At 34.7% G+C, this 72089-nt stretch overlaps 1 protein-coding gene across 4 annotated transcripts; it reads right to left on the reverse strand.

The window, feature by feature from the left end:
• Positions 1–10640: 10640 nt before the first annotated feature.
• On the reverse strand, positions 10641–54804 carry LOC106095689 (homeobox protein 5). Of its 4 annotated transcripts, XM_013262983.2 has the most exons (7): positions 53404–54804; positions 30208–31241; positions 29484–30054; positions 28249–28420; positions 21262–24138; positions 15190–15585; positions 10641–11800 (listed from the first exon to the last, which is right to left on the reverse strand). In XM_013262983.2, the coding sequence occupies exons 1-7, from the start codon at positions 54176–54178 to the stop codon at positions 11779–11781; spliced, it is 5847 nt and encodes a 1948-aa protein (XP_013118437.2). In that variant the 5' UTR covers positions 54179–54804; the 3' UTR covers positions 10641–11778. The 4 variants fall into 4 exon arrangements, with proteins under 4 accessions (XP_013118437.2, XP_013118436.2, XP_013118438.2 ...); XM_013262982.2 differs by having other exon boundaries at positions 21262–24105; positions 29484–31241; XM_013262984.2 differs by having other exon boundaries at positions 15190–15429; positions 29484–31241.
• Positions 54805–72089: the final 17285 nt, after the last annotated feature.

Below are 72089 nucleotides of genomic sequence, written 5' to 3' on the forward strand. Positions count from 1 at the left end.
GTCTGTTTATATGGGAGTTGTCTAGCCATGTCCGTCCGTCAGTGTGTCGAAATTAGAGAGAGCTATCCGCTTGAAATTTTGATGATGATGATGTAAATCGTTGGGGATTGCAAATGGGCTATATTTGATTTGGCTAAAATTTTGCACGTAGTGTTCTGTGCTAAGTACGGTCCAAATCGGTCTATAACCTGATAAAGCTCCCAAATAAACCAATGTCCCGATTTGATTTCTTGAGCCCTCACAAGCCGCAATTTTTGTCAGATTTTGGTGAAATTTGTATTCTGTCATGACTTCCAACAACTGTGTCAAGTACGGTCCAAATCGGTCTATAACCTGATATATCTCCCATGTAAACCGATCTCCCGATTTGACTTCTTAAGCCCTTATAAGCAGGAATTTTTGACCAATTTGGCTGAAATTTTACATGTAGTGTGACTTCCAACAACTGTGCTAAGTACGGTCCAAATCGGTCTATAACCTGATGTAGCTCCCATGTAAACCGGTCTCTCGATCATTGTTGTTCGGTTCCTAAAAGCTTTAATTTTTGCTGGTTAAACAGAAGTTTGGTATGTAGAATAAAATTATGTCCTTCAACTAAATTTATTTTGTATACATTTTAGCAGAATCCATAATGGTGGGTTCCCAAGATTCGGTCCGGCCGAACATAGTGCACTTTTACTTGTTTTTGGTTGAGATTCTAAGTTTAGAAGAAGAATTTTTCAGAAAATAATAGTGATAATCAGCAATCAAAATTTGAAACTTATGGTCATGTCCTTTAGTAAATAGGAAATTAAATTTGAAGATAACACATTTATTTAAGTTATGGTTTTTTGGCTTGATTTCATTAATTAAGTCCCACGAATGAAGAAAAAATCTTGAATTTCGGGCCAACTTTTATTGCAGTGTAGAAGACATAAGCGAAGACATTGATCGGTTTATAGAGGAGCTATATCTAACCACAGACCGAAATTAATAAGAAATATTTTGGCAAATTGTGCTTTCGACAGACAGACAGCCGGACGGACGGGCCTAAATCGATTTAAATGCCATGACGGACAAGAAAATGTATGTGTACATACTTTTACTGGTTTAAACCAATATTTCGAGGTGTTAAAAACTGAATAAGGAAGTTAAAAATTCCCCGTCCTCTCATAAAGGGTACAAAACTGCTCCAACTACCACCCAACCTTGTTTCCTCCAAACGTTGCATGGGTAAAAAGGCTTGTAATATTGAGACATTTACTGCCCTCTACTAATTCAAGAATAACATTCATCCCAATCACGCCCGTAGTATAGCCACAAACCACAATAGAACCAGTACTAAATTAGTTATTGTGAATGACATAATTCTTATGAGAAATGGTTCGCATACATACTATATTGACCATAGTTATTGTGAATAGGAAAATAAAGAGGCACAAAAGAGCCTTTTCACCTTTTAAATGGGTGATAATTCACAAAAACCTTCGCATCTTCCTTTTGCAAAATTAGCCTCACCATTAAAACACCAAAAACTGTCATGTAAACGGGTTAAAAAAAATTACAAGTGGCTAGGTAGCTGCATCCTCCAATAAACTCTGTACTAAAGGTCATTGAAAGTATACAGTAGACAAAGGATATAAGTCCAAAAAAAAATTGCATATAAAAAACAAGTAAAAGGAGCTAAGTTCGGTCGTGCCGAATCTTATAGACCCTCTACCATGGATCGCATTGGTCGAGTTCTATTCCCGATATCTCTTTTTAGGCAAACAAAAGAATAAAAAAAAAAAAATTGCTATGCTATTGAAGATATAGCAAGTTATGGTCCGATTCGGACCATTATTGAGGTGAATGTTGGAGACCATAGTAGAAGTCATTGTTTAAGATTTTACCCAATTCTAATAAGATTTCCGCCCTTCAGGAGCTCAAGAAGTAATAAAGAAGGGGTGATCGCTTTATATGGGAGCTGTATCAGGCTATAGACCGCTTCAGACCATATTTATCACGCATGTTGAAGGTCATGGTAGAAGCCGTTGTACAAAATTTCAGCCAAATCGGATAATAATTGCGCCCTCTAGAGGCTCAATAAGTCAAGATCCCATATCGGTTTAAATTGCAGCTATCACAGGTTATGGATGGATTTGAACCATATTTGACACAGTTGTTAGAAGTCATAACAAAATACCTCATGCAAAATTTGAGCCAAATCAGATAAGAATTGCGCCCTATAGGGGCTCAAGAATTCAAAAATTAAGATAGGCTTATATGGCAGCTATATCAGGTTATGGACCGATTTGAACCATATTTGGCACAGTTGTTGGAAGTCATAACAAAATACGTTACGCAACATTTCATCTAAATCGGACAAGAATTGCCCTCTGTAGGGGCTCAAGAAGTCAAGATTCAAGTTCGGTTTATATGACAGCTATATCAGGTTATAGATTTGAACCATACTTAGCACAGTTGTTGGAATTCATAACAAAACATCTTATCCCAAATTTCAACCAAATCGGCTGAAACTCGGAACTTAGCACGTTTTTATTTATGTATTTGTTTATTCATTTAACGTCATTTAAAAGAAAGAACAAACTGGTAAAACAGGCATTAAGTTCGGCCGGACCCACCACCTCGGGAATATATGTAATCAACCTTTCGTTATAATCCAGTGAAAAATTCATAATTTATGCCCCCATAGCAGCTATATGGAAATATGCTCCGATTTGAACCAAATTCGACTCGGATATTAAGAGGTCTAAAAGTACAAGTCATTGTTCAATTTTGAAGAACAAAATATTGGTCTTTTTGGTAGCCATATCCAAATATAGACCGATCTGAACCATATACGAGACGGATGTCGAAAAGCCTAACATAAGTCACTGGCTCAAATTTCAGCGAAATCTGGTTATGAATATGCTTTTTATGGGACCAAGACTTTAAATCGAGAGATCGGTCTATATGGCAGCTACACCCAAATCTGGGCCGATCTGGTCCAAATTGAAGAGGGCTGTCGAAGGGCCTAACACAACTCCCTGTCCCAAATTTCGCTGAAATCGGATAATAAATGTGGCTTTTATGGGTCCAAAACCTTAAATCGAAAGATCGGTCTATATGGCAGCTGTATCCAAATCTGGACCGATCTGTGCCGTATTGTAGAAAGATGTCGAGGAGCCTAACTTAACTAACTGTCCCAAATTTAGGCGACATCGGATAATAAATGCGCCTTCTATGGATCCGAAACCTTAAATCGAGAGATCGGTCTATAAGGCAGCTATATCCAAATCTGCACCGATCTGGTCCAAATTGAAGGAGGATATCGAAGGGCCTAACACAACTCACTGTCCCAAATTTCGGCAAAATCGGACAAGAAAATGCGCCTTTTATGGGCCCAAATCTAAACCGATCTGGGCCATATTAAGGAAGGATGTCGACTGGCCTAACACAAGTCACTGTCCCTAATTTCAGCAAAATCGGATAATTAATGTGGCTTTCATGGGCCTTGGACCCTAAATCGGCGAATCGGTCTATATGGGGGTTATAACAAGATATATGTAGTCCGATATAGTCCATCTTCGAACTTAACCTGCTTATGGAAAAAAAAAGAATCTGTGCAAAGTTTCAGCTCAATATCTCTATTTTTAAAGACTGTAGCGTGATTTTAACAGACAGACGGATGGACATGGCAAGATCGTCTTAGATTTTTACGCTGATCAAGAATATATATACTTTATAGGGTCGGAAATGGATATTTCGATGTGTTGCAAACGGAATGACAAAATGAATATACCCCCATCCTTCGATGGTGGGTATAAAAACATAGGGCAAGGTTTATAGAGGACAAATATACCGATCGGGACTATGCAAATTTGCCGATGAACATTCCTTTAAGGATCAGGGGCAAACTTCTTAAATATCGATGAGTGCTGTCTGATTCAAGTCTAAGCTCAATGATAAGGGGCCTCCATTTTATAGACGAGTCCGAACGACATGTCGCAGTGCGACAACTCTTTGTGGAGAAGTAAGTAGTTAGAGAAGAAGTACCTCACAAATGTCCGCAGCATTAGGGGGGATTACCACCGCCGAACATTTTTCTGATGTTCTCGCCAGGGCTCGAACTCAGGCGTTCAGCGATATTGGAAGACATTCTAACTTCTGCGCTATGTTGGCTATATGAGATGGGGGTTCCGGACTATATGAGGCTCAATGGCAAAGTATGGTAGTAAGATGCGAAACTGCCAACTAAATTTCGGGTCAAGTGATTGGGTCTCGGTAGCTGAGTTGGTAACGAGCTCTGACTTCCAACACAAAATTCGATTTCCACTAGAGGAAAAGCGAAAGTTGTTCAATTTTTTCTAAAATTTTGGTGAAATAAAAACACCCAAAAATTTTGTTTTCTTAATACTTTTTTTTTATTTATTTTATTAATATTTTCTTTAATATGTATAATAATAATAATATTTTTTCCCGTTTAATTTAAATTAAAATTGTTTTATGTGGGTTCATTTTTTATACATTTTTATGATGTTGTTGTTTCTCTTGTAGGTTGTATCGCTTTCGAAGGACATTGTCAGGGTAGGGAAGAAATGATAAATTGTTTTTGTTTTTTTGGTTTTGCTATTTTTTTTTCTTCTTTTTTTTTCTCTAAAGAATGATATTTCATGTGTTAGATGTTGTGTTGTCATGTAATAAAGGAAAATGTACGATTTGTTTTTGTTTTTTTTTTTTATTTAATTTTTTTCTTTTGTTATGATGATAAATTCTTCTGCAAATATTTATTTATTATTGAGTTTTGTTTTGTTTTTTCTTCTTCTTCTCGATTTTTAATACATTTATGTGGTTTCTTGTTGTTGTTTAGATTGATAATAGTATAATTATAAAGAATTATTTTGTTTTAAATAATAAAGTTTACAATGATAAGAATTATAGATAGTAGGATAATAATAGCCCGAAGAGGGACGGGGTGTGAAGAAATTGAAATAAAAGTTTAATTATAATAAAAAAAAAAATACTAAAACTAAATTAAAAATGAATACAATATAAACATTTACACTTTATAAACGTAGAGTTGAAAAATAAATGAAATAAAACTATTTTCTAAAAATTGTGTTTTATTAAAAAAAAGGAAGAACATTTGATTTTATGTAAGTAAGGGAGGAAGAGAATATTAAAAAAATATATTTGTATTAAAAAAAAAAAAAACAAAATTAATAAAAAAAAATATAATAGTAAATCAATAATCACTTTGTGTTTTAAATGAAAACTAAAATCAAATAATTAAATAAAAAAAATTAACGAAAATTTAATTTTCTTGCCTTGCAATAAATAACTCAAAAAAATAAAAAAAAAATAGGATTAAATTATAAAAACTATTTTCTTATGAAATTAAATTAAAAATTTTAGGATTGTTTCAAAAAAAAAACGAAGAAGAATTTCGAGAGGGAATTATGTTAAGGAAGCTATAGAGCAGTAGTTTTTAACTTAAAACCAAAACCCGATTTGAATTTGTACTTAAACAAAGAAAGTACTTATGCTTTTTTGCAGTATGTTGTTTTTTTTTCAGTTATGTTAACTATTTTTTTATATTCACCTTTTTGATGAGAGCGTGTAAGTGTGGGCGTGTATGTAAATGAAAAAAATGTCCCTTTCAAAACAAGGCATTTTTCTTCTAGAAGTTGACTAAACATAAGGGTGCTGATTTTCTAAAAAGCCGCGCAGAACACAAAGAAACTATTGAAGTGTGTTACAAAAGGAAACATTTTTTGATACTTGAGAGGATATATGGCAATAGTCATAAACTAAAAAGCTGCTTTCAATCAAAAAAAAATAAAAAAAAATTATAAATTTTCAACAACAAAAATATAGTTCATCGAATTTCGATAACAGTTATCGAATTTGAAAAACACAAAGTTTGAAAGTTTTGAAATTATTAAAAAAATATAAAAAAATGAATTTTGAAAAATTATCGAATTCGATAAGTTATCGATGATTAAATAATAATAAAAGGTTGCGAAATTTATTTGCGATTTATGACGCATTGAAGAATTCTAAATTTTCGAAAAAAAATATATTTTATCGAATTTCGATACAGTTATCGCGTTTGAAAAACAAATTTTGAAAGTTTTTCAAATTATTATAAAAATCAAAAGTAAAATTAATTTTGAAAAATGATCGAATTCGATAACATATCGACGATTCGATCTTTTTTTTAAATAAAAATTAGAGTTTGCGAAATTTTTTTGCGATTTATAATGCATTGAAAATTTGTAATTTTTCGACAAAAAAATATATTTCATCGAATTTGGATAACAGTTATCGAATTTGAAAAACACAAAGTTTGAAAGTTTTGAAATTATTAAAAATTTTCGACAAAAAAAAAATATATTTCATCGAATTTCGATAACAGTTATCGAATTTCGATAACAGTGATCGAATTTCGATAACAGTTAACGAAATTCGCCAACAAATTACTGTTGTGTAAAAACACATATAAATAAATTTATTGAAATGGTAAAAAGTTCTTTACTTGGAAATATTTTTTTTAATTTTTCAAAGTTTTGACAATAATTATAAAAAATACCAAACTAAAAATTTAGCTTATGGAACTTTAAAAGAATGAAAACAAAAAAAATATCGAATTTTCTACAAAGTTCTTTGCTATCGATGTTTTAAAAAAAAAATATTATTTTTAAATTGCAAAACCATCGACAGTACTCAGACTTAAATCTTGCTCTTTAAGTACTGAAATAACGCTGTCCTCAAATAAAGATATTGTGAATAACTATTGGTTTCATTACAGTTCCAAACATTGCACAGTTAGTGTTATTGGCTGTTATCGCATGGTATCGATAGCTACACAGGTCTGAAAAGTACTAATGTTAAGAAAAAATAATGTATAATTTAATGGCAATTTGAAATAGAATGTAAACAATATAAAAATTTCCTCTTTAAAAAAAAAAAATATATGATAATCGATAAAAAATTATAATTTATAAAAAATGGCTCTTGGAAAAAAATTACAACCTCGTTTTCTCTGATTAATAAATTGATTTTCTATATTTTTCAATAAATTCGAATTTATTGAATTTTAGAATAAAATTTATTTTTTATAAAATTATACAAAAAAATTTATTTAAAAAAAGGCTACCAAAAAAATAGTATATTTGAACTTTATAAGATCAAAAAAAAATTTATTTTTTTTTTTAAATTTCTATAAAACTCAATTTTCATAAAAAATGCATTTTTATAAAATTTACGTAATAAAGATTTTAATCGAATTTTCAAAAATACTTTCTTAAAATGTTTGTTTATAACAAATCATTCTTAGAAAAGTAGATGTTTGTAATATTTAAAAATAAAGACAAATGATCGTTACAAAATTTTTTTTTTTTTCTAAAAGTTAAAAATAAACTTTTGTTAAAAATTTTTAAAATTAAACTTTTAATAATTAAAATTAGAAAAAAAAATCAATGCAATTATATCGGTAAAAATGTTCATTTTCTATTAACTATCGAGAATTATCGATATGCAAGAAAAATCGAAAGATAGAAAAAAGGATAACAAGAACAAGATTCAATAAAAACTGAAAGAAAAAATTTACAATAAGTTGAAAAATTTAATAAAAATCTATTTTTTAAGAAATCAATAACATATCTTGGAAATCGATAAAATAAAAATAGGAAAAAATTTTTAAGAAAATTCTATTGAAAATCAAATTTTTGAAAAAATAAGAACAATATTTTAGAATTTGTTTAATCATTTAAAAACAATTCCTAATAAATCGATGAGAAAACAAGTTTTGGGTAAAAATCGATAACAACGTAAAATAAGAATTTAAAAATGATAACAAACTTTTCTGTAAAATTTCAATTGAAATCAAAATTTCTCGGAAAAATCGATTTTTCTTTTTATTGTTGCAATTTTTTTCAATTTTTCATTTTCTTAATTGGATTTTTCAAAAATTTAACATTGAGCGAAACAAATGTTGAATACAGTCAATAACTCTTAAAATTGATAACTAAATATCGCTTTATTAAACAATCGATAAAAAAAGACAGGTTTGTCATGAAAAGTAGAAAAAATTTAAAGAGACCGAACATTTTTTTAAATCTATGGAGAAAATCATTTTTTATTAAATCGATTGAAAAAGAAGACTCGAATGAAAATTTATTTAAAAATTATAATGAAAAATCCCAATTTTATAAAAAATCAATTAAAAATCATTAATTTGAAAAAAAAATGTTATCGACTTTTTAAGTAATTGATTTTGCCCAAAATTCAATTTTTATTCAATAAGATTTCTTCTAAAATTAAACATTAAATGAAATAAGTTGTTTTTCAAAAAAAACACAGGAACCTAAAAATCGATAACAAACCAGTTTATGAATATTCGATAACAAAATTTTTAAGTTCGATACATTAAAAAAAAAGTTTGTTATCGATTTTTTAATTAATTGATTTTTTTCCCAAAAATTAAATTTTTATTCAATACATTATTTAGATTTCTTTTAAAATTAAACATTGAATGAAAGTAGTTGTTTTTGAAAAACATCGACAATTTAAAAAAATCGATAACAAATCAGTTTATGAAAATGCGATAACAAAGAAAACAACTGATATTTTTGAAGAAATAAAAAACATTTCTTTGAAATCAATGAAATATTTAATTCAATAAAATTTAAAAATGTCGCTTCTTCACTAAAAAAATAAGTTTGTTATCGATTTTTTAAGTTAATGATATTTTACCATATATTAAATTGGTATTCAATAAATAATTTTTTAATAAAATTTCTTCTAAATTAAACATTGAATGAAAGAAGTTGTTTTTGAAAAAACATCGATACCTAAAAATAGATAACTTTAAAAAATTATGAAAATGCGATAACAAAGTAAAAACTGAAAATTGTTTTTTGTAGACAAAAAACATTTCTCTGAAATCAATGAAATATTTAGTTCGATATAATTTAAAATGTCGCTTTTTTCACTAAAAAAAAAATTGTTATCGATATTTTAAGTAATTGATATTTTACCAAATATAAAATTTTTATTCAATAAATTTTTTTATAAGATTTCTTCTAAAATTAAACATTGAACGAAAGAAGTTGTTTTTGAAAAAACATCGATACCCAAAAAGTCGATAACTTTAAAAAATTCGATAACAGTTTATGAAAATGCGATAACAAAATAAAAACTGACAGTTATTTTTTGTAGACAAAAAAACGTTTCTTTGAAATCGATAAAAATTTTTAATTCGATAAAGTTAAAATTGGTTGCAAAACTTAAAAAAAATATTTCGAAGTTTTGAAAAAAAACTTCAAAAGAAACTAATTAAATTTTTTTAAAGAGCTTTTGTAATAATGGGTTTAGAAAAAATAATGGAGAATAATGGATTTAGAAAAAATTCGATAGCATATAAAATTTTCCTAAATAATTTCATTTAATTTTTTAAAAAATTATATTAAATTTTCAACAAATTCAAAAGCCAACTAAATTTTCAAAAAATCCTAATGAAAAAATTTAATTTTATAAAAAATTAATTAAAAATAATGTATTTTTAAAATCGATAACTGATAACTTTAACTGAAAAATGATAACGATAACTGAAAAAATTTTTTTTTGCGAAAAGTTTTATTTTAGCTCTATACATTACAAATCCACTGATAGCGGCTGTCAGCGCATGATATCGATAACTAGTTACTACAACTTTCCACTGCACTTCAGGAAGGAATTAAAATAAAACATGTTGTCGGTATGTTAGATTTTTGCTATTTTCTCCTTCAATCCTTTTGACTTTTTTGCCATATCCCCTCTCAAATATCCAAATTGTTGTTGTTGTTGTTTCTTTTACAACACATTTCAATCATCAACGAATCATCATATCGTCGTAACGATAATTGTTTGAAATCATAAAATCATCAATAACAAAAAACAAAAATTAAAACCTTAAGATATGAAATAATAATATAATTTTGTTTTAATTTATATCATAAAGATTTCAGCTTAATTTTGTTGTTGTTACTTAATATCATTTTTGTTTTAGAGTTTTGCATTCTCAAGAATTTTTTAGCAGCCATATAATTAATGCTTGCATGGTTTTTCTTTGTTTTTTGTTTTCTTTCCTTTTTTTTTTCTAAATGACTGACTTGAGCTTTAAGTGTTTTGTTTTTTTTTTTTGTTTTTTCAGGGGGGCGGGGGGAGGAAAGAAAATGCTGCCCGTTTAGCAATTTCTTTACATTTTTCTCTAAATATGCATTTTAAGTTTGCATGTGTGTTTGTTGGGGGGGGGGGGGATAGGAAGGAATTTTTGTTTTATGTTATTTTGTTTTTATTTTACTTCGATTATAGAAAATATTTTACAAATATATGATAATTATATAGTACGATTTTTTGTTTATTTAAATCTTCTTCCTTTTTTTGTATGCTTCTTCTTCTCTTCTCGGGTATTTTTTTTTTGTTTTTCTTTTCACTTCTTCTAATTTATATATTGCAACAAAAAACATATACAAAGCTTTCTTTTACTCTCATTGTTTTAGATATATATATATATAGATAAATAGATATATATATAATATAATATATGTATATCAAGTGTTCATCTTCATCAACATCATGGTGTATGGTAGTTTTCTTGAGGGGCGGGCGGGCTAGCAGGGCCATGGAGGCAGGGCTTTTTGTTTTCTTTTGTATATGGACTTAATTAAAACTATAAATACACAAGATTGTTTTTCTTATAACTCATCTCATCATTTCCTAGCCTTCGTCTTCGCCTTCTCCATCTTCAATGTTTAGCCTTTTCATCCTTATGATATAACCCCATACAAAGTCTTTTTATCTTTTCTTTAGGTTTCTCTACGTTATTTCCCCATTCCTTTGCCTTTGGTTAGAGAAAAAAACTCAAAATAGGCCTTCATTTGGAACTTAGGAAAACTTGGTTTCTTTTACTATAGCAGGTTGGATTTCTTTTTTGGGTAATTGGTGTTTAATATGGTACGCTTTTTAGTTTTGCCATTAGATTGGTACGATTTTTATCACTGGTATTACAACAAAACTTAGAAAAAAAGTAACTCTTCTTTAAAAAAAATAAAAACGAGACATAAACAAAAAAAAACAATAATAATTATAAAAATAGTAATGATAATAAACTAGGCCTTTTTTTCACTTACTATACTTAATTTATAGAAATATTTATCTTGCCTTTCTGTGTGTAAGTTAAAGTGATACAGAGAGAGAGGGAGAGAGAGAGAGATCATAAATGTCTGTCTCTGTCTTTGCTATAAGATATCATAAGGTTTATCTTTAAACATGTTAATAAAGTTTACATACAATTCTCAACTAATTTACAAAAAACAAAAACTAAAAAATATAGCAAAATATTTTCTCTTGTTGTTGTTGTAAATAATGAAAATGTCTCTCCTTTCCTTAAAGTGAGAGGGGGGAAGCGGAGCTGTTGTTTATGGCCTTTATCGCAATTTTAGTTTACATTCTTTCTCTAAGTTAGCCTTCTGTTCCCATCTCTTCTTAGCTAAAATTCATACTTGATATAAGCATTTTCTTGTGGCTTTATGAGTGTGTGTGTGTGTGTTTTTTCTTTTTCTTTTTAGCGAAAGTAAGAGAGAGTAGAGCTTTTTTAGACTAATTTTTGTTTTGTTTTCTTCACATTATCTTCTTGACTAATCTATTAACTCGTGCTGGCTCTTCAGGGGGGGTTTTTGTTGATTTCTGGACTTGGAAAATAAATATTACAACACAGGAGGGGGATGTGATGTGCCATTCATTATTCCGTCTGTTGTCACTTCTTATCTCAATTTATCGCACTCTTGGAATAGTTCTGCAAGGTAAGTAAGTATATATGAGAACAAATATTATTATAATGATAATTTAAATTAAGTAAAATTGTTGGTCAACAAGTAAAAAGGCTTTAAGTTCGGACGGGCCGAACTTTGTATAACCACCACCTCGGATATATATATAAACCACCTTTCATCAGAATCTGATAATCATAATTTATGCCCCCATAGCGGCTTTATGGAAATATGGTCCGATGTGGATTGTGGTACAATTGTGGTGTGGAACAAGTCATTGTTCAATTTCGCATAACAAAATATTGGTATTTTTGGTACCCATATCCAAATATAGACCGATCTGAACCATATACGCAATGGATGTCGAAAATCTCAACATAAGTCACTGTGTCAAATTTGAGCAACATCGGACTATAAATGTGCCTTTTATGGGTCCGATCTGGGCCAAATTGCAGAAAGATGTCGAAGACGCTAACACAACTCACTGTTCCAAATTTCGGCGAAATCGGACAATAAATGCGCCTTTTATGGGCGCAAAACCTTAAATCGAGAGATCGGTCTGTAAGGCAGCTATATCCAAATCTGGATCAATCTGGGCCAAAATGCAGAAAGTTGTTAAAGAGACTAACACAACTAACTGTCCCAAATTTCAGCGAAATCGGACAATAAATGCGGCTTTTATGGGCTCAAAACCTTAAATCGAGAGATCGGTCTGTGTGGCAGCTATATCCAAATCTGAACCGATCTGGCCAAAATGCAGAAAGTTGTCAAAGAGACTAATACAACTCACTGTCCCAAATTTCGGCGAAATCGAACAATAAAGGTGCCTTTTATGGTCCTAAGACTTTAAATCGAGAGATCGGTCTATATGGCAGCTATATCCAAATCTGAACCGATCTGTGCCAAAATGCAGAAAGTTGTCAAAGAGACTAACACAACTCACTGCCCCAAATTTCAGCGAAATCGGACAATAAATGCGCCTTTTATGGGCCCAAAACCTTGAATCGAAAGATCGGTCTATATGGCAGCTATATCCAAATCTGAACCGATCTGTGCCAAAATGCAGAAAGATGTCGAAGAGCCTAACACAACTCACTGTTCCAAATTTCGGCGAAATCGGACAATAAATGCGCCTTTTATGGGCCCAAAACCTTGAATCGAAAGATCGGTCTGTATGGCAGCTATATCCAAATCTGGACCGATCTGAGCCAAAATTACAGGAGGATGTCGAAGAGCCTAACACAACTCACTGTCCCAAATTTCAGCGAAATCGGACAATAAATGCGCCTATAATGGGCCTAAGACTTTAAATCGAGAGATCGGTCTATATAGCAGCTATATCCAAATCTGGATCAATCTGGGCCAAAACGCAGAAAGTTGTTAAAGAGACTAACACAACTAACTGTCCCAAATTTCAGCGAAATCGGACAATAAATGCGCCTTTTATGGACCCAGACCTTAAATCGAGAGATTGGTCTATATGGCAGCTATATCCAAACCTTGACCGATCTGAGCCAAATTGAAGATGGATGTCGTGTGGTATTCGATCGGAAACCTTCTCCCTTCTTTCCAGGTTTCCTATCGTCGCCTCGATTATACCGCAATGGTATGAGCTGCTCCCATCCTCAATCTATTCTCCCATCGCCTTTAGTCTCACAGGCGCAGTGGCTGCCTCACATTTAATCTGTATGTCAATGGGTAGGTTATCTAGAATAGTCTCCAGTGCTCTAGTGGGCGTGGTCCTCATCGCTCCGCCTTCGCCAAGACAACATGTTCTCTGAATTTGTTGAATGGTCCTAACGGTGCAGTTTTTCTCCAGTCCACTAAGCTACTGAGGCGAATGTAAATATTGGATAATATCCAAGAGGAGTGGCAATAACATTAGAGCTGGCCAAAAATATCGATACTATCGATATTTAATTTTTTGACTGAATATCGATTGATATTTTTCCCATGGATACTATCGCAAAAGTTAAATTTTTGCAAAACTAAACAGAAATAAGCAATCAGACACTGAATGTATCCTTTAAGATATATTTCGCCTATAGAGGGCGCAATTTGCATCCGATAAGGCTAACATATAAGACTATTTGGTCTGTGCATTGATATTGCTTCTATATAAATTGATCTCCTGATTTTTACATCTCATTTTCACGTCAAATATAGGTGATGGGAAATTAACGATAGTATCGATATTATAGATATTTCTTATTACAACTATCGAAAATATCGAATGTTGCGATTATCGATAGTTTACCAGCTCTAGATTATATGCCCCCCTGTGTCGTGCCTTGTGCCACTTTTTCGCTTATATTTATGTATGGGACCCGCAATTTATCCACCTGTTCCTTAGCATATTTCGCTGCTAAGCTGCAAATGCAATCGTGGACAATCAGCAGTTTCGAGAGGAGTCTCCAGGGCACCAGCCCTTGCTTAAATACTAATGGCCATAACGTTCCCGCTGTGATCGGTTCTATGGAATGGAATGAGCTTGTTCACCTATGGATCTTGACGAGGATCGATAGCTTCACATACAAATGTGACTACAACAACATTAGCGTTTGTTTCCAGGCTAGCGGCGGCTGGAAGCGGGCTACCGATCATGAAGCTAGCAACTCCCAACACTAGGGTTACATGTGCAATTGCACAGAAACCACATGTGGTGGGGGCGCTGGGTCAGTATCAATTTTCCGTATAAAATTCATTTACTCTGAGAAAACAAAGATTGATTAAAACGGGCTAACCTAACGTTGAGGGCCATGATCTGCGAATCTGGACTTAAGATGTACAATTTCTTCACAGAGAAGGGGTAGTATACGCACTGGCCTTACCGCCTTATATGAAGTGCGCAGAATTGTGAAACGCGTCATAACAACAAAGAGGGTGACGCGCTGTACTATAGCTGCCATTATACAAGACATGGTGAAGCAAAGGTTCGCACCTGCACTATAGCTGCCATGATACAACACATGGTGCAGCACGGGGCGGACACGTCAAAAAGCGGCGAGAAAAGTTGCAAACGAATCAGATAGCAACGGCAAACTCCACTCGACCGACCCAACTGCACTTTTTGTACCGATGATATAACGGCGCAATGGTAAATCATGCCCACTCTGAATACCTGACTCCTCCACCAAGCTACTGAAGGCAACAATGTGGCAAACAAAGCCACCCTGCCATTAGTAGCGACGCGCTAGCGGAAAGAGAGGAAATGAAAAGGAACAAATTTTTTCTGATGTTTTTGCCAGGATTCGAATCCAGGCGTTCAGCGTTATAGGCGGACATGCTAACCTCTCCGCTACGGTGGTCTGCGACACTTCCGACATTAAACGAGTTAATTTCTACTAATCTCTTTGAGCAATTACAAAAAAAAAAACTCTTCAAATTCTTTTGGCTTAATAATCTATCTACTCACCTGGGTGATTGCACTCTCTTCTTGGGTGTATTTGGGGCTGTCACTGCTACTCTAGAATTTGGTGTTCGGGCACGATTAGCCGAACCACCGCCGCCTGGCGTTGTTGGTGTGGATGGGGATGACATTACCGCTCCAACATTGGTCGCTGAGGGTGGTGTTGTGGTCATGCTATAACGTTTCGGTGGCTGTAGACGAGAGGGGGATCTGGTTGTCTTTGTGGGATCCGCTTGATTTGAAATTCTAGCAATTTGTGGAGAAATACGTGGAGGTTTAGGTATTTTTGTATTTACATTGGCATATTTATGGTTTAAAGTTGTTGTGGTTGTTGTTGTTGTTGTGTTATCAGTCATTACATGATGATGATGAGTAGGAGGATCATTATACATATCAGTTCTTCTACAGTTGGGGATATATACGATATAATGTAGGTATATATGTTTTTTTTTTTTTACATAACATGCAAGTTGTTGTTGGTTGTTTGATTGGTTGATAGGTTGGGTTGAGGGTTGGTTTTTTTTCGGTTGGAAGTATATATATAGACAATTTAAAATCAAAATTTATTTATATATACACAACAAAAGATAAATAATAAGACACCCCAAAACAAATTCATACAGGCAGAGTTATAGTTGTTTGGTTGGGTGATGTGCATGTGGGAGGGAGTTGGTTTTTTTGTTTTTGTAGATTTTTTTTCGACAAATTACATAGGTGCAGGTAAAGATGTATAACAAAACATAATATGAAAATAAATCACAAAAAAGGAAGACAAAATAAATTAGAAATAAAATAAAATTTAATAAATTGTAGCATTTGTAATAAAGTTTGTAATATAAGAAGAAAACTGTTGGACTATAAAAATTGTGACAAGTTTGACCCTGTTCCTTAATGGAATGTTCAAGGGAAAAGTTTAAGTTAAAAAACGTTTGCTAGAATATTAAAATATCTCCCACAGTATTTTTTCCTTAATATACAGTAACAGTACAACATCCAATCTGGCGACTAGAAAATTCCATGTTAGGATGATGGACCTCGTATTAGGTCTGTATAACTCTTCTGCGAAAGCTGGTAAGAGGATCAGTTTTCATGAAGAGCAGAACATTGCGAAAGCACCAAAAAAAGTGCTTTGCGATTTCAAGTACTTTGGAAGGACCGAGTCAACTATCCTACTTCGAAGATTAAATCTGAATGAAGCATACGTGGACAATGAGTCTTTCGGGAAGGCTTAGAGGCTAAACCCAATCAAATAGTCAAGGGAAAATGTGAAGTTGATTTAGAAGCATACCTACCACCATAGGATGGAGTATACTAATCTAGTCATTCCGTTTGTAACACCTCGAAATATTGATCTTCTTGATCGTCTCGACATTCTGAGTCGAACTAGTCATGTCCGTCTGTAGAAATCACGATAGCGGTCGAACGCGTAAAGCTAGTCGCTTGAAATGTTGCACATATACTTAATACTGATGCAGGTCGTTGGGGATTGCAAATGGGCCATATCGATTCAAATTTGGATATAGCTCCCATATAAACCGATCTCCCGTTTTGACTTCTTGAGCCCCTGGAAGCCGCAATTTTTGTCCGATTTGGCTGGAATTTTGCACATAGTGTTCTGTTATGGAAAAAATTAAGTATTGGATAATATCCCAAAGGTGTGGCGATAGCATTAGAGGTGGCAATATATCGAAGGCACTATCGATATTTAATTTTTTGACTGAATATCGATTGATATTTTTCCGATAAATACTATCGCAAAAGTTTAATTTTTGCAAAACTAATCCGAAACAAGACACTGAATGTATTTCTTAAGATATATTTCGCCTATAGAGGGCGCAATTTTCATTCGATAAGGCTAAAGATTTCTCTTATGACTTTCAACCGACTTTATTAATCTTGGATTTCCTGATTTTTACTTCTCATTTTCGCGTCAAATATAGGTGATGGAAAATTAACGATAGTATCGATACTATAGATATTTCTTATTAAAACTATCGAAAATATCGAATGTTGCGATTATCGATAGTTTGCCAGCCCTAGATAACATGCCCCCTGTGTCGTGCCTTGTGCCACTTTCTCGCTTATATTTATGTCATGGGACCCGCAATTTATCCACCTGTTCCTTAGCATATGGTTTATCTAGTCTTTAAGGACCTGCTAAGCTGCAAATGCAATCGTGGACAATCAGCAGTTTCCAGAGGAGTCTCCAGGGCACCAGCGCTTGCTTAATTTTTGTCCGATTTGGCTGAAATTTTGCACATAGTGTTCTGTTATGACTTTCAACAACTGTGCCAAGTACAAATCAAATCAGAACCTGATATAGCTCCCATATAAACCGATCTCCCGATTTGATTTCTTGAGCCCCTGGAAGCCGCAATTTTTGTTCGATTTGGCTGAAATTTTGCATGTATTGTTCTGTTATGACTTTCAACAACTGTGCCAAGTACGGTCTAAATCTGTCTTTAACCTGACTTAGCTCCCATTTAAACCGATCTCCCAATTTGCTTCTTGAGACCTTACAAGCCTCAATTTTCATCCGATTTGGCTGAAATTAATTGCGGATTTTCTAAAAGAAATAAAGAAAATAATCAAATATACTTTTTTACACTTTTTTCCTAAAGCAAGCTAAAAATAACAGTTGATAACTGACAGAAGAAAGAATGCAATTACAGAGTCACAAGCTGTGAAAAAATTTGTTAACGCCGACTATATGAAAAATCCGCAATTACTTTTTGGGCAACCTAATAGCTTCCATATTTTAGCTGAATCCATGGTGGTGTATTCCCAAGATTTGGCCCGGCCGAACTTAGCATGCTTTTACTTGATGTTTTTCATAAAAAATTTATGCAAACGTTGACTCTTGATTGGGTTGAGGCTCTAAGGCTCCCAAAGGGAAGCTTACAGATGTAAAGAGCCGCCTTCTTCCGCCACAGTAGCCAGGAGGCACAACAGACATGAGCTGACTTTTGCTCATCGATATCAGCAGTACATCCACTAACATCCCACCAGTTCGAAGTGGAGGATCTAGTTAAAGAGCAGATCTTGGAACAGGTATTGATAACCTGAACCAAAACCACCTATTCAAATCATGAGCGATGAGTACCTTGAAGTCATGCTGATGCTGCGTTCACAACAGCAAGTTGTATTGATAACCTAAGGAAACTCGATGGGCGTATCCCCACTCTCTGGGAGGGCGCAAAGCCAGACTTAGTGAAGAAGGTGGACATTCCCCATATAACAAAGGTGACTATCTTAATCAAAGGATGAAGCAAAAAGTTCGCGATGTATCTTGGAAGTCTAAATCAAACAAAACGGAGACTTGCTTGAGAAGAAATGGGAAACCTTGACTAATTCTACATGACATGTTGGGATAGGACTAAAGCCGTTCTATATGCTCAAGGCCGTCTTTTTCAGGATTGGGAAGACTAGGATCGGAGACGATCGACATCCTGCAAGAGTTTGTCCGTACAACAATCTTTCAATGTAAAGATGTACACGTTGCAAATTGCAAATTTTACCCATGAACATTAGAGGTATGTATTGACACCAAAAAGGCTTTAAGGCTTCCTGACCAGGTCCTTAGGGACTGGATAAATCAGTCCCGTGACATAAGAATAAGAGATAAGGTGGCACAGGACACGTCACAGTGGAGCATTTTATCTTGACGCTGGATGACCACCATAAATATTTCCGGCACGGGATAGCTGTGAGCACCACTCTGGCTAGAATTTTGAGGTTCGATCTATGTGGTGATCATAGCTGTCAGGATAAGCTTAGCCACGGGTTGCAGATAGTGCAATGCTCCATATTGTATAGCTGCAAATGTAGTCGCGGACAATCCAGGCGGCATTGAGTGAAGAGTCTCAATGAGAGGCCGGGCGGCACCGGCTCTTGCATAAATACTAGGTGCCTGTGGTGTACAATAGGAAAAGGCAAGCTATTGGAGCTTGAGGAGGATCGCCACCTTCACATTCCAATGTGGGTACAACAACAACAAAGGGTTGTGGGTATGGCATACGACTGCTCTACCCTAGAGGTCGGAGCGTTAACCCAGAGATGACGGAAATCTGCCTGTTCAAGGTGAGACATAGTGACGCGCCACATTCCGCAACAGAACGTTTTCGATATTCGACAAGGTAAAATACTTGGGAGTGTTCTGAAATAAAAATTAAGCTGGAAGTATCACATCTAGGAGCGCATTGAGAAGGCTCACAGATTTTGTGCACTATGTAAAAATGGAGCCTAAGGCTTGATTAGACCAATACTAAAATACACCTCAGTAGTTTGGTGGATGGCGATAAAAAGATCAAGATAAGAACAAGGCGATGTAAAAAACCTGGATGGTTAGGTTAGGTTAGGTACGAGTGGCAGTCCTTTACAGACTCACTTAGACAATTTGAAGTCCATTGTGATACCCCGGTAGCGACAGACCAAGGCTTATGGCGGGAATCGAACCCACGACCCCTGCACTGGTAATCCAAGCACGCTACCAACTCGTGAGAGGTATCTGATTGAATACCTGAGACGACACTTCAGATAGAGTTTGAGACAGCATTACCAGCTGAACAATCTTGGGGAGACATCTGGTAGTTCACGCTACACGAATGAGTGTCTGGGTGTCTTCAATAAAGACACACTGACTGAGTTCTCAGTTCTATTTCCGGCTGCCACACGGTTCTGCAGGGGAAACTCAGAGCGATCACGAAATGCGTGAGGAGGTACAGTCTTAATGAGGACATCGTAAGTCGCCCAGTATGCTACAACAACAATGATGGTAAGGTCATGGACGGAATCAGAGTGTAAGCAGCGGATTTACGTTATCTTTGATGAAACGACCCGTAACGTTTAACTGCTGGCCCATAGCGGAGTAAGACGAAACGAAAAAGTAGAAAAATTGGCCATGTGGCCATAATACTGCCATCAGTAAACTTGGTGAATGCAAAGTCTTTCATGGCGAGGCGGTCCAAGCTAAGAGCATAGGCGAGGAACACTTTTATAGCACTGTGGAACATTGAAATGGTTGGAAGAACAACGAAAATGGCATGGGTGATCTCGATTGTGAGAAGACAAGTCTATTTCTGAGAAAAAGTAGGAAGGAGTCCAATTTGCAAAGCATGTCCGCCTATGTCAATGCCCTGCTTTCCCTGTCAACAGATTTCGGCCTTAGGTGTGGATACGATTACCGACTTGAACCATCTTAGAGCCATAGTATGAGAGCTGCATGGAATTGCCAACAAAGATTTTATCGGGATTACGTTAGGGTAACAAGGCTAAGGTGTATGTCCATAGGGTATGGGGAAGGTTTATAATACACACCTTTTTTTTCAACCCAGGCTACAGTAAGTTTTTGGGTTGGGGCAGGCCCCTAATACTTTTTATTTATGTACCTTCTTGTACCGATCGGTTTATATGCCCGTTTGGGGGTTTTTGGGGAGGGTCGTTCCCCCTTAAATGATAGGTTTGGGGCGGGCGTCCTAACACTTTGCCTTTAATTTTTGTATTATATTCGTACTCTATATTTAGATTTCTTTTATATATATCACATATAGTATCGATCGGTCTATATGCTTGTTTGGGGTTCGTGTTTTTGTGTTACTACAAAGATTCGAAAATTCTCATACCGATAAAGGGAAATGGTCTATTGCCCTAACATGGAATCACCTCCCCATGCTCTGAGATTGCTCTACTGTGTATTGTGTATTATTGGGTTACTAGCTCACCTTGCTGGGATATTTTCAAGATTCTCTAAAACGAAGAAGTAAAATTTCGTTTCCGATAATTAAGATTGGTACCTTACCTTCCAATGAAGTTTGCCGGCATATTCTTAGGTTCGGAACAGCAGAAAAATATTTTCTTCTCTTTATATTTACTCGGAAATATTAAATTAATTTTCTATAGATGTTTGCTAAGATATCCATATTTTATAGTCCAACATTTTTTCGCCTACTTCTAGAAATACCAATTTAACTACATTCTCAACTACATAACAAATCTCTACTACCAATTTGTTACCACTAGGCCAATTTCTCTACCAAAAGTTAAAAAAAAAAACCAAAAACAGATTAAATGTATACTTACTTTCCTGCTGGATAGCTAACAGGACGAGGTATACGTGATTTGGACGCTGCTGCTGCATTGGCAGCAGCCTGAGCCGATGTGGGTGTTGAACCGCCACTCTTGGTTTGTTCATTGCTGACCAGCTCCTTGAGCATGCTCGAGTCCTTGCTCATGAGTTCCCATTGAATTTGCAGACGTTTAAAGCGATTACTTTCAGACTTGCGCTTATCCAGTTCATCACGTTGTGAGCAGCGTCGCGGAGCGGCTACAGCGGCGGCAGCAGCACCCGGTGATGCGGAGGGATGATTTTGCAAACGCAAAGCCGCAGCAGCATTATTGCTGTGGCCAGCGGTGGCCATAGAGATATTCGGCGAATTGGGTGGGGTGGAAAACCTTTGCCTTGTCTCCGCCTGCATTTGCACCATGGCATTCGCTTGACCTTCCTTGTCATTGAAGGAGACCTTCTTTTGTTGGCTCAAAGCCCTGGATACCTCTTTCTTTAGGGCAGCTGCATCATATTGAATTTCTGGTTCGGAAGACTCTAGAATGGCGGCTATCTCAGCATAATACTTCAATTCATTGCGGGGCAATGAGGAAAGGAAATTCTCCGCTCGCACCCGAGCATCCAAATCCTTACGCGACAGACGTTCACTGCGCGGCTGGGGACTGGCATATAGCTCACAACCAGCGACCTCTTCCTCAAAGACTTCGGCCAACTCCTCCGCCGAGCCAATGTGATAATGATGTGGCGGCTCCTGCAGAGATCTACGCTTCTCCAACTTTGTTTGCTTGGCCTCATGCTCAATCATGGAGTTGCGTTTGTTTCGCACAGCCGAAGAACTTTTGCGTAGAATACCCCTGGGCATGGGCACTGGGGTGGTGGACTGCACCTTGGGACTCATCTCTACGCCGGAATCCATGCGTTGCTGCTCATACTGATAGACATACATTTGCTTAAGATTATCACCACTAGCATTGGCCATGGTGCCATTGCCTGCCCCACTTTCAAACTCCGAATCGGTGAGCATGGTTGAAGATCCCCTATAGCCGGAGGAGGGTTGCTGACTAGAACCTGAGCTTGAGGAGGCGCCACCACCTGTGGTCTCTGTGGCGGCCTGTTCCCTATGGAAATATTGATTGCAATCACATATATGGGGCCTGTTGCGTCTCACCGGTGGCGTCAAACAGAAGAGGGGCTTCTGTGAAAGTTCCGCCTCCAAATGGCTAAGTACTCCGTTCACCTCTGGAATGTGTTTTAGCCTACGTCTATAGTCACCGGGCAACAGAGTCACCAGTGAATGCCAGTCCTGCACATGCTTGTAGTCCATGGTCTTGAGGATCTCATCCTCATCACTGCCTGACATGAGGCTGAAGCGCTTCTTCAACGAGGCGCTCGAGGAGGTGGCCGAGGTGCTGCCAATTGAGTTCTTGTAGTTGAAGGGTGAAAAGATGACATCGGGCGTCGCCGAGGTCTTGACGAAACCCAAATCGGGCAGAGCATAGTTGGGATAGATGACATAAATGGGCGCCTGCCTCTCTTCGCCCAAGTTGTTAAGCTTCTCCAAGAACGAGGGTGGCACACAACGGAAACGATCACTTAAACTACTGCGGGTACTTAGAGAACCGCATGAGGTCTGCATGGATCGGGTTATCATCTCGGAACTCGAAGCATTCGAGATGGGCCGAGAAGCCTCGCGACTTCTCCGCTGCTTGTTGCGTTCGGCTTTGGCAGATGAGGCTGATTGGGAGGATGCTGAGGATGAGCCCTCTTGGCCCGAGGACAATTGGATCTGGGTCAGCTGTTCGGAGGTATTATCCGATGATAGGAGACTAGCACTTGAGTTATTGTTATGTTGGACAGCCAAATGATTGAGAGCGGGATTGCGCAAAGGCATGCTGCGTCTGCGATGGGCTGGCGAGTTGGTGGCCGTCAAAGAGCCCGTCGAACTGGAGCTCGGCTCCTCATCGTAGAACAAGGAGGAACGTCTCTGCTGTTGCTGCTGCTGGTGTTTCTTGGGCGTAGACGATGAAGCATCCATTTGGAATGTCATAGCGTTGGCCTCCACCTCTTCATCGTGCCTACTTAGAGCGGAGCCCTTGCCGGAATCGTTCATGCTCTTCTTACGCAATCGCTGTTCCAGCGAGGAGCTGGTGCTCGAGTTATTGGCATCACTCGAAGGCCAACAGCCCGAGGAGACATCCATGCAGGTGTGAGCACTCGGTTGATCTTCCAAAGAGCAATTTGTGCTTTTCTGTTTGATAAACAATTTGACTAGATTGAAGGCCGGGGGATTGGAGGAGCCCGACGAAGTAGAACCTGAAATGTGAGCCTTGTTCGAGTGGTGCGAAGTCAGGGTGGCCGAGCCATTATTGCTGGCCATTGAGTTCGAGTGATTGCTGGCCCCACTGCTGCTGCCGCCACAACAGCAACGATGTTTAGTGGCTTTGTGATGATGGCTGCCCGAGGACGACTGTTGCTGGTGGTGGTGGTGCTGCTGCTGCTGATGGTGCGCTGTTTGTGTCAAAATATTCAAACGCTCATCTATGGACGCTGCTGTGGAATTGGCGGTTATGGGTATCTGGCACATGGGCAATAGATTGCGACATTTCAAATTCGCCTCCATATTGGAGGTGGTTATCGCCTGTGATACATTTAGCTGTTGTTGTTGTTGTTGCACCTTGGCCTCTGTATGCTGTGATGGATGAATTTGAGTTTGACTTAAAATCATCACCTCCTGGCAATCGTCGCGCAAATTGGGCAAACTACTGCTCTTGCGAACTCCCATGGCATTGGTAAGCTGCTGCAGGGCTGGCCTGCTGATGATGATGGCATCGGGGGCATTGTTATTATTGCCCGATGGATATCTGCGGGCCGGAGAAGAAAGTAAGGCATATAGACTGGGTTTTTAGGGTTCAAGTCCATAATATGCAAATACACACATACGCACACACACGCACGCACGCACGCACACAAACATTAATCATATTTTAAACGATTATGTTGAGGGAAACGTTTGGATGTGTGTGTGTGAGGGGGGAAATGTTTTGGTGGTGTTGTGTTGTTGAAAGGGGAGGGAAAAAAATGAAGAGAAAAAAATCAATTATTACAAAAATCTGTGTTTATAAATCAAATGACTGTTTTTTGTAGATTCTAGAATACAAACAGGAAATAAGCAAAGACATTTTGAGAGATATGAATGTGATGTGAATCTTCGATGGATGTGAAAGTCTTCGATCACATTAAAAATTTAAGGACCAACAATATCGGCTAAGTTCGGCCGGGCCGAATCTTAGGAACCCACCACCATGGATTCTGATAAAAATGTATACAAAGTAAATTTAGTTGAATTTTATTTTTCATGCTAAACTTCAGTGAAACCAGCAAGAATTAAAGCTTCTAGGAACCGAACAAGGTTGATCGAGAGACCGGTTTACATGGGAGCTATATCAGGTTATAGACCGATTTGGACCATATTTGGCACAGTTGTTGAAAGCCATAACAAAACACCACATACTCAATTTCAGCCAAATGGGACAAACGTTTGTGGCTTGTAAGGGCCCAAAAAGTCAAATCGGAAGATCGGTTTATATAGGAGCTATATCAGGTTGTAGACCGATTCGTACCATACTTGGCACAGTTGTAGAAAGTCATAGCGGAACGCTACATGCAAAATTTCAAATCGGACAAAAATTGGGGCTTGTAAGGGCTCAAGAAGTCAAATCGGGAGATCGGAATATATGGGTGCTATATCAGGTTATATACCGATTTGGACCGTACTAAGCACAGTTGTTGAAAGTCATAACAGAACACTACATGCAAAATTTCAGCCAAATCGGACACAAATTGTGGCTTCCAGGGGTTCAAAAAGTCAAATTGTTAGATCGGTGTATATGGGGGCTATATCTAAATTTGAACCGATGTGGCTCATTTGCAATCCCCGACTACCGCTATCGTGATTTCGACAGACGGACATGGCTAAATCGACTCGTCGAGACGATCTGGAATATATACACTTCATGGGGTCTTAGACAAATATTTCGAGGTGTAACAAACGGAATGACTAGATTAGTATACTCCCATCCTATTGTGGTGGATATAAAAAGGATATCAGGCTTTGGAACTTGGATTGAATAGAGCGTAAAGGTTATAATTGCCCACTAAAATGTGTATAATAATAAGGTCATTACAGGCCACATCGGACTATGTTTGGATATAGCTGCGATTTAGGGTCTTAAGCCTACAACTGTCGCAGTTATTACCCTATTACGCTGAAATATGGCACAGTGAGTTTTACTAGGCCCACCGATAACCGATCCAATCTACATTGGAACATTTTTGGATATAGCTGCCATATAGACCGATATGCCGATTTTGGGTCTCGGGCCTGTAACAGGCGCTTTATAACCCGACTTCGCTGGAATTTGGAACAGTGAGTTGTATCAAGACTCTCAAGTTCTGTCCCAAATATGGTCTAGATCGGGCTATATTTAGAGACCGATCTTCAGCTTTAGGGTCTAAAGACCATAAAAGGCGCATTTATTCTCCGATTTTGCTGAAATTTGAAAAACAGTGAGTTGCACTAGGGGCCTCGAGATCCGACCCGAATATAGACCTATCTGCCGATTTTGGGTCTTAGGCCTATAACAGGCGCATTCATTACTCGACTTCGCTGAAATTCAGAACAGTGAGTTTTATAAGGCCCGCCGACATCGGAAACAGCCATACAGACCGATCTGCCGATTTTGGGTCTTAGGACTATAACAGGCGCATTTATTACCCGACTTCGCTGAAATTCAGAACAGTGAGTTTTATTAGTGCAGAACATATTTGGATATACCTGCCATATAGACCGATCTGCCAATTTTGGGTCTCAGGCCTATAACAGGCGCATTTATAACCCGACTTTGCTCAAATTTGGAACAGTGAGTGGTATCAAGACTCTCAACTTCTAACCCGAATATGGTCTAGATCGGGCTATAATTAGATACAGCTGCCAAAGAGACCGATCTTCAGCTTTAGGGTCTAAAGATCATAAAAGAGCATTTAATCTCAGATTTTGCTGAAATTTGACACCGTGAGTTGCACTAGGAGCCTCAACATCCGACCGAATATGGTGTATACCGAACCATATACACATATAACTGCTATATAGACCGATGTGCCGATTAAGAAATTCAGAAAAGTGAATTTTGTTAGGCCTGTCAAAAATGGTCCAGATCGGACAATATTTCTATATAGATGTGATATAGAACGAACTGCCGAATTCGCTGAAATTTGGCATAGAGAGTTTTATTAGGCTTGCCGATAATTTAACCAAAAATGGTTCACATCGGAACATATTTGTTGTTGTTGTTGTAGCAGTGTATTGTACACTGAGGCGGCAGCCCTTGCCGATGAAGTACTCCATCGAGTCAACCCGGTACGTACAACCGGCTGCCATGGGATTGGGAACATTTTTGTATAGTATATAGATGCCATATAGACTGATCTGCCGATTTTGGGTCTTAGGCCTATAACAGGCACATTTATTACCCGACTTCGCTGAAATTCGAAACAGTGAGTTGTATCAAGACTCCCAACATCTGTACTGAACATGGTTCACGACCTTAAAATGCGCATTTATTCTCCGATTTTGCTGAAATTTGAAAATGCAAGCTGCTTCAAGACCCCTTCCTTAATATGGTCCAGATCAGACCAAATTTAGATATAGCTGTCATATCGATCGATTATGCGAATTAGGGTTTAATCACATGAACGGCGCACTTATTATCCGATTTCGCTGAAATTTGAACTGTTTCTTCTATAGAGCTTCTCGGTACCTGAACCTTATATGTTTAAGATCGGACTATTTTTGGATATTAATATGGATATAGTAGTGTTACAATAAATTTTTGATAATGGATATATCCATGGTTGTTGTTGTTGTAGCAGTGTGTAGCACACTGAGGCGGCAGCCCTTGCCCTTGAGGATTTCATGGCGTCAATCCGATACGTACAACCGGCTACAGTACAACCGGGTATCAAAAGTTCGGGACGGCCGAACTTAATACGTTTTTACTTGTTTTTTTTTTTTTAAGCAAAACCGCATAAATTGTTTTTTTTTACTTTTTAAATTGTCTATACTCTTACCAAAAACTGCAAATATTTGAAAATTTTTCAAATACCTTGCAATTACTGCAGGTAATTATCCAATATTTCCATCTGACTGCAAATATTTGAAAATTTTTCAAATACCTAGCAATTTCTGCAGATAATTATCCAATTTTTTCTGTCTGGTTCTGTCACTCGACGACATGAATGACGCATAGCAAGTTAATCTCCCACAAATACGGCCATTTGAAAAACCCACAAAAATTTAATAGTCAAATTTGTGGGCAATTTCAATTGAATTTTCTTTTTTGGTTCAATTCGAATTTTTGCACAACTAAAGCCCTCGCCAAAGTCCAGAGAAATGCCAGTGGGGGGGGGGGGGGTCTAGCTTACAATGTGTATCCACCAATGTATAATTTATGTACATCAGAGCGTCAAACCAGAAACAAGCGGCAAAATAACGGACGACAGTAGAAGCAACAACAAAGTTAATACATTTAAATTAAAGACAATTGAAATGACCTCATGGCAAGAAATTGCAGTACAAAATGTACATTTCCATTTCATAAATGGATCGTTTGGATATGGACTTTTATATAAAAAAAAAAAAAAAAAAACGATTTGGGACCATCACCGGAAATTGAGTTGATCTCAGTATGGATGGGTTAGGCACAAAGAGAGATTTGAACGAATGAAAGCCAAATGGCACGTTTCACCAATCACATTGATCTCCAAAGATGATTTTCATTGAATAAATGAATGAATGTCTCTGTTTATTTCCTATTAATTAAGTTTAGCAGGAATAGAAAAACGATGGAAAAAATTAAAAGAGAAAGTAAAACTAAGCCATAGGAAAATTATTTTGTCTTTAAATTGAAATAATTTCTTCTTATCAATCAAATGCTTGCTCCTCTTACCTTTGCAATTGGGTGGTATGTGACTTTTGCAATTTATTTCGCTGATTGCAGGGCTGAGGTTGCTCTGACCGTGACATTGATACTTCCAAAGATTTTCGCTTAACAATATCATCTAAATTGCTATGTAAGTTGATGAAATTTTGCTTATTTTTCATGGCAATTTCATTGGGTTCTGAAAAAAGGCAAAACATAAAGGATTAATGAAGTATTAACAAGAGAGGAAAGTTTTAAGAGAAATATTACTAGAGTTCGACCAACAAAATTTTTAATAAAAAATTTTCATCTTAAAATTTTTAGAAATGTTGGGAACATTTTTTATAGAAAAAATTTTGGGAACATATTTTATAGAAAAAATGTTGGGAACATTTTTTATAGAAAAAATGTTGGGAACATTTTTTATAGAAAAAATATTGGGAACATTTTTTGTAGAATAAATGTTGGGAACAATTTTTATAGCAAAAATGTTGGGAATATTTTTTATAGAAAAAATGTTGGGAACATTTTTTATAGAAAAAATGTTGGGAATATTTTTTATAGAAAAAATGTTGGGAATATTTTTTATAGAAAAAATGTTGGGAACATTTTTTATAGAAAAAATGTTGGGAACATTTTTTATAGAAAAAATGTTGGGAACATTTTTTATAGAAAAAATGTTGGGAACATTTTTTATAGAAAAAATGTTGGGAACATTTTTTATAGAAAAAATGTTGGGAACATTTTTTATAGAAGAAATGTTGGGAACAATTTTTGTAGAAAAAATGTTGGGAACATTTTTTATAGAAAAAATATTGGGAACATATTTTATAGAAAAAATATTGGGACATTTTTTATAGAAAAAATGTAAGGAACATTTTTTATAGAAAAAATTTTGGGAACATTTTGAATTTTTTCACCGTCGATCAGACCCTTTTTCTCCTCAAATACTTTCGATGAACTTTTTGTAACAAATTTCAATAAATTTCCTATTTTGAAAATAATGCATTTTGAAAAATGTTGCAGCAATATTTTGTATAAACATTCTACCAAAATATTGTTTTAGATAAGTCGACATTTTTTCTCGTATTAGGCAACTCAAATAGCTAATCCTTGTAATTTACAAGTTTGTATTTTCTATAAAAAATAAAATCTTAAAAAAAATTCATAATGCTCAATATCTTATTAATATTTCACTGCCTTGGTCAAACTCTTTTATTTTATATCAAAAAATTTGTTTCTTATTTCAATTTTCTACTCACCATAAAAACTTTCATCCGAATACAGTACACTGCCCTCAAAGGCTATGGTATAATTATCCTTATTCGCCTTACATGTGAGTATTATATCACCATCATCTGGATAGCCATCCATGTCCAATGAGTCCACCGAAATGTGCGATTCTTTAACGGGTGAAAATAGCAATTCCGATTTGCAAAATGAATTATCGATCAGATCATTGGTGGATGTTGTAGATGTCTGGGACATTGTGTTAGCTGCCATCATCTGTTGATGATGCAATGGAAGGCCACCACCGACACCGCCCCCCAAAGGCATATTTTGGGAGGGCATTAAATGCTGTTGCATCATCAGCGACTGTTGCAGACGATTGCCACCCAAGCTCTTGCAATACGAGGGCAATTGTGAGAGCAGCGAATGAATATCCTCGGCACGAAAACTTTCCATATCCACTTCGGCCAAATTGGCATCAAGATTTTTGGCCAAATCCTCATAGATGAGATCGCCCAAGCCATTGTAGGAGGCCGATAGTGAGGAGAGAACACTGCGCTGCATGCCACCACAGCCATCTCTGTAGCCATAGTCCAAGAACCACTGATAATCAGAATTGTCATGAGTAAAGTCATGGGACGAGGCCAAAGAACAGTTTAAATTGTTGCCCATATAAGCGTTACCACCACCAACACCACCCAAGCAAGCATTGTTTAAACCACCACCACCACCACCCGTTGTATGGGTGAAACCTACCAAATGTTGCTGGGCCTGGTTAGGCAACATGTTGCCTCCTGTGCTTGACTCATAGGGCAACATGTTGTTGCTGCGAGATCCTGGCGTAGTGGCATTACTATTGTAATCCGATTCCGGAGTTATAGCCGTGGCCATATTGTTGCTATTCTGTTGATGCTGTTGCTGTTGCAAATTGTTATTGCCACAATTGAGAAAATTCAAATCAGACTCGTCATAAAACACACTACTGCTGGCCGTGTTCGTAAGGACCTGCTCATTCAGAATGATGCTGCGCAAAGCGTTGTTATAACGATCCAAATTGCTCAACACAATGGCAACATTTTGTTTCAAACTCTCCTCGGACAACTCCTCGTCAGTGTGGTCTTTGCTTAGCAACAATTGTTGCTGCTGTTGTTGCAAATGCTGTTGCTGCGAGAGCAAATCATTCAAATGTTGCTGATACTGAGTGTGAGTGAGAAAGGGCAATTTACGACGTTGCTGATAGTTTTGTTGCTGAGCACAGCCAACGCCGCCTGTATTAGCGGTGCCGACAAATGGTGAATTTTGTGGTGAATTAAAAGGTTTGCGATAATTTTGAGCCTGATGATGATAATGTGTGGGGGAATGTGTTACAGATGAGGCCGCCGATGAGGGTGAACGTAATAGTAGCTCATTCAATTTATTGGCGTTATTTGCAGAAGAATTTATCGTCGTCGTATTTGTGGTGGTCGTTGTTACTGATGAGGGGGATGATGATGATGAAGCTGTGGTGGTTTGATTATTTTTGCAATTATTGATGAGATGTTGTTGTTGTTGTTTTAGTGTTTGTGTGAATTGTTTGTTAAATTGTGCATTGAATGTAGTGGTATTGTTATGATGTGGCTGTTGTTGTTGTGTATTTATGTTAGTTGTGTGTGGTGAATTATTGTGTGCCGTAGGATATGGTATATAATGATGGCGTGGTGAATTTTGAAGCGGTTGAGATGATAAATGAGTTTTGTTGTTGATGTCGTTGTTCGTAGAGAATTCTGTCATGCCACGATAGGATTTTGGTCCTGCAAAAAGAATGAAAAAATGGGGGGAAAGATAGAAATTAGTAAAAAGAGGTAAAGAAATTTAAAAAATAAAAAAAAATATATATATAAAAATGTAAAGAAATATTAAGAACTATTTTTTAACCTAAAATTAATACCTTTTTTGGTTTTATGTTTTGTAAAGACTAAAATTAGGCTTAATCAATTTCAATTCAGTGAACCAGTTAGTTCAATTCAGTGAACCAGTTAGTTCTATTCATTGAATAAGTTCGTTCCTCTCAGTAAACTAATTGGTTCATTTCAGTGAAGTACTTCGTTCATTTCAGTAACTAGTTCGTTCACTTCAGTGACCTAGTTCGTTCACTTCAGTGAACTAGTACGTTAATTTCAGTGAACTAGTTCATTAATTTCTAGTTAACTAGTTAGTTCAAGTCAGATATGAAGTTCGGTCATTTCAGTATGCTGGTTCGTTCATTTCAGTGAACTTGTTCGTTCATTTTTGTGAACAAGTTTTTTCATTGCAGTCAACTAGTTCGTCAATTCCAGTGAACTAGTTTCTTTATTTCTGTGAACTGGTTAGTTGATTTTAGTGAACTTTTTCTTTCCTTTTAGTGAACTGGTGTGTTCATTTAAATGAACCGGTTCGTTCATTTCAGTGAACTACTTTGATCCTTTCAATGAATTTCATGAACTGGTTCGTTCATTTCAGTGAACTACTTTAAACATTTCAGTTAATTGGTTTGATCATTTCATTTAACTACTTCGTGTATTTTAGAGAGCTAGTTAGTTCATTTCAGTGAACAAGTTCGCTCATTTCAGAGAACTGGTTCGTTCATTTCGGCGAAATAGTTCAATAATTTCAGTTAACTAGTACTTTTCATATATTCTTTTCGATGGCCTCGTTCGTTCATATCAGTGAACTGGTTTGTTCATTTCAGTGAAATATATGGTTAATTTCAGTTAACTAGTTCTTTCATTTAAGTGAACTAGTTCGTTTTTTTCGGTGACTTCGATCGTTCATTTCAGTGAACTTGTTTCTTCATTTTAGTGCACTGGTTCGTTCATATCAGTTAACTAATGGGTTGCCCAAAAAGTAATTGCGGATTTTTTAAAAGAAAGTAAATGCATTTCTAATAAAACTTAGAATGAACTTTAATCAAATATACTTTTTTTACACTTTTTTTCTAAAGCAAGCTAAAAGTAACAGCTGATAACTGACAGAAGAAAGAATGCAATTACAGTCACAAGCTGTGAAAAAATTTGTCAACGCCGACTATATCAAAAATCCGCAATTACTTTTTGGGCAACCCAATAGTTTGTTCATTTCAGTGTACTGATTCGTTCATTTCAGTTAACTGATTCATTTATTTCAGTGAACTTGTTCCTTAATTTCAGAGAATTATTTTATTTCATTAAGCTAGTTCTTTTCATTTAAGTGAACTAGCTCGTTCCTTCCAGTGATCTAGTTCGTTCAAGAACTACTTTATCTATAAGTTGGCTGATTTTATGGGATTGTAGAGAGAATAAAAATCCTGGGGACATAAACATTTCACATCCGAATTAAGGATTTTCGCTAAGTTCTTATAGATGGGATCGTCCAAACCATTCTAAGAGGTCCATAAAGGCAGAAAAAAAAGTGGCAAAAGTAACACCATAAATTATTTTTTAACCTTTTTTTTTTAATTTAAAAAATCTAAAACAATAAATTTCTTTTTAATTTTAATACAAAATGATTCATAAAAATCTTTAAAAGATTTCTTTTTATAGTTTTCCAAAGCCAACAAAGCATTAAAAACCACTTTAGAAAAACTAAAATTCATGTGCCATTTAAGGGGGAAATCAATTCAATTAAATTTTATGACTTTCACTTTTAACGGACAATAAAAATAAGAAGAAAAATCAAACCATAGAGCATTGAAAGTGCAGCAATTTATAGTTTACCAAAAGGCAGACCAACTTAAATTGTCATTGTTATCATAAGACTGGGGCCACTTTATATCACAAAAAAGATAATTAAGGGACCAGCCCTTCTTCAATAAGCATTATGGTGGGATGGGGGACCACACCACAGACAGCAGTCATCACTTCCACCACCACCGATAACATTCACCATCATCATGGTCATTTAAGAAAATTTGTTTTCATTAAAAATTAACGAAAAAATAATAAACGAATGACACACTTGAATTTATTATGGCGGCTGCATTGAGGCTGCTGACTTTGTCCTCTTGGCAGCCTTATACTCAGTTTTAAGGTGTCATTAAACAGAAGAAAGAACAAAAAAAATAATAAAATTCAGCCAGAAGCATAATTTTATGATCTGTTACTTGAGTGAATAAACGAATGAAGAATTCTTCACTTCACTTTATATTCCCTTGCAAACGATGACAAATTTTATTGCAGCTTTCTTTCTTTCTTTCTTGTGTGAGAAATTGAAATTCTTTTTAAGGCATAATAAAAATATTGACAATGAATATCTTGTGAGTTAGATAGAGTAGAGATAGATATTCCTTTCAGATAGACAACCAACTGAATTTTTCAAGTCCGAATATTTGTATAATAAATATAAACGAATTTTTGCTTTTTTCTTTTGTTAGAAACTCATAAAATATGATCTTCGTTTGTCCAAGATTTTAGTGCTGCCTTGTAATGGTTATGTTTACACCAACTATGGCAAGCTATTAAAATTTCTATTTTCTTTGGAAAATTTTATGACCTATGTGGCTACATTGTAAAATCAGAGGTGTTAACTAGAAGACTTTAATGTTGAATCTTTAATTTTTATGAAATTTTCTAAATCTGGCGCCCGATCATAACCATAACTCATGCGCTGTAAGTGGCAAGATAAACTTTTTAAGGTGACTGGAATAAATAATTAACGGCTGGGAATGAAAAATTCTTTAAAACAAGTATTCCAAGAAAAAATACTAAAATACAGAATACTACACAAAAAGATTACACCACCTCAAGAAACTTGATCGATTTACTCTAAATTTAGAATGCTGCTTGGCGCCTTACATTGCGATTGGCTTCGAGATGCAGATCGCGAAGGTTCATTTGCAATAAAAAACAGAGAAAAGAGTAGATAGTTCAACCCATAGAAGTTATTATGATATTCTTCAGAACAAAAAGGTTGAGAAGGAATTCTGCAGAAAGCAAAAGGTGTCTCTACTTCATTATTTAACACTGGAAAAATTGAGCAACACCCCAGAGAGTCGCCAAAACTACCACGTCAGGATCTGAATGAAAATTTTGAAGACAAATAAATTTAGAATCAGAGCGTAAATGAGCTTCAGATATAAAACTCGGACGAGACGCAGAAACTGTGTACAAAACGGAACCTGAAACTATGACGAGAACGGGATGAGGCCTTTTGTCTAGCGTTCGAAACCATCAATACAACTTCCAACAGATGCACAGAATCATGTGCACCACGGAAGTAGTGTAATTGCCACAGAAAAAAAGTCTGTCATTACACATAAACACATGAATTGGGAAAAAGTACAGCTAATAGACAGGGTTGTCGAGCGTGGTTAATGTGGTAATTGTATCATAGATGCGTTTTCGCAATTAATACGATTCAAATATAACATACCAACGCACGGTCTTGAAGCCATTACACCTAATATGGTTGAAGAGACTTCTAATCATGTTTGCTATGTTTGGCTTTCCTTTTATATTTGCAATCTCCGATTATTGAGCTCGTCTCGAAAGGGAAACAAACAAAAATTGGAAACAGTATTGTTTTAATCCTTATACAATAGTGATGAGCACGTTCATATTTATTGGAAGACCTTATGCCATTTGCCGCGAACAACGCGATCAGTCCCTGTATTTAGCAATGGTTTCAGCATTAAGATTCAATGACATTGCCAAAAATGCCCTACACGAACCAAGCGTGTGCCGGTGATTGCAAACCCGACAACTGTAGCAATGGGGAATCGAACCGAATCGGTAAAAAACATGAAACAGCTCCCATATAAACCGATCTCCCGATTTGACTTCTTGAACCCTTACAAGCCGCGATTTTTATTGGATTTGTACATGGCGTTCTGGTATGACTCCCAACAACTGTGCCAAGTACGGTTCAAATTGGTCAAGAACAAGATATAGCTCCCATATTAACCAATCTCCCGATTTGACTTCTTGAGTCATTACGAGCCGCGGTTTTTATCCCATTTGGCTGAAATTTTGCATATATAGTGTTCTTTATGGCTCTCCACAACTGCACCAAGTACGGTCCAATTCGGTCTATAAATAGATATAGCTCCCAAATTTTAGCAGAATCCATGGTGATGGGTTCTTAAGATGCGGCCCGGCCGAACTAAGCATGCTTTTACTTGTTATACCTTCCACCATAGGATAGGGGTCATTCGTCATTCTGTTTGTAACACCTCGGCATATGCTGAGTCTGAGTCCCCATAAAGTACATATATTCTAGATCGTTATGTCGTTTTAAGTCGATTTAGCCGTCCGTCCCTCCGTCTGTCTGTCGAAAGCGCGCTAACTTTCGAAGGAGTAAAGCTAGCCGCTTGAAGTTTTGCACAAATACTTTTTATTAGTGTAGGTCGGTTGGGATTGTAAAATCGGTCCATGTCCAAATCGGTCCATGTTTTGATATAGGTGCCATATAAACCGATCTTGGGTCTTGACTTCTTGAGCCTCTAGAGGGCGCAATTCTCATCCGATTGAAATGAAATTTTGCACGACGTGTTTTGCTGTGACTTCCAACAACTGTTCTAAATTAGGTCCATAACCTGATATAGCTGCCATATAAACCGATCTTGGATCTTGACTTCCTAAGCCTCTAGAGGGCGCAATTCTCGTCCGATTTGACTAAAGTGTTTTGGTATCTCTTCCAATAACTGTGTTAAGTATAATTCAAATCGGTTAATAATCTGGTATAGCTGTCATATAAACCGATCTTGGATATTGACTTCTTGAGCTTATATAGAAATATCGCATGTGGTGTTTTGTTATGACTTCCAACAACTGTGCTTAGTATGGCGCAAATCGGTACATAACCTGATATAGCTGCCATATAAACCGAACTGGGATCTTGATTTATTGCACCTCTAGAGGGCGCAATTCTCATCCGATTTGGAAGAAATTTTGTACAACGGCTTTTCTTATGACCTTCTACATACGTGTCTGATATGGTTTGAATCGATCAATAGCTTGACGCAGCTCCCATATAAACCTATCTCTCGATTTTGCTTCTTGAGCCCCTACGAGGCGAAATTCTTATTCGAATGAACTGAAATATTACACAATGACAGTATTCATTTATGGTCCGAATCGGACTGTAACTTGTTTTTTCTTATTTTTTTCTCAACCTACATGCAGGGGATGTCTCCTATGAATACAGTGCTTTGCTTTGGCAAGTGAAAAGTTATGGATCGCAGGGGGAAAGAGGGATTAGTGTTTTTTGACTTTAGTTTTAAATTTCTAGATGTGACAATCAGGTGGAAAGATATTGGCAGGAGAAGCCGATTCCTCATACGAAAAGTTCGGAAAAAAAATAATTCTCTCTATAGTGCATGGTTTTGGTCAGCTGGTCAATCAATAACAAAGGGGTGTGCATCCCTAGAAAGTCTAGTATTTCTGACGAACATCCTTATAAGAAGGCTAATAACTGTGGAGCACTCGCCATTGTAGAATCGATAGAACAGCGTCGCACAACTCACATTACGACGATGCTCAAGGGAAACAATAGAGTTGGATACCCTTTCATCGTCAATCAACACCAGCGCACTTCTCTGAATGCGGTACAGAGGTCCCAAGAATGATTTCGAAGCTGGTTGGCGACACCACAAGGCATTTGGGGATAAATTTTTATATCAGATTCGAACTCTACTCATAAATACCTTTCATTTGGCGATCATATTGTCGTAATCGTGTTACATGTTATCTTGCGGGGTTTTATAAGTAAGGCGCTCACCTAGGGGTGGTACTAAAATTTTCACCAGAGCACCGAACTTTCTCTTTTAAATGGAGGCCAACGTAGCGCAGAGGTTAGCATGTCCGCCTATGACGCTGAACGCCTGGGTTCGAATCCTGGGGAGACCAACAGAAAAAATTGTTCGTGGTCCATCGTTTTCTCCTTCTAATGCTGGCGACATTTGTGAGGTACTATGACTAGTAAAACTTCTCACCAAAGAGGTGTCGCAATGTGGCACGCCGTTCGGACTCCGCTATAAAAAGGAGGCCCCTTATCATTGAGCTTAATCTGTACTCATTGATATGTGAGAAGTTTGCTCCTGTTCCTTAGTGGAATGTTCATGGGCAAAATTTGCATTTGCACCAATCTTTCTACATTTTGTTTAATGAAAATAGGTTCAGCCTTTTTTAAGTGATACAAAAACAGACACTAACTGGCAAATAAACAAAGCGCAATACTTTGTTAAAATAAAATTTCTTAGGCGTCTTTAATTGTGACTACTTTTTTGGTATTACAAGAAAATCCTATTTTATTTGAATGTCTTCAAATATTCTTTCTTAAATAATATCAATCGAAAATTTTAGCCACATACCTCTCGCCATTGATTCTTAAAATTTTTAACATTCCCGCTATAGCATCATGAAAGGAGTTTCTCTTACTCTTCCGACATTCATGACATTCAAAGTCACATTTGATGAGGCGTTACATGTTTTGCCTCATATCTTAAGATAAATAACCTGTTACCCCATTAGAAAAAGCATAGAACCAAAAACAAAGCAACATATTTAGCATGCATGGCAAGTACATGGTCATATATGTATGATGTAAGAGCATTTTGGTGTCCCAAACAAAATGTTTTCCATTCAAATTAGGCACTTGCCGACAAATAATAGGTCTCCAACAGAATAATGCTCCCCTTTTGAACTTTTTGTTGGGTGGTTTTTGGGGAAAAAATAAAAGCTTATACTAAACAAAAACAAATGCATACACACATACACACATAGAGAAAAAAATCTGTTACTATTTTCAAGCTAAATGAAATTTTATGTAAAACACATGTGGTACATATTGGATTAGTGTGATGGGGAAAGAAATAAAAACAAAATAGGGCTACCATAAGTAAAGTCTCCCCCTCCCTCTCTTTAGAGAGAAGAGACGAACAACATAGACGTATAGTTCTCAATGGTGTTGCTCTTTGCTATTTGCTCTATTTAGAATGGAGAGCCGAAACACTTGATAATTAACACTTGTCAAATGCCAAGCAAGCAATACTCAACAAGGGAATGGAAAAAAAATCCCCCCTCAAAAATAAAGTCAACCAAAAATATATAAATTTGAATTATGCTAGAGCTTATGGACACACATACAATATGGGGCAATTTAAATCTTTATCACAAACAGACAGATGCAAGAACTTGTTTTGTTTCACATTTCTTTTATTTTAAATTTTGTAAATTACCAACATTATTTGTAATCGAAAACGATTCTGATTGGGTTTTTGAAAAAAAAAGAGTCCCCTTGAAAAACCCAAAGTTAATGATAAAAGCATTTGCTTGTTGTCATTCGAAATTTGGGGGTAGGCTGAAAGAGGAGGTTAAGGTCTTGACAGTCTCTTGAATTACTGAAACCATAGAAAAGTTGGAATAAAGTTGTCATGTTCAAGTTTTTGAGTTTTGCTTCCAGGAAAAATAATCCCCAACTGTTTAGTGAGTTCAGTTTTGGTTGCAGCAGCTAATATTAAAATATTTATATTTAAATATGTTGTGTGCTAGGAGGATAGAATATGAGGGGAGGAAAATTTTAAAATCACTTGGGGTTAAAAACACTTGTCACCATTTGAAATGAAAATATTTTCATTTGATGGCGGTATTGAAAATAAATATTTAAAGAAGAAACACAGAGAATAAACTTAAAAAAAAACATAATGAAAGAAAGCGAGTAAAAAGGCATAAAGTTCGGCCGGGCCGAACTTTGGATACCCACACCTAGTGTAGATATGTAAACCCACTTACGTCACAATCCGGTGAAACTGGGATAATTTAAGCACCCATATTCGCCACGGACATTGAGTGGTCTAGTACAAATAAGTCACTGTTCATTTTTGTAGTACAAAAAACCGATAAACCGATCTGAGCCATATAGGATACGGATGTCGAAAAGCCTAACATAAGTCAATGCGTCAAATTTCAACGAAATCGGATAATAAATGCAGCTTTTTATAGGATCAAGACTTTTAATTGACAGATCGTTCTATATGGCACCTATAACCAAATCTGGGCCGATCTGGACGAAATTAAACAAGGATATAAAAATTATCCTGTTTTATTATGACTCCACTACTATTACCCTAGTTATATCTTAATAGTGGCTGGCTTCTATAATACTTTATTCAGGTCCCGAGAACTCATATACAAGTAACATTTTCAGACAATTAATCGACTTTTTATGGGATTAAGACCCTAAATTGAAAGATCGGTATATATGACTGCTTATTTATATATAGTCTGATCTGACTCATAAGTAGGTCGGATGTCGGGAGGCTTCAAATAACTCACTGTTTTAAATTTCAGCAAAATAAAGCTTTTATGGGCTTCAGACCCTTTATCGGCAGATCGGTCTATATCGTAGCTATATCTAAATATAGTCCCATCTGAATCATATTTAGGCCAGATATCGGGAGGCCTTAAACTACTCACTGTTTCAAATTTCAGCGAAATCGGATAAAAAACAAAGCATTTCTGGACATTAGACCCTTCATCGGCAGATCGGTCTACATGGCAGCTATATCCAAATATGGTCCGATTTGGCCCGTTCAAGAACTTAACCAGCGTACATGACGTATCTGTGACAAATTTCAGCTCAATATCTCAATTTTTGAAGGTTGTAGAGTGATTACAACAGACGGATGGACAGACACACGGACATCGTTAAATCGTCTTAGAATTTTACGACGATCCGAAATATATATACTTTGTAGGGTCGGACATTCATATTTCGATGTGTTGCAAACGAAATGACTAAATGAATATACCCCCTATCCTACGGTGATGGGTATAAAAATACTGAGAATAAACTTCATTCATAAAGATGGGCCATCCATCTTATTGCTCAAGAGGTATATGGAATGATCCACGAAAAGTCGGGCTGTCGGTAGATAAAATTCGATTAAGGCCTCTTAAAGTCGTAACAAAGCTTCAAATAAGAGAGGTCTACGGATATAATTATTGTAAACCTTAGGTGTTACAAAATTTTTTTGCACTTTATTTTTTACAGTGGAGGCCACCATAGCGCAGAGGTTAGCATGTCCGCCTTTGACGCTGAACGGCTGGGTTCGAATTCTGGCAGAGACATCAGATAGAAAACAAACAAAAATTTTTGAACGGTGGTTATCCCCTTCTAATGCTGGCAACATTTGTGAGGTACTTTGCTATGTAAAAACTTTTCCCCAAAGAGGTGTCGCTCTGCGGCACGCCTTTCGGACTCGGCTATAAAAATAGAGGCACCTTTCATTGAGCTTAAGCTTGAATCGGACAGCACTCAGTGATATGTGAGAAGTTACAAAAGTTTTTAAAAATTTTTTGAGATTTCTAGGAAATATTTGTAAATAGCTTGAATTGTAATTTAAGAGTTTTGCTGTCATATAAATTATCTCAAGGTTTTCAGAGGGATTTGATTTTCAAATTTTTGAAAATGTTTTTTTTTTGAATTTTAAAGGGCTTTTATATTAAATCACCATTCAGATTCTAAATTAAAAACAAATTACATAACACTTGCCGGCATTATAAATCCCCTACGCCAAATGATGGTATTTCCAGGGGATTTTCTATAAATGCCTATGACATTTTATACGAGTGGACAATATACACGCACAAGAAAAAAGAAGGCATCACAATGTCATTTCAACAATGTTACAAAAAAAACTCAAGAACAGCACATCTCATCTCTTGTCAATATAAAACAACGGTAACTACAAACAAGAAGCGAAATCGGGAGATCGGTTTATATGGGAGCTGTATCAAGCTATAGATCGATTCTGACCATATTGCACACGTATGTTGAAGGCCATGGGAGGAGCTGCTGTATTTGTGCCAAATCGGATGAGAAGTGCGCTCTCTAGAGGCTCTCTAGAGGCTCAAGAAGTCAAGACCCAAGATCGATTTATGTGGCAGCTAAACCAGGTTATGGACCGATTAAGACCATACTTCGCACAGTTGTTGGACGTGATATCGAAACACTTTGTGCGAAATTTCAGTCAAATCGGACGAGAATTGCGCCCTCTAGAAGCTCAAGAAGTCAAGACCCAAGATCGGTTTATATGGCAGCTATAACAAAACATGGACCGATTTGGCCCATTTATCCCAACCGACCTACACTAATAAGAAGTATTCGTGCAAAATTTCTAGCGGCTAGCTTTACTCCTTTAAAAGTTTGCGTGCTTTCGATAGACAGACGGACGGACGGACGGACATGGCTAGTTCGACTTAAAATGTCGCGACGATCAAGAATATATATACTTTATGGGGTCTAAGACGCATATTTCGAGGTGTTACAAACAGAATGACGAAATTAGTATACCCCCATCCTATGGAGGAGGGTATAAAAACAAGTAACTGCAGTTGTCATTACCCACATCACTCACACCCCACAACACTGCCATAGTAAAGCATATTCTATCTATAACACATCCAACGTTTATCCAACTCTTATCTACTGCTCTCATATTCAACAACTTCGCAGAATTATTGATCTCATGCTTAATCTCTCCTTCAATCTAACTGTTCCCATACTCTTACGCTTTAACTGTTCTCATAATCTTACCCTTTAACTGTTCTCATAAAGAAGTTAAAGGATAAGAGTATGAGAACAGTATAAGCGTAAGAGTATGAGAACAGTTTAAGGGTAAGAGCTTAAACTGTTCTCATACTCTTACCGTTTAACTGCTCTCATAATATGCCATTGCACTCATACAACTAAAGGCTCTATTATACGGCATGTAGTTGTCTTAGGTAGTTAAGTAAAGCTGTCTTTAGACGATAAGACATGTCATATGTAATTTCAAAAACAAACTCCGAAAGTTGTACAAAATTTTATATGGTAAATGGATTTTGGAATATATATGCAACTATTTCGATTTAATCGTGCTTTTATTTCATTGAGCATACATTTAGATACAGCGGTCAAAAAAAGTATTCATCATTCACTGTTTTTTTTTTAATAAGTCTACAAAAGACAATTGGAATAAAAACATATTAAACTAATGATGCAGTAGTGCTTGTGTGATATATATGTACACAATTTCATTGTTTTTAAAGAAAAAAAATAGTATTTATTGGAACAAAAAGGGCCATTTTACAGCTGAACACAAAAAATTAAACAAAAAAAGTATTCATCATTGCAAAAAAACAAAATAAATAAATAACATAATTTAAAAAAATTAATACTTTGTTATTCGACCACCGCGTCTTATAACTTCTTTTAAACGGTTTGACATCGATTGGACTAATTTAGCGGTTAAATTTTGGTCTATATTAGTCCATTCCTCCATTATCACCTGTTGCATTTGACTCTTGCTCGAAAAATTGCGCGTTCTCAATTTGCGTTCGAGATGTTCCCAAAGATGTTCAATTGGGTTCAAGTCGGGACTTTGAGGAGGAGTTTTAATGACTTTGGGGCAGTTATACAGCATCCACATCTTGGTATTTAAAGCAGAATGTTTGGGGTCATTATCTTGATAATATTGAAAGTTATTACCAAGCCCAAGTTTTACAGCACTATCTTTTAAATTCCTCTTTAAAATGTCAATGTAATACTTATGATCCATTACTCCATTAATAATTTCAAGATTTCCCGCTCCTGAAGCCGCCATACACCCCCAAACCATTAAACCACCTCCACCATGTTTTACAGTAGCAACTGTGTTTCGTTCTTCAAGCTCTGTATTTGGTTTTCTGTACACTATGACCTTTCCATCGCACCCAAAAAGATTAAACTTGCTCTCGTCTGCAAAAATGACTGTTTTCCAAAATGATTCGGGGTGTTTTACATACATTTTTGCGAAGTTTAGCCTTTTCACTCGGTTTATTTTATTTATAAAGGGCTTCTTACGTGCAGTTCTTCCTCTGTAACTATGCCTTTTGAGTGTATTTCGAATTGTTTGTGTAGTAACTTCCTTCCCTAAATATTCCATAGTGTTTTTACGAAGAATGGTCGCATTTGTCTTCGGAGTTTTCTGAACTTGCCGCACTAGCCAACGCACATCTCCAACTGAAAGTGCTTTTGGTCGACCAGATCTTGGTTTATTGTCAACAGTTTTCGTTTCTGTCCACTTTCTGATGATGGATTGTATAGTAGATCGTGGTCTATTTAATATTTCACTGATAGTTTTTTGAGTTAAACCATTCCTGTGGTGTTTTATTATCAAAACTTTTACCTCATCAGAAACCTCGTTTTGCTTACGACCCATTTTGACAAAAACTATATTTTCAATGAAATTAAATATTTGCTGTCAAGGGCAAAGCCTCCTTTACTAAATAAAACAGAAAAGGGGGATTCCCAAATAATATTTGAATTTGACTTTGATGATAGCACATCAATGATGAATAATTTTTTTGTTCTGTTTTTGGTGTTATTATATAAAATTGCATTTTTTGCGCTAATTAAATTTATTTTTTGAATTTATTTTAAAACATATTACGAAAAATAAACTATTGCATAAAACTGCATTATTTGTTTACTTTAAATTTTCTTCAATTACCCAAAATAAGTGAATTTATTATCAATTTTGCTAATGATGAATACTTTTTTTGACCGCTGTACATGTACTATATAAAAAAGTACAATACATATAAGAATAGATTAGAGCGCTCTATCCGTATTCGATGTATTCGTATTCGATGTACATAAGACAGAAAGTGACAGCTCATATGGCATGTCTTATCGTCTATTGGCAGCTTAAGAAGCAACGACTCGGTTTCAGCTGGACAAAAAATCTTGCGACAAAATTAAACAAACAAAATAAAAAGTAGCACAAAAAACAGCATTTTTCAATTGTTTTATGATTTTTTAATTTGTTTTTATTTTTATAACAACATTTGCGTGTTTTATTTTTACAAATTTTTTTTTTTAAACTTTGTTAGTTTTAGTTATAATTTTCAATGTATTTTCAGGAGATTCCAATTCTCCTTACCATATTATAAATACAACTGTTATACTCTAATGTTATATTGTAACTACAACTGTTATACATGCCCGCATACGTCAACGGAAGGCGTCACCATGTCATTTGCCCCCCAGAAAACAAAAATCAAGAATAACAGCAATGACATTGGAAAACATTTTATGTGACACAAATTGCAAGAGCATTAGCATGTAAACAGACACTTTGGACTTTCGACTTCATCCGCACCAATGGCAAAAATACCCGGCATACAATACAAAAATCTAGTTTCGTTGCTTTTTACCCATTTCTATTCCTTGATTAACTTTTAAAAAAATTAGCAAAATGAAAATTCTTGTTTCTTCTACAAAAACCCCAAAATGAACGAACATACAGCAGCAGAACGAAATGAAAATTCACCTTGAATTTAACTAGATTTTATTCTGTGCTGCGGGTGCAAAGGGGCTAAATGGGATGATATATGCTGCTCTCTTGTTGGATTTGGGTTTTAGCCAAATAATTTTTGTTTTTGACGACAACGTCGACGATATATATTGTAGATATAATTAAAATAATGTATACATGTAGCCAACGCGTACCACCATTTTTTTTATCATTTTTTTAGAAAGCCAAACAATTCTCGAGAGAAAAAAAAACTGTGTGCAACCTACACCTACCTAAGCTTTGGATGGTGGCATATTTGGCCACCATCATCAATGGCCATTTTGCCATTGGATTATGAACTAACAAAAATTCTGTCACTAGAGAAGTATGGTGGCTACACATTATGTTGATAGTAAATGTTTATGGGGATTAATGTATCTTAAAACGTTTTTTTGCATAATGACATGTAAAATATTTCTAAGCCAATTTGAACGTTAATAACCTTGTACATCAAGCGTGCAAGAAAATCAATCTTATGAAGAAATAGTACAATGACAATTAGCATGGGACTGTTTGGGAAGAAAATGACATAATTAGATTTAAATTAAAAAACTAAATTCTATAGGCAATTTTTGGAAATCTTTATATTTATAAAAAAAAGTTTAAGCTAAATTTTTGTAATAAAAAAAAAATATATGTATTAGAAAAATGTAAGGTATAGTAAACAAAAATTTATTTACATTTTTTTTAATTTCAAATAGAAGGGTTATAAAACATCATCAAAAAAACATCAAACAGAAAGATAGAAAAATTTTAAAATTAAAAAAAATATACACAAAAAATTTCAAAATTTAAAAATAGTCAAAAATAAAAAACTAATAAAAAAAAACAATAAACAAAAATAAAAGAAAAGAATTGCTATGCTTATTGAATTGAGTGTTGGAGACAACAGTAGAAGTCTATGTGTAAAATTAAAAATCAAATCGGCCTTTTAGAGGCTCAAGAAGTGAAATAGAGAGATCGGTTTATAGGGGAGCTGTGTCAGGCTGAAGACCGATTCAGACCATCTTTGACACGTATATTGAAGGTCATGGGAAGAACAGTTGTACAAAATTTCAGCCAAATCGGATACTAATTACGCCCTCTTGAGGCCCAAGAAGTCATGATCCCAGATCGGTTTATATGGCAGCTACATCAGGTTATGAACGGATTTTAACCGTACTTGACACAGTTGTTGGATGTCATAACGAAACACGTCATGCAAAATTTTATCCAATTTGGATAGGAATTGCGCCCTCTAGAGGTTCAAGAAGTCAAGACCCCAGATCGGTTTATATTACAGCTATGTCAGGTTATGGACCGATATGAATCATAATTGACACAGTTGTTAGAAACCAGAGCATAACATCTCATGCTAAATTTCAGCCAAATCGGATAAGAATTGCGTTCTCTAGTGGCTCAAGAAGTCAAGATCCCAGATCGGTTTATATGGCAGGTATATCAAAACATGCACCGATATGGCCCATTTACAATCCCAACCGACCTACACTAATAAGAAGTGTTTGTGCAAAATTTCATGCTGATAGCTTTACTCCTTCAAAGCTAGCGTACTTTCGACAGACAGACGCACGGAAGGACATGGCTGGATCGACTTAAAAGATTATGACGATCAAGAATATATATACTTTATGGGATCTTAGACGAATATTTCGAGGAGTTACACGAAATTAGTATACCCCCCATTCTATGGTGGAGGGTATAAAAATAAAATGAAAAAAGTTTAAATTAAAAGTTTAAATGAAAAAAGTTTAAATTAATTGGTTTAAATTAAGACCCCGGCCGAGATTCGAACCTGTGCACACGGAGCAACAGCGAGAGCCGATGCCGTTGTCTAGCCTTCGAAGTCATCAATACAACTTCCAACAGATGTACAGAATCATGTGTACCATGAAAGTACACAGATAAAAATAATTTTGAAAAACAACAACTTTTGTCGAAAAAACTACGACGAAATTTGTTAATTTTCTTGCTATTTTTTTTGTTTATTTTGAATCCCAACGACCCAAAGTACAAATTTGTTGTTGAAATGTACTCTTTGCAAGCCAATAAACAATATATCCATAAGCAAGACAAAAAACCATCCAACCAGCCAAGACATACATATGCTTTGCTTCAGGTGGTTGTGCTTTTATTTTTTTGTTCGGCTCGATTTTTCTTTGTCACTCTTTCTACTATTAAAAATGTTAAATGTTATTAAAATGTTACCCTTAAAAAAAGTTAATAATGTTGGTGCCGCATGGCATTGAACTCATTATCTCATGTTTGGTAGCCTTGCACGTATCCTCGAGCCTACCGACATCATCCGCTTTATGATCAAATAAATCAATAAGTACTGCTGCACAGTAATAAGTGTCTCAATTAATTAAAATTAAAAAAAATAGGTAAAAACCACTCTAAACATTCTTTTTCTGAATACGAAATTCATTTCTTTGTATGTCCAAAATTTCTAAAATAAGCTTAATGAAAAAAAATTTAATTTGGGGACTCGAACCTGGGCCAAGTCATGAATGGCATGGGAGTCTTATGTATTACAAGGAAGTACGTCTATTATTACAACTACCTCAACTGAAGAATTTGTTGAAATCAACAAAACTTCCATAATTTTGTCTGTCAAGTCTCTTGTAGAGACTTACTTACGTACTTCAACAAATAATGTCTTCGATTCAATTCTTAAATTCGTTTTATTTATTTAAAGTTTCACATACAAATTTGGTAGTTGGTTTTTTCTAAGAGTATTATTTTTCTTTGTAGTGTAATTGTCGCAGAAAAAAATCTTCATTACACGAAAACAAATGCAATTGGGAAAAGTACAGCTAATAGACAGGGTTGTCGTGCGTGGTTAATGTGGTATTTGTATCATAAAGGCCTTTTTCGCAATAAATACGATTCAAATACAACATACCAACGCACGGCTCTTTAAGCCTTCACACCCAATATGGTTGAAAAGTCTTCTAGCCAAAGACGAAACGCGTCCCATAGTGGTTGGTGTGTTGCGATCTCTGGCTTTCCTTTTCCAAAGAAAATCTAAATTTAGGATAATAAGCTTTGGTCGAAAAATAAATTTTATAATTTTTGTGTTTGGGAATTTTAATTGGAAATTTATATTCAAGTTTTTTGTTAGGGCGAAAATCATTAAATTTGCAATTTTTGAGATGAGCTCAATGATAGATTTTCTTTGGAAAAGGAAAGGCAGAGATCGCAACACACCAACCACTATGGGACGCGTTTCGTCTTTGGCTAGAAGACTTTTCAACCATATTGGGTGTGAAGGCTTAAAGGCTTAAAAAACGATCACAAAATATATTAAGCAAACTAAATATTAATAGAAATATTTGAAATAATTTCTGAATTATCTTGAAACCCTTATGAAAAAAAGTTTCGCAAACGAGATATTTGCATATACATATATACATAATATATTATAGGTATTTACTTGAACTGAAATTTCCTCAAAATACAATTACTAGTGCATACAAGAAAAGTACATATTTGCTTATAAACAACTCATTATTCATCATGATGGCCCACATGTATGAATAAATATTTAAATTTAAATCAAAATGTTTACTTTGAAGAGTCCTCTTACCTATCTGCTCTCCCATTACCATCAACCAACCAACCGAACGGACTAAGCTAATGAACTGAACCATACATTCATAGCAAGCAAGTGCACGTTGCAAATCAAGAAAAAGAAAATGAAACAGAATGCAGCCAACAATAACAACAATAAATAAAAACTAGCGAAAAATATTTATATACACTCAGTGGGTTGTCGTTGTTAACTAGGGAGAGGAAGGGAGGGAGAGAGAGAGAGAGAAAAGAGTGAAGTAAAAAAGGTTCTTGAAAAGCTCTTTACAATGAAAAGAAATTGCTCACAATTACATATGATTTATGAAGAGAATGCAACTTGAAAAATGTCATCACACCACACACAATACAGCACACAACAGTGAGTCAATGATAGTCAACTGTTATACATTTAATAATGTTACCTCCCACGGCGATCCCACTCCCCCCTCAATAAATATAAAGACACTAAAACCCACCCACTATAGCATGGATGCATGTGATCATAATAGAATATGTATCGCCATACAGCTAAAAAAATACACAATTGAATACGAACACCAACTACGAAGAGAGTAAACGAGGGAGTTAGTGATTAATTGAGTAAAAAAGTATTGTAGTCTTCAGAGTTGCCATTACGAGTTTATATGATCATATGGTTGTATAGCTTTAAACTTAGTCAGATTGTAAACCCATTAAAATCCTGAATACATAAAAGGGAGATTTTATAGTTCAATAAAATATCATAAAATAAAATAAAATAAAGTAAAATAAAATAAAATAAAGTAAAATAAAATTAAATTAAATAAAATAAAATAAAAAAAAAAAATAAAATAAAATAAAATAAAATAAAATAAAATAAAATAAAATAAAATAAAATAAAATAAAATAAAATAAAATAAAATAAAATAAAATAAAATAAAATAAAATAAAATAAAATAAAATAAAATAAAATAAAATAAAATAAAATAAAATAAAATAAAATAAAAAATAAAATAAAATAAAAATAAATTAAAATAAAATAAAATAAAATTAAATGAAATAAAATTAAATGAAATGAAATGAAATGAAATAAAATGAAATGAAATAAAATCAAAATAAAATGAAATGAAATAAAATGAAAGAAAATAAAATGAAATAAAATAAAATAAAAAAAAATGAAATCAAATCAAATCAAATCATGAAATGAGGATATGGAAAGAACATTTTACTCAACTGCTAGTGTCCGATGTTGGCGGCGAAGAGGATATCGCAAAACCAATCCTTGATGATGGTAGAGAATATTTACCTTCTAGTCAGAATGAGACCCAAATAGCAGTGACCTAACTGAGGAACAGCAAGGCAGCAGAAGCCGACGGGTTACCCGCTGAACTCTTTAAGACCGAAGGTAATACTCTGATAAGGCGACAGATTGTCTGCGCAATCTGGTTAGAAGAACGCATACGCGATGATTGGAACCTCAGACTCATACTGGATACTCTCGAGCGTACTATGTGAAAGATTAGCATTGGTAGAGCCCAATCATCAATGAGATACTTGGGCCCTATCAATGCGGCCTTAGCCCTGGCAAATCAGATATTCACACTGCACCAAATAATGGAAAAGACCCGAGAAGAACAAATCAACACCTACCATCTCTTTGTTGACTAAAATCCGCCTTAGATACTCCTTTACGTTCAAAGGTATTTCACGGCATGTCTGAATTTGGTATCCCTGCAAATTATTAAGACTCTGCAGAATAACACTTGCGTTCCTCAGTAAGAATAGGAAAGAATCTCTCGGAACCATTTAATACTAAACGAGGTGTCAAACAAGGAGACAGCCTATCGTGTGACGTCTTCATTATTTTGCTGGAGAACATTATACGAGATGCAGATGTGAATAGACATGGCACAGTTATCATAAGAGAACACATTCTACTCGTCTATACCGACGACATCGACATCATAGGTCGGTCACAGGAAGCAGTAACTTCTGCCTTTGAAAGAATCGAAAGAGAGTCAGGGAAAATTGGTCTGGCAGTAAATGGAGATAAGACGAAATGGATGGTTTCAACTTCCAAAAAACCTTGACCAACCGAGCAGATAAAGAAAATGGAGAAAGTTGGGAAAGATAACTTTGAGATAGTAAGCAACTTTATCTTCTTTTGATTAGGTAGGCAGTTTAGAAACAGGGTCACGTCTCACCAGACGAAGATAAGACTACACAAAACACTGATACTACCCGTTATGTTATATGGTTACGAAACCTTGAAACTAGGTTTCAGAGATTGTAGAATGAGCGCAGAAGATCGAGGCAGTTGGAACGCTATTCTACGTTCGGCTAGTGGAACAAATGTTCTGTCATAGCCAATTAAAGTAAGAAAGTACCATGATAATATGGGACTCAAATGAAGTTGGCGAGAAGAAAACAAACCTTATATCCAATTTTGGGGCCAAGTGTTTAAAGACCGCCTTAACCCCAAAACCTTTCCAAAACAGGCATATTTGCCAACCATGACAATATGGGTCTAAAATAAAGAAAATAAGAGTAGAGTGCGATTTGATATCCACATTCTGTGCAAAATATGTACTTGGGCCGTCCCAACCGTAAAACACTCGCAAACAGGACTTATTTACCGACTATGCCAATATAGAGCTCAACTAAATGGCATTAGAGAGTGCAAGAAGGCGCAACGGAACGGGACGGAGCCAGTTAGTATAAAATAAAATTCTTGATGCTCATCGTCCCAAAATTTTAGAAAACGTAATCCATATGAGGGCTATATAAAATTCCAACTTTTTTCCCCCTATTTTGAGAACATTTTCTTGTCAGCATTCCATGATTGTGGCAACCCTATTTCTCTCCGCATATACAATTTCGCATTTGTATGCAATTGTCATCGTTTTTATACCAAAGCCAACAATCTTAGTTAAAGATAAGATACAAAGAACGAGTCACAGTGTAGCAGACACTGTCATCTGCATGAATGTGTCTACTTTACCAATTAGAGATAAACTTACGAATAAGCATACATAGACTCTATAAAAAATGTTAAAATTTTTCTTTGCATAACAAAGGGACGAGAGAGTGAAAGATACATAATTTTATAAAGGAAACAGCATTCCAACAATATATAAAAAAATTATATAAAAAAATATTATGAAAAGCTTTAATATAATACATAACAATAAACAAAAAAGGAGAAAAGAATCTCAAGTGGTGACGGGTAATAAAATACTTTTACCTCGAAGGGGGGTCTTGCCGTCGTTGTACCATATGCACGAATGTCGCTCGTCCACGCGTCTACAAATTAACCAATGTCTGTAAGATATTCTACGTTGAGTATAGCCTAAGCTTTGGCCTTTTAAGATGTTTTCTTTATAAGAAGTCTTTTTTTTTTCAAGATGAGAATAAAAAAATGTTGTGACATATACAAACAACAAGACATGGGTAAGTGTTGCGTGTACTTTATTCAGCGTTATGAAAACGGGTGTATTTCTCTTGCTGACATTGACCGGATATGGTTACGACAAAGGGATTGTAAGTGCAAACTTAAATGTGTGTGTTCCTGTAGTTGTAGGGGAATCATTGCTGTCAAAAACAGGCGGAAACTCTTTAGACACAAAAGGGTAAACATATAATGAAATCTTATAACAAAGTTATGTAAAAAGCTAAATTTGCTTAAATGATGAAAAATTTTGCTAAAAAATTTTCGAAACTTAAAATTGTTTCCAGCTGGGTTATCTGGAGGAAAGGGATATCGAAAGTTAAAAGGCGAAATTTTCATGAACTTTAATATATTTAACAAAATAATTTTTGAAGCTGTATGGAGGACAAAGGATTAGTAAAAATCGACGTTGACGACCCACGCAAACGAAAAACGAACCATGATTTGCAGATCTGCACCTGGAATGTCCGCACTCTTTATAGAGAAGGTGCAGTATACGCGCTGGCGGATGTATTAGAGAAGTACAAGGCAGATATTACCGCCTTACAGGAAGTGGGATTTACTGGGACTGGGCTTCACTACAACACTAAACGGTGACGAACTATAAAATAGTTGCCATAACATGAGGCATGCATTTGGCTATGGATGAGAGGCTAGCCACAATCCGCATAAAAGCCAAATTCTTCAACATCAGCCTTATTTGTGCCCACGTCCCGACGAAAGACAAGGACGAGCAGATCAAAGGTATTTCTACGAGCGCCTAGAGAGAGAATATGACCGCTTCCCCGCCAATCATATTATAATCGTTCTGGGAGATTTTAATGCGAAGATAGGGAAGGAAGACATTTTTGATCCAACAGTCGGAAAGTTTAGCCTCCACGAGACAACGTCCAGTAATGGGTTGAGGCTGATTGACTTCGCCGCGGCAAAAAACATGGTAGTTAGTACCACCAGATTTCAACATAAAAATATTCACAAAGCCACATGGCTGTCACCCGATCAAAACACGAGGAACCAAAATGATCACGTTGTAATAGATGGAAGGCATTCATCCAGCGTGGTACGACCGAACCGTGGAGCGAATATAGATTCGCATCATTACCTTGTTGCAGCAAAGGTTCGCACCCATTTGAACATGGCGAAGAAAGTACGATCTGACACTGCACGGAAGCTGGACATTGAAAAACTGCAAACACAACATATGGCAGCGGCATACTCCACTCGACTGACCCATCAAAATACAACGGCTGCGTTGGCTTGGTCATGTTGTCAGAATGGATGAAGAAGCTCCAGCAAAGAAGTCTTTTTAAGGCAAACACGGTGGTACACGCAAACCGGGAAGATTAAAAGCCCGATGGAAAGATCAAGTGATGGGAGACACCTCGAAACTTGGTGTCAGAGATTTTAGAATGAGCGCAGAAGATCGAGGCGCTTGGAACGCTATTCTACGTTCGGCTAGTGGAACAAATACTCTGTCGTAGCCAATTAAAGTTAAGTATGAATGAAGGACATATCGAAAGATGGTTTTAGAAATTGCTAAGAACCAAAGATGATAGAAAACAATTTTGGAAGAATGATTCAGTATGATAAATTTTAAATATACAAATAAAAAAAAGTAGCATATTTATTAACTAAAATTTCCCACCTTTTGAAAGAGCAGCACCACCACCATTATCATCACCATCACCATTGCTACCATTGTTCACATTGTAGTTGTATTGTTTCAGCTGTTGCTGAAGATAATTTTCTTCATTGTTGTTATTCAAAATATCATTGATATTCTTGTTGAAGTTCTTATTTTGAAACATAAAATTATCCAATTGGGGCTTTTGCAAACGTTGCTGTTGAGCAGGTTGCATATGATACAAACGATGCTGTTGTTGTTGTTGCAAGCGCATTTGTCTCAAATACTGTTGATTGCATGTCAAAGCCACGGAGGAGGAGGTTTTGTTTGCCGCCTTTGATGTTGCATGATGGCTAATATCAACACCTTGTTCACGCAACTGTTGTTGCAAACGTTTTCTTTGTATCAATTGTTGCTGCAACAATTGCAATTGTTGTTGTTGCAATTGTTGATAGTAACGTAGCTGTTGCAATTGCTGAGGAGTTAGTGACACATTATGTTGTTGTAATTTATTTTGGTAACTATTCTCCTTGGAGGAGGATGAGGAAGAGGCCGCACTATCACAGCCACTGCTGGTACTACTTGAATTGGAGGTATTGGCTTTGCCTTTGGCAACATGTTGCCAATGATGTCGAGCAGGAGACATGTTGTCATTGTTGTTGTTATTGTTGCTGTTGTTGGCATTGTTATGACAACTGTTGTTGTTGTTATTGTTGTTGTTGTTGAAATATCGTTTGCCGTGCATTTTGGAAATGTCACTGATTTTCATGAGAAATGCCAAAATTATCAACAACATTTAGTTGTATGGCAAGCATCCAGGGTGTTATAGAACTTCTCTGAGCAATCACCACTGTTGGCCAATAAAAGAGAGAAATTTCAGCAGTTTACATAAGCATGTTCTTTACAGTATTTTTGCTTGTTAATTTTTTTTTTTTTGATTTGAAAATTTTATTTTCCTTTTTGGGAAGATTTTTGTTTTGTGCTCTTGTTGTTGTTGTTGTTGTTGCTTCACTTTTCAGTTTGTGCGTTGCTGTATTTTTAGTTCCCAAAAATGATGTTTTAAATTTATGTCTATTTTTCTTCTTCTTCTTTTCTTGAATTATATTTCATTTGGAGGACCAATGCAAAGTTTTGGATTTTTTTTTTGTTTCGAATACTTTTTATTTTTGGTTTAATTGTTGCGGGAAGACTTGTATATCGGCATGTTGTCGGTTGTTTTTTTTTTCACAGTTTTTCTGTTTGTTGCTATGCACTTTTGTCAGAGGAAAGAGTTTATTTTTGGATACAATATTTGTTTGGTTAATTATTCTTGGTTTAAAATTGAATTCTTTCAGTCTTGTTGGATTATCATTTCCATATACAGTTTTTGTATTTTTTTACATAGTACACAGTTTGTGTTTTTAACACATTTTTTCAAAGAGACTAAATAAAAAGGGAAGAAAATTTTTGTAAATAAAAAAAAATATTAAAATTAAAAAAAAAATAATAATAATCCTCATACATACGGAAAACTTAAAATATCCTTAGAGATACTTAATTCTTAGACTTACACAATTAAAAAAAATATTCAAAAACACACAACAATCCTTTAAAACGGTAGAGGTTAAGCTTTCTTTAAACAAAATTTCAATTTGGTTTAAAGAAATCGTGTTTTTAGAGAAAATTTCATGGAAATTTTGACTTCAAAGAAAATTTTATGTAAATTTTGTCTTCAGAGAAAATTTCATACAAATTTTGTCTTTGGAAAAAATTTCATACAAATTTTGTCTTTAGGGAAAATTTCATGGAAATTTTGTCTTTAGAGAAAATTTCATGGAAATTTTATCTTTAGAGAAAATTTTATGGAAATTTTGTCTTTAGGGAAAATTTCATGGAAATTTTGTCTTTAGAGAAAATTTCATGGAAATTTTGTCTTTAGAGAAAATTTCATGGAAATTTTGTCTTTAGTGAAAATTTCATGAAAATTTTGTCTTCAGAGAAAATTTTATGAAAATTTCGACTTCAGAGAAAATTTTATAAAAATTTTGACTTTAGGGAAAATTTCATGGAAACTTTGACTTTTGAGAAAATTTCATGGAAATTTTGTTTTAGAGAAAATTTTATGGAAATTTTTTGTTTGGAGAAAATTTCATGAAATTTTTTCTTTAAAGAAAATTTTATAAAAATTGTGTCTTGAGAGAAAATTTTATACTAATTTTGTCTTTGGAGAAAATTTCATGGAAATTTTCGTTTAAAAAAATTTCATAGAAAAAACTTTGAAGCTTACTCTTAGGAAATTACGTAAAAGTATGCTAAAAATGGTATGCTTGTTGCAAGAAATCTCCGATTTTACTAATTTTAATTAGATTTACTTCAAACAATAATCCGATTCATTTTGGAGACAAATTTTGAATCTGGGAATATATTCGTTTGTTAAAATCTGGGAACAAATACCCAATTTTGGGGACATGTGGCCAGTTTTTGGAATATGTGCACAATTTTGAGGACAGTTTCCCAAATTTACAGATACTTTCATAGAAATGTTGCCTTCAGAGAAAATTTGGTCAACATTTTGTCATTAGAGTAGATTTTGTCGAAATTTTGTCATTAGAGTAAGTTTTATGGAAATTCCCTTAAAGTATGCTACAAAGTGGTATGCCTATAACATGAAGTCTCTGAATTTAATTTAAAATAGATTTACTAAAAAAATAATGCTATTAGTTTTGCGGACATATTTTGAAATTAGGGATATATCCGTTTGTAGAATTTTGGGGACAAAAGCTTAATTTCTGGGACATGTGTTCAACTTTACAGAAAATTTCATAGAAATTTTGTAGTTAAATAGAATTTAATACACATTTTGTTTTTAGAAAAAATTTCATAGAAATTTTCGCATATTTCATAGACATTTTTTCTTTGGGGAAATTTCATAGAAGTGTTGTCGTTAGAGAAAATTTGATAGACATTTTGTGTTTAGAGATAATTACATAAACATTTTGTATTAAAACAGTTTTGTAGCATACTTTTAGGAAACAATTTAAAACTATTCTACAAAAATGGCATGGTATGTACTATCGTACAAAATCTCCGATTTCACTAATTTTAAATAGATTCACTTAAAAACATAATCCGATTAATTTTGGGGACATATTTGAGTTTTGGGATCTACTATTGTGTTGAAATTTGGGGACAAATGTCCCATATCGGAGACTTGTGTTCAATTTTGGGAATAAGTGCACAATTTTGGGGACATGTCTAAATTTTAGAGATAATTACATCGAACATTTTCCTTAGAGAAAATTTCGTATAACTTTGTCGTTAGAAAAACATTCATAGAATCCTTTAGAAAAAATTTCATGGAAATTTTGTCTTTAGGGAAAATTTCATGGAAATTTAGTCTTAAGAGAAAATTTCATGGAAATTTTATCTTTAGAGAAAATTTAATGAAAATTTTTTTAACAAAATTTCATGACATTTTTTTCTTTAGAAAACTTTTTTTTATCAAAATGTTGTCTTTAGAGCAATTTTGTTTTTTCAGAAAATTTCATTGAATTACCGTAGCATACTTTTAGGATAATCCCTTAATGTATGCTTACCCCACGAAATATGCGATTTTACAGATTGAACAAAAATGTACCTAAAAAACATAAATGCGATTAATTTTAAGGACATATTTTGAATTTGGAAATTACCAATTTCGGGGACATTAGTTCAATTTTTATGTCAAAGCAAAAGTTCATAGAAATGTTGTCTTTAGAGCAATTTTCATAGAAATTGTGTCTTTAGAGCAAATTTCATAGAAATTGTGTCTTTAGAGAAAATTTCATAGAAAAGTTTGTCTCATGTGCATGTAGCCAAACTAACTTTTCAAAAAATAACTCCGAATCCATTTAAAATTTCATCAAGCATCAGAGTTTTCTGGCCACCACCCCCATTTTATTACTCTATGTGAAATTGAGTTGTACATTCGCATCCCTTTTATATAAAAGCATATGCAAATTGCATTACTCGTCTATTATTTCTAAATTTCAAATTTTTGTTTTGTTTTTCATTGTTTTTTCCTTATATTCATTTTAATTTTAAATGAAATTGTTTCCCATTTTATTTGGATATTAATGGCTGCACTCGTCGAGCCCCTTAAGGCTGGTAGAGTATATGTGTTGTTGTTTTTTTTCATACTATTTTAAATTGGAAAATTTATGGGGTATTTTTTGTCAGCACACCACTAAAAATGTGGAGCATTCTCAGGCTAAAGGCAAAAAACAAAATGCTTGTTCTTTTACACTTTAGCAACATTTCCTGTTTGGCACAGAGCAACCTAGCCCAAATAGCTCGGCTGTAAAAGCCTGGTATTAAATTTAACCTTTTCGTTTTTGTTATTTCTTCATTGGCCCTGTAGTTGAAATGCAAAGTGTTTCTTGATTAACTTCAATACTGGCGCTGCTGTTGTTGTTTGACTGCATTCTATTTTCCCTTGAGCAATTATTCGAAGGGTCGTGATGGTGGTTTATTTGGCGCAAAATAATAAATTTCAGAAATTCTTAACTTCTTTAAATGAAGGAATGACAGAAAAAAAAATTGTATAGTGTTTGCAAAAAGTTGGTAATAAAGGGTGATTTTTTTGAGGTTAGGATTTTCATGCATTAGTATTTGACAGATCACGTGGGATTTCAGACATGGTGTCAAAGAGAAAGATGCTCAGTATGCTTTGACATTTCATCATGAATAGACTTACTAACGAGCAACGCTTGCAAATCATTGAATTTTATTACCAAAATCAGTGTTCGGTTCGAAATGTGTTCAAATTTTGACAAATTTTGTTCAGCGATGAGGCTCATTTCTGGTTGAATGGCTACGTAAATAAGCAAAATTGCCGCATTTGGAGTGAAGAGCAACCAGAAGCCGTTCAAGAACTGCCCATGCATCCCGAAAAATGCACTGTTTGGTGTGGTTTGTACGCTGGTGGAATCATTGGACCGTATTTTTTCAAAGATGCTGTTGGACGCAACGTTACGGTGAATGAACACATTTCGAACCGAACACTGATTTTGGTAATAAAATTCAATGATTTGCAAGCGTTGCTCGTTAGTAAGTCTATTCATGATGAAATGTCAAAGCATACTGAGCATCTTTCTCTTTGACACCATGTCTGAAATCCCACGTGATCTGTCAAATACTAATGCATGAAAATCCTAACCTCAAAAAAATCACCCTTTATAATTTTGAGGACATTTTTGGGACATGTATCAAATTTTGGGGGCATTAATAATCAATTGAATAGGGCTTTGGCAAATGATATTGGTTTTCAAATGATTTGTTGCTTTCTCCACAAATTTTAGCGGCATATGTTTAAATAAGACTTTAAAATTTTATTTTGAGTACAAAAATCGAGTTTTGGAGAATACAATGGGAAGTGGTTCATTTGACTCAAGTAAAAGATTTTAAAAATTAAAGAATGAAATATATAAAACAAGATTTTATACTTTTTTATAATCTTTAGAGAAAAATTCATAAAAATTTTGTCTTTAGTAAAAATTTCATGGAAATTTTGTCTTTAGGATTTCATAGAAAATTTTGCCTTAAAACAAAATTTGAATTTTTGTCTTAAGAAAAAATTACATATAATTTTTGTCTATAAAGAAAATTTCATAGAAAAAAACCTAAAAGTAAGCTACATTCTCCTATCTCCGATTTTACTTAATTTAAATAGATTGCTAAAAAAAGAATGTAGTTTATGGGACATAAATACATATGTATGCTGCATGTTGGAGACATCCTCGTATGTTAAATTTTGGGGACACACTCGCATTTTGAATTTTTGGGGACATACTTTCATGTTGAGTTTGTGGGACATACTCTCATGTTGAGTTTTGGGGACATACTCGTATGTCAAATTTTTGGGGATATGTCCCCAATTTTGAGCACATGTGTCTAATTTTTGGGGACAAGTCTCCAATTTTGAGCACATGTGTCCAAATTTTGGGGACAAATAAGCTCATATAGCAATTTTTAATACCGAAAAAAATACTTTTAATGCTATTTTTTCTATGAAAAGTCCTTTAGAAAAATTTATAATATTTTATTAAAGAAATTGGAAAAATGTTTTGCGTACCAGACATGTTTTACATTATCTTTTATTTTAATTTTTTCTTCTATGGGTTTTTTTTTTTTTGTACCACACTGTATTTTGAAAATTACTCCATTTTACATTCTGTCTCTCATACTTGTGCCCCATAGGTGGAATAAAATTTATGGTTGTAAATAACACAAAAGGTTTGGCCATGTAATTATTTTTGTTCTCCTTCAAATGTGATATAAAATACAGCGCTGCTAAGGCAAAAACAAACTTACACATTTTTGAACACGCAAAAAATAGAACACGAAATTTGTGCAAAAAAAATACAAAGGAATGCAGAGGAATGCAAAATATACAAAGAAAAAACTTTAACGCTTCATAACTAAATTAGCAAATAAATTAACTTTGACATTTGTTGAGTGAAGCAGCCATGGAATGGAAAAAAACTAAGCTATAAAAATCGATGAACAGTTTACAAATTTTGCATTTTTTTTCTACTGCAATATAAAGTCATCGAGTTAATTAGTTGAAATAATATGCTTAAAACACGCAATGATTATAACAAAGGAAAAAATGGAAGCTATAAAGTTTAGATTTATTGAAATTTTTGTGAGATACGATTTTTGATTTTTAATTAGCATGATCTCTTCTTTGTTCGAAACATTGCCTACAAGTATGCTTCAAAAAATATATTTTTTAAACAATGAAAAATCGCCATTTTCTTTTTCCCATAAAAACAAAAATACTATAAAAGATTATAAACTTTGCTTTAAAAAGTGATTTAAAACATCTTAAGTTTCTTAATTTTTTTTTTTATTTTTATTTTTTTTTAATATTTATTTAATATATTTATTTATTTTTTCATAAAATATGTGAGAAAATCTTTATTTTTTAATGTTTATTTTGTTGAAAATGTTTATTATATTTAAAAATATTAATTTTCTTCCAAAATATTTATTTTTCTTATATATATTTTTTTTTTTTTTTGAAAATATTAATATTTTCGCGATTTTTCGATTCGAAGAATAGCATAGCAAAGAACTTATAAAAGTTTAGCAAGTGTGTGCTGTTGTCCAGGCATTTTGACTGAATTGGTGGATCCCGATTTCTGATACGCCATGTATCTTTAACAACACCTTTGTCAAATTGATTAGGGTGCTCCACATACCCAACGACAATTGAGTACGATGTAGAGCAGGTTTTGGTTTTGAAACAGAGCACAATAAGTCCCCTGTCTCTCCCAAGCACAGTAAGAGAGCTCTTCTCTATTATTTATTTACTTATTTTCCACTATTTTGATACAAACTAATCATCAATGCGATGGTAGAATGGATTTAGGATAGGAGCAGGTCATACAATCGAGGTATAATCGAGGCAACGATAGAAAACCTGGAAGGAACGGAAGAGGTTTCCGATCGAGACTACACTAAGGTCGAGCGCAAGGCACTGCTGCCAGCGGCACAGTTTTGGATTGACGGAACCCTAGCATTGCCATCGGAAAGATCATGTTACACGCATGGATCAAAGCTAGAGGACAGAGTGGGCCTAGTGGTCTTCATTGAGAACTTAGGGACTAAGATCTGTTTTAGACTGCCTGACCATAATATGGTACTGTAGGCGTAGATCCGTTCGATCACGGAATGCGTGAGGTGTGTAGTGTTAACGCGAGGACTCCGAGCATGAACATCTTTACAGGCAGTAAACAGGCCATAAGGGCAATAGCAACCAGGACAGTAAGATCAGGAACAAACTTGGAATGTAAGAAGGAGATTAACGCCTTCTCTGAGGATGGCACAATCCGCATCGTTTGGTTGCCGTGCCATAACGGAGTATGAATGAAAGGGCAGACGATTTGGCGGTGAAGGCCAAAGAACTGCCGTCAATAAACTTGGTTAACCCAAAGCCTTCCGGGTCGACGCAATCCGAGCTAAGAGTGTGGGCGACAAATGCGCATGTAACCCTGTGGAACAGCGAAAAGGTCGGTAGGACGACTAAAATCCTATGGGGAGATCCAGATCGTGAGAAGACGAGGCTATTACTGAAAGTAAGTAAGAAGGAGGTCAGTATAAGTCTCGGTATCATAATACGACGCATAGGATTACGAGCTCTCTTATATAAAATCGGCGAGGCAAGTAAAAGCATGTGTAGGGCATGCAAAAAGATGATACGACGTTGAAGCATTTCCTATGTCATTGCCCGGCTTTCGCGTCTAACAGATACCGGCACCTAAGTGGGGACACAATACCAGACATGAACCAACTTAGGGGCGTGGCATATTCATTTTTTTTAAAATATTTAATTTTTTTTTAAATATTATTTTTTTTTAAATCAATTTTTTTACATTTTTTTTTTTAAATATTTATTTTATATATATATATTTTTTAAAAATATTTATTTTTTTTAAAATATTTGCTTTTTTAAAAATAATTTTTTAAAAATATTTGTTTTTAAATATTTATTTTTTTTAAAATGTCTATTTTTTTAATAATATTTATTTTTTTAATATATTTATTTTTTTAATATATTTATTTTTTAAAAAATATTTATTTTATTTAAAAATATTAATTTTTTTAAAAATAAAAATTTATTTTTTAAAAAAAATTATTTTTTTTAAATATTTATTTTTTTTAAATATTTATTTTTTTTTAAATATTTATTTTTTTTTAATATTTATTTTTTTGAAAATATTTATTATTTTTTTTTTAATAGTTATTTTTTAAAAAGATTCATTTTTTTATAATTTTGTATTTTTTTAAAAATATTTATTTTTTAGAAATTTGGTATTTTTTTTAGAAAATATAACCGCAAACATTTTAAAAAAAGTAATTTGAAGTTTTTTCCTTAAACTTTAATTCGATATTTTCCCCTCGAAGGACCATTTCTTTCCAAATATTGGGAAATGCCTGAAAGTGTGCTACAAAAAAAAAACAATTCAGGTTTTATTTTATTTTTCAATACGGAACTTCCTTATCCATGATTATCTATGTTGGCATAGTTTTATACAAAAGTATGTCACCCAAACACATAAATTCAAGTTTTCATCAAATGGCAAAACATTGGCAAAAAATTTTTAGAAAAAACAAAAACATTTGCTAAAAATGTCTTTCTTTCTTCAAACACATACATTTCATTCCAAGTTTATTATCACAAAAAAAAAAAAAAACATTAAAAATCAGGCGATTATCAAAATAAAAAGACAACAAAAAAGCAAAATCAGTTCAGCGACACGAGTCCCAAACATCTTTTAAAAATATTCCTTCATATTATGGCTGTTTATATGCTATTGCTTCTACTCAGAAAATCTTTTTAATGATTTTTTGCCAACCCAAACAAAAGAAGATATTTAGAACATATTGTCACAAAATTTTGTTTTTTAGGTTTTGTTATGGAGGGAATGGGAAATGTTTGCTATTTCATATATGTATTCTTTCAATATGTCATTATTTAATGATTGAAATATATATGTTGTGTCTATTTGGACATTTTTTCCTTGGCAATGTCTAGGCAGGTGTATGTGCCACGCTCTAATGCAAATTTGTCAAATGCTGAAGGGGGTAGACAGATTTTGCTTTCTTATTTTTAAGGAGGGGGCGTTTAGTGTTTTGTGGTGTTGTAGTTAAAGATTTTTAAATCATGAGATCATGGTCTTGATGATTTATGCAGACATTTGAATTGTTAATTAGAAAACATGGGTTTAGGTATGCAATTGGCTTTGGGGTGAAGGGGAAATAATTGCAAACAAGAACATTGGGGATACACAAATTAGTTGAAGCACGAAATGTTTAATGAAAATGGATGCATGGTAAAATAAAAATAGTGAAAAAAATGTTGGCCAAAGATGCAAAAATATTCCTTGTCAATTTTTACTATAAGTCACTGAACAACAAAAATCTGTAGATTTTATAGCTGAGTTTGATTTTAACCCTAGTTTTACGTTTTAGTGGAAATCAGATGTTCTGGATAGAATATCAGTGCATTATTTTACTGGTAACTTATCGATATCATGCGATAACACATAATATGGAAGAAAGCACAGCAAATATATGTGGTTAAGTGTATCCCAAACATATCATTACGGAACAAACCAGAGGGAAACTAACTTCTCACATTATCAATTTAGTGCTGCCCGATTCAAATTTAAGCTCAATGATAAGGGGACCAAGTGTTTTATGCCGACTCCGAACGGCGTCTCTTTGAAAAGTGACACGGGGATAACCAAGCCCGGGCGTTTGGGCACAATAGGCGGGCATGCTAACCTATGCAAATATATATGAAAAAAAAATTTTCTATTTTTTTGTTTTGACTTGAATTTATGTTGAATCCAACGAAATACCAGTTGGAGATTTTTATCAACTAATAAAAAAAATTCAAAAAATATTGTTATAATTTGAATTTTCATTTCTTATTTTGACCTTGACACCTTGAATCTTATAAATAATTTTTCACACCACAAATGGCCGGAAATAAACGTTTTTTTGTTATTTTTCATTTTAATAAGAAATATATAGAAAATCGCCCACCCAATCTCATTTTGTTGTATGTTTGTTTTCATTTCGGTAGACTTGATGTAAACAAAAATATAATATAAATATTATAAAGATGAAATACAGATGTGTATAAGAGAAATTGCAGATTTTCTTTTGCAAGAGGCCAATTAAAATTAAAATACATAGAAATGTTTATTATAAGTGATTCATAAGGAAGAACAAGAAGAAAATCAGAAACAAAGATGCAATTATTTAATGAATAATAAAAAAAAAAATCCTTTTCTTAGATATATCTGCTGTACATAGCCCCAGATGAAGTACGTAAGTCTCCCGTGACAGACCAGATTAGTACTGGTGCAACCATGTTGCCGCAAAAGCAACCGCCTCATTTCCCATTGGTCTGGAATAAATACCAAGGTTTAGATGTGTAACCAGGAACCCCACAACACATGTCACCATCTTATCTGTATACCCAATCATTCTCAACTTATAACTGGATATGTAATCTGTTCAACAAAGTAAGATTTTCTGGATGTGTTCATTTAACGAAGCCAACGAATAATGAAGGCCACCACCTAGTAACCATGTAAAAACATTGAATACTATCTTAAAAATGTCACCAGCATTAGGAGAGTATAACAACCGCGGAAAATTGTTACGACGTTCTCGCCAGAATTCAAACCCCGGTGTTCAGAGTTCAAACCCCGGTGTTCAATGTTGACAACAACATACCGAAAACGATTTTAAACGTATTGAAATGTTTAAAGAGTTTGGGGAATTTTAAAAGACCTTAAGGCCACTAAATAAACTAAGCAGATAGAGGCATGACAAATATCTTTGTCCTCCTACCACACATGTAAAAAAGAAATGGATGGATATTGGAATGGATAAAATTAAAATTTATGAAGAATATACATTTTAATCATGTTTTACACCCCCATCAAAAATAACCTAAGCCCCAAATCGATATATAATTTGAGACCGAACACGTAGTTGTAAAGGGTGATTTTTTTGAGGTTAGGATTTTCATGCATTAGTATTTGACAGATCACGTGGGATTTCAGACATGGTGTCAAAGAGAAAGATGCTCAGTATGCTTTGACATTTCATCATGAATAGACTTACTAACGAGCAACGCTTGCAAATCATTGAATTTTATTACCAAAATCAGTGTTCGGTTCGAAATGTGTTCATTCACCGTAACGTTGCGTCCAACAGCATCTTTGAAAAAATACGGTCCAATGATTCCACCAGCGTACAAACCACACCAAACAGTGCATTTTTCGGGATGCATGGGCAGTTCTTGAACGGCTTCTGGTTGCTCTTCACTCCAAATGCGGCAATTTTGCTTATTTACGTAGCCATTCAACCAGAAATGAGCCTCATCGCTGAACAAAATTTGTCAAAATTTGAACACATTTCGAACCGAACACTGATTTTGGTAATAAAATTCAATGATTTGCAAGCGTTGCTCGTTAGTAAGTCTATTCATGATGAAATGTCAAAGCATACTGAGCATCTTTATCTTTGACACCATGTCTGAAATCCCACGTGATCTGTCAAATACTAATGCATGAAAATCCTAACCTCAAAAAAATCACCCTTTATTATTTTAATATTAAAGACCCATCAATAAATTTTCCCAATGAAAAAAGTTTGGTTTAATTTACAAAACTATGTGCATGTATAATTTTATAAATTATACCCCCAAAAATTTAAATCCCCAATTCCCCCAAGTGTCCTTAAAGGCAAAGAAAGCTCAAGAAAAAAAAAGAGCTACCCAAATGTCTGGCAGACAAGAAAGGCTCATTTGTCCATGTAAGAAAGCAGGAAAATGCGCATTTTTCTCCTTCCATCTAAAGCAAAACTTCTCGGTTCATGATTTTTTTTTTTAAACACAACAAGCAGAACACATTAACTAACAGGACTCCTTGGTCTTGGTATAATGGCGGTGGTTGAATGGCAAAGGAACAGGAACCAGCCAACAAAGTCATTGCATGATAAATGCCAAATGCCAGACAAAACGATGTTTTAACTTATCTATATCGTTGCGATACATACTGGAAAAAGGAAAAAAAAAACCAACGACAAAAGAGACAACCAAAACCAAGAATGAAAGGGAAAGTTATTCCTAAAGAATGGCATACAGAATTACCTCAAACTAGACTTTCAAAAAAAAAATATGTGCTTCAATAAAAAGTGGCCGAGATAAGGAGGGGGGTCAACAAAATCAAGGATATTTATTACATAAATTTGAGTAGGAGTTACTAAGTGATAGTAGCAGCAGTTGCTTGCTTAACAAGGAGATGCAGTAAATGTTTGTGTGTTTGTAGTTTATTTTAAAGGACTCTTTGAATTCATTGGGATTTTCATTGAAATCATTGGCTTCGCTTTCTACGCCGTAAAATGATTGCAGTAACAAAACGCAGATGAAAAAGAAAAAAAAGAGAGAAAAATAATACAAACAATAATAGGAATGTTGTATAAAATGACTACAATATGGAGAAAAACAGACACGCGTTAAAAACACGGATGGAAAATTACTCGTCAAACTTAGATAACAGCATAAGGATGAAACGAGAAAGAAAAAAAAATGATGACAACATTTTGTATAGAAATAAACATCGAAGGTTAACAGAATTTTTCACAAATACTAGATTTTGATAAAATTTTGATTAAAAAAAATGTAAAATTTGGTAACTCTAGTTTTTTACTTCATTTAATCATAATTTTCTATTTAGAAAATATTGAAATTTTATTAAATTTTGCAATTTTTCTGAAAATAATGCTTTTTTTCGTTACACCCTAATACTATTGCATTTTTAATATTCATTTGCTTTCGCAACTTTATCCACCGATTGTCTGGCTGACTGTTTGTCTCTCTCTGTGCCTTGACTGGACCAGTCCTTTTTTCTTTTATTTTCACTAAAACGTCAGTTACCCAATGGAAAAAAAAAAAACAGAAAAACAACTGGAAAATAATTGCACGAAAAAAAGTTTGTTTTGACGCAATTCTTTACTTTTTCATCTGCTCATTTTCACAAATAACAAATGAATCTAGGAATGTGTTTATTGGGGGGTAAGAGAGAGAGAGAGGGATGCCATAAAACACACACAGGGATATACTTTCAGATACTTTTGCTGGAAATCATGTGTGAGAGTGTAAGAGCTGTAATGTAAACAAACTGTCGAGTAGAAATATAAAAGCGAAGGCACGTAAGCACACACACATACATACTGGGAGTATGTGTGCCCGTGCCTCTCATATGCTTTACAGCCAATAGACAAGTCGCATAAAGTATACGCACCAGTACTCACTTAAAGCTATGAGGAAGAAAATACTCTCCATTTTATGTGCTGTACGAACAAAGAGAGAATTACAGTTTAACAAGGGCTTTAACAACAAGAACAACAACAACGCATGTTAAACACCTTAACATGAAAAACATTTCCTTTTAAAGAGACTACGGCAAATGCACAGCACATAACGCCCCTCTTGTTTCCCTCAGTTTAGTTCGGCCTTTGTTCATACTCCACCATATCACATAAAAATGTCATGTAGTCTATGGATAACTAGAGTCTGGGTACATTGGCTTCTTTCTTTGTTCCCAAAGGTTAGCCTTTGCCTAAACCATCGCCCATTTTGTGTTAAAGAAGGTCTGAGTTTAATGGCAAAACACACAGCAGCAGCAGCAGCAGCAATGGTAATAACAAAATTTACGACCTCACTTCGGTAGCTAAAGAAATAAAACCAAAAAAACAAGAAAAAAGAAAAACCAAGGATATCTACCAATATATATCCAAATAACAATGCCATGAGGTATTGGGTTAAGGATAAGACTCCTTGTTTACTGATTTTTGGCCAAAAGCCAATTATAAGATTTTAGATTTCCTTTCTGTGTGAGGGGCAAAACAGCAAAAAACAAAAAAAAAAGCAATGCGGAAAACAACACTTTTTGTTTGAGTACAGATAAGAGGCGTCATAGGGACTTGACTAAAATTCGATTAAATGCGAAATGGATAAACGCTTTAAAGGGAATATAGGAAAAAAATAGGGGCAACAATTTAAAAAATTAGGTAGTACGATTTTTATACGAAACTTGGAAGAATTTTTAAGATTATATAAAAATGTACTCGGATCGCCTATCAAAAAAAAAAAACGGTTGCTTTGACTGACTTTTCTATCTCGAACCGAGTATCTGACCTGTCTTACGATTTGACTTTCTTCGAAAACAAAAGAATACAATCTTAGATAGAAAGATTTATCTTCCGATTTGATTTTGGAAGTTGACAGAAAATCAATTTTCTATACAGTTTTCAAGTAAGTTGAGAGTAGTGACCACAATCAAGGTGAATTTTTTTGTTGATTCTGTGTTTCATTTCCATTTTTTTCATTTTCATTCATTTCATTATCATTATACCCAACACCATAGGATGCAAATTTGCAAATTGCTCATGAACATTCCATTAAGGAACAGGGGCAAACATCTCACATATCAATGAGTGCGGCTCAAGTTTAAGCTCAATGATAAGGGGCCTCCTTTTTATAGCCAAATCGGACGACATGCCGCGGTGCGACACCTCTTTTGAGGAGATGGCATAGTACCTCACGAAGGTCGCCAGCATTAGGAGGGGATAATTATCCCTGAAAATTTTATGATGGTCTCGCCAGGATTTGAACCCAAGCGTTCAGCGTCATAGGCGGACATGCTAACCTCTGCGCTACGGTGGCCTCCAAAAGGGCGGTATACTAATCTAGTCATTCCGTTTGTAACACCTAGAAATATTCGTCTTAGTATTTTAAGTATTGTATATTTGTTCTTGATTGTCTCGACGTTCTGACCTCTATCGAAATCACGATAGAGGTCAAACGCTTAAAGCTAGCCACTTGAAATTTTGCACAGATACTTAAGATCGATGTAGATGGTTGGGGATTGCAAATGGGCCATATCGCTTCAGATTTAGATATAGCTTTCATAAAAAACGATCTCTCGATTTAACATCTTGAGCCTCTGGAAGCCGCTATTTTGGTCCGATTTGGCTGAAATTTTACATGTAGTGTTCTGTTATCACTTCCAACAACATTGCTAAGTACGGTCCGAATCGGTCTATAACCTGATATAGCTCTCATAAAACCGATCTTCCCATATGACTTCTTGCGCCCCTGGAAACCGCAATTTTTATCCGAAACTTTGCATATGGAGTTCTATTATGAATTCAAACAACACTGCTAAGTATGGTCCGAATCGGTCCCCTGGAAGCAATTTTTGTTCGATTTGGCTGAAACTTTGCATGTGGTGTTCTGTTATGACTTCCAACAACAACTTCTAAGTACGGTCCGAATCGCTCTATAACCTGATATAGCTCCCATATAAACCGACCTCCCGATATGACTTCTTGAGCCCTTGCAAGCCTCAATTTTCGTCCGATTTAGCTGAAATTTTGCACATAGTGTTCTGTTATGACTTCCAACAACTATGCCAAGTACGGTGCAAATCGTTCTATAACCTGATATAGCTCCCACATAAACCAACCTCCCGATATGACTTCTTGAGCCCCTGTAAGCCTCAATTTTCGTCCGATTTGGCTGAAATCGTGCACGTATTGTTCCGATATTACTTCCAACAACTTTGTCAAGTACGGTCTAAATCGGTCTTTAACCTGATATAGCTCCCATATAAACCGATTTCCCGATTTGACTTCTTGAGCCCCTTAAAGCCGCATTTGCCGCCCCATTTGGCTGAAATTTAGCATGGAGTGTTCTGTTTTGACTTTAAACACTTATGCTCGGTACGGTCCAAATCGGTTTATAACCTGATATAGCTCCCATATAAACCGATCTCCCGATTTGACTTCTTGAGCCCCTAAAAGCCGCATTTGTTGCCCGATTTGGCTGAAATTTTGCATGCAATAATAGGTCCAAATCTGTCTTTAACCTGATATTGCTCGAATGTAAACCGGTCTTTTCGATCATTCTTGTTCGCTTTCTGGAAGCTTTAATTTTTGCTGGTTTGACAAAAGTTTGGTATGTAGAATAAAATGATACCCTTCAACTACATTTATTTTGTATAAATTTTGAGCAGAATCCATGGTGGTGGGTTACCAAGATTCGGCCCGGCCGAACTTACCACGATTTTACTTGTTTTTTATTAAAAATTTTTCAATTGCATTCAATTAAATTACACATTGCTTTAAAGTCTTTGCTAATTCTCTCTTCCTCTCATTAGAGAACAAAAAAAAAAATCAAATACCTCTACCATTTTTAAGCCATAACATGCAGAAAATTATCTCTCTAATCATAAGTGAAAGTGTTTTGTATCGTTTTTGCCTGCTATCATGTAGAACAGATTGATTATGTGGGCGTTTCAATACGGTCGTCATCGATGTCGCCGTCTGTCTCTCTTCTCTTGCTCTTCTTTTTATCATTATCTCTTATACTTTGCAAATATTTTTGATTGTCAAGTTCATTGAGAAGTATGCCTATTGAAAATTTTTCATCTTACCCATTGAACGTTCCTTGCCATTGCCGATAATGTCATTGAAAGTTTTAGTGTTTTTGTTAGCATCGTTCTGGCCAATTTTGCTTACTTGCCAAAGAAGAAGAAATTACGTGCTCTTAAGTATGGCCATATATCGATATAAGTATAAATACATAAATAAATGTGTAAAAGAAACTAATCAATACTCGATATTACACGACTTGTGGGGAGTAATGAGACGAAACAAGAGAAAAGTAAATGGCAACTTGCATAAACGAGCTATGAAAGTGAGAGTATCTCTTTTTGTTAGTTAATCTCATTTGTATTTCATCCTATGCGTAGCACATCTGTTTATATTCATATCTTTCACTGAGCAAACTCAATAGGCAATCTTTGTCAAGACTGGTGTAGGGGATTTCTATTTCAATTCAATTGAAATGGAAAAAATGGTCTATTTGGTTATGAAAGTTTTCCATAACATCAAATGAATGGATGTTTCGTTTGCTCTTGGTCTTCGGTTCAGAGATATTGAAGCGTTTTGCATGAATGCTTAGAAATATTTACCAAAGCATAACAGCAAGAAAAAAGTAAGAAAATGCATAGATGATGAGACAAAGTCGACAAGGAATAGAGTTGTCGTTGCATTATAAAATAAAATAAAATAAAATAAAACAAAATAAAATAAAATAAAATAAAATAAAATAAAATAAAATAAAATAAAACAAAATAAAATAAAATAAAATAAAATAAAATAAAATAAAATAAAATAAAATAAAATAAAATAAAATAAAATAAAATAAAATAAAATAAAATAAAATAAAATAAAATAAAATAAAATAAAATAAAATAAAATAAAATAAAATAAAATAAAATAAAGTAAAATAAAATAAAATAAAATAAAATAAAATAAAATAAAATAAAATAAAATAAAATAAAATAAAATAAAATAAAATAAAATAAAATAAAATAAAATAAAATAAAATAAAATAAAATAAAATAAAATAAAATAAAATAAAATAAAATAAAATAAAATAAAATAAAATAAAATAAAATAAAATAAAATAAAACAAAATAAAATAAAATAAAAAAAAATAAAATAAAATAAAATAAAATAAAATAAAATAAAACAAAATAAAATAAAATAAAAAAAAATAAAATAAAATAAAATAAAATTAATATAAAATAACATAAAATAAAATAAAAAATTAACAAAAGGTACAAGAAGTGAAAATGCGTTAAGTAAAGCCGAGCCGAATAATTTCAGCCAAATCGAATAATTGCGACCTCTAGCTCAAGACACTGATACTACTATCCTTGCTGTTGTATAGCTCCGAAGCATGGGTACTTGTGGAAGCAGATGAGGGAGTACTTGAAGTGTTTGAGAGAAATATCATTTGTAAAATATATGGACCAGTTTGCGTTAACAGGCGTCGTATGAACCACGAGCTGTATGACGGCGATAGCTTAGTTAAACGCATCAAAGTGCAATGGTTGCGTTGACTAGGCCATGTTGTCAGAGAGGATGAAGAAGCCCCAGTAAAGAAGTATTTTGAAGGCGATCACGATGGTACATGCAACCCAGGATGACCAAGAGACCTATGAAAATTACAAGTGGTGGGAGACACCTCAATACTTGTTGTCAGAGATTTTTGAGGGAGAGCAGATAATTGCAAGGATCTCCGCTTG

Source organism: Stomoxys calcitrans, chromosome 2 (assembly GCF_963082655.1).
Source record: "Stomoxys calcitrans chromosome 2, idStoCalc2.1, whole genome shotgun sequence".
In the NCBI taxonomy this organism is placed as follows: Eukaryota; Metazoa; Arthropoda; class Insecta; order Diptera; family Muscidae; genus Stomoxys; species Stomoxys calcitrans.

Excerpts from the sequence above, each read along its gene's own strand:
- LOC106095689 (XM_013262981.2), bottom strand. The coding sequence starts at position 54,178 with ATGTTGTTGATAATTTTGGCATTTCTCATGAAAATCAGTGACATTTCC. Across the intron at positions 31,242-53,403 it reads TGGTGCTGCTCTTTCAAAAG|GACCAAAATCCTATCGTGGC; the intron begins GTGGGAAATTTT and ends TTCTTTTTGCAG. Across the intron at positions 11,801-15,189 it reads AAGAGAGTGCAATCACCCAG|AACTATTCCAAGAGTGCGAT; the intron begins GTGAGTAGATAG and ends CTTACCTTGCAG.